This window comes from Vigna angularis, chromosome 2 (assembly GCF_016808095.1).
Source record: "Vigna angularis cultivar LongXiaoDou No.4 chromosome 2, ASM1680809v1, whole genome shotgun sequence".
Classification (NCBI taxonomy): domain Eukaryota; kingdom Viridiplantae; phylum Streptophyta; class Magnoliopsida; order Fabales; family Fabaceae; genus Vigna; species Vigna angularis.
In genome coordinates, this window is record NC_068971.1 from 21,439,664 (window position 1) to 21,511,752 (window position 72,089).

At 37.0% G+C, this 72,089-nt stretch overlaps 2 protein-coding genes across 4 annotated transcripts; both read right to left on the reverse strand.

Annotated features, from left to right (window-relative positions):
• Window positions 1-13,400: 13,400 nt before the first annotated feature.
• LOC108329000 (cyclin-C1-2) lies at window positions 13,401-39,514 on the reverse strand. Of its 3 annotated transcripts, XM_017562953.2 has the most exons (10): window positions 39,228-39,508; window positions 38,359-38,457; window positions 38,162-38,268; window positions 37,722-37,761; window positions 36,925-36,969; window positions 21,304-21,422; window positions 21,060-21,174; window positions 20,500-20,550; window positions 18,890-19,037; window positions 13,401-13,746 (listed from the first exon to the last, which is right to left on the reverse strand). In XM_017562953.2, the coding sequence occupies exons 2-10, from the start codon at window positions 38,388-38,390 to the stop codon at window positions 13,642-13,644; spliced, it is 762 nt and encodes a 253-aa protein (XP_017418442.1). In that variant the 5' UTR covers window positions 38,391-38,457; window positions 39,228-39,508; the 3' UTR covers window positions 13,401-13,641. The 3 variants fall into 3 exon arrangements, with proteins under 3 accessions (XP_017418442.1, XP_052729818.1, XP_052729819.1); XM_052873858.1 differs by lacking the exon at window positions 18,890-19,037 and having other exon boundaries at window positions 39,228-39,514; XM_052873859.1 differs by lacking the exons at window positions 36,925-36,969; window positions 37,722-37,761; window positions 38,162-38,268; window positions 38,359-38,457; window positions 39,228-39,508 and adding an exon at window positions 36,662-36,740.
• On the reverse strand, window positions 28,910-30,515 carry LOC128195626 (elongation factor 1-gamma-like). Its single transcript, XM_052873857.1, has one exon. It carries the CDS (start codon window positions 30,196-30,198, stop codon window positions 29,080-29,082), a length of 1,119 nt encoding a protein of 372 aa, XP_052729817.1. The 5' UTR covers window positions 30,199-30,515; the 3' UTR covers window positions 28,910-29,079.
• Window positions 39,515-72,089: the final 32,575 nt, after the last annotated feature.

Below are 72,089 nucleotides of genomic sequence, written 5' to 3' on the forward strand. Positions count from 1 at the left end.
ACTGCTAGTGATAATCGATTATTGTAAGTGATAATCGATTATCTGCGAGACTTTGGAACAATTAGGATATTAACTTCTTCCTACAGTCGGCTCTAGTTCTTCACCTCCTTCCACCGTTCTGCTCGAGCCCTCACCGCCTTCCATCGTTCGCCTTGAGCCCTTACTGCCTTTTGTCGTTCGGCTCGATTCCTTACCGCTTTTCACCGTTCAGCCTGATTCCTCACAGCTTTCCACTATTCAGCCTGATTCCTCATAGCTTTCCACCGTTCGGCCTAATTCCTCACAGCTTTCCACCGTTCGACCTGATTCCTCATTGCTTTCCACCGTTCGGCCTGACCTCTTCTTTTCTCTCTCCTTCCAACTCTTAACATCTTATTCTACAGGAATGGTTGGACTCAATTTTGTTTAGCTTGTGTTCAACGTCGTTCGGTCTTTAATTGTGTTCGGCCTTCATCTGTTAGTGATCGTTCAGTCTTTTACATGTGTTATGTTTATCTGTTTTATTCGGCTTTCAACTGTTATATGTCGTTCGGCCTTTTAGCTGTTATGTTCGGTTTTCTTTTTCTCTACTTTGCATCTAGGCTCTTGTTCCCTTTCCTCGTGGTCCAACATACAAGAATGCTTTTAAACTTAATACAACAAGGGTCTTCATATTCTTCACTTTGTAACATCATCAAAATCATTATCTTCAAGACACCAATGCTCCTCATGGGTAACAGTCAGTTCCCGTGACCTTACAAGAACATGGCCTAAGGATAGGAGCAACTCGACATGCCACTATCGAGTACAAGAGAAACTCGGTGTTCCAATACTGGAGTAAAATAGCAACTTGGCTTCCCAGTACCCGAGTACAATATCATCTCCACAACAAGAGAAGTTATGTGTTCTAATACCTCAATACAGGAGCAGCTTGGTAGTTAGTGCCGAGTACAAGAGAAACTCAGTGTCCTAATACCGGAGTACAAAACTAACTCGGTGTCCCAGTACCTAAGTACAATAGCATCTCGGGGACAAGAGAAACTAGGTGGTTTAGTACTAGAATACAGGAGAAGCTCAACATGCTAGCATTGAGTACAATAGAAACTCGACATCTTAGTGCCTGAGTGTGAGACCAATTCAATGTTCCAGTACCCGAGTACAAGAGCAACTTGGTGTTTCAATATAGGACAAACTTAGCATTCCAATACCTGAGTATAAAAAGAATTCAATAAGTACAAGATCAACTCGGCGTTATGGTGCCAGAGTACAACGAACTTAGCATTCTAATGTCCAAATACAGGAGTAAACTTGGCGATCAAGTGCCTGAGTACGAGATCAACTCGGTCTTCTAGTGTGGAGTATAACAGTATTCCGGTAAGTAAAGGAAGACTTTAGTGAGTACAAGAACAACTCGGCCTTTCAATTGCCAAGTACAATAAAAGCTCACCTTTTCGATGACCAAATACAGTAGCAACTCAACTTTCCATTATTCAAGTATAAGAATAACTTTGCGTTCTAATAATCGACTAAATAGCAAATTACAATCCAGCATTACAATACTCAAAACCAAGAAAGAACGTGCAAAAGGCAGACCTAGCCTAGAGAAAGTCTGGCTATAAAGTAGAAGGAAAGCTTGAACCTAACCAAGACCAATCATATTTCATTTTGGATCCCCTCCAAAACAGATCCTACAAGGTAGAAGAACTTAATGAAATGTTAATCATCGAGGTCACCTAAAGACAAACCTCATGAATAGATAAGCATGAGGACAAACTTCCACTGATATAATGACTAAGATGGCACAAAGACAAAGGTCTAAGAGATAAATAAGCAAACAATTTATTCTCAAAACCTTTATTTAGTATCTTTTATTTGTTTAGTTATTCATTTTTTCTCCTTTATGCTAACAATGATTGTTGACTAGCGATACCACAACTACGATTACACACTACAAAACTATGCAAAAGTAATAGAAGTAATCATAAAGAAAGGAAGGCAAAACAAAGAAAATTGAAAGAGAAAAAGACTTGCAAGAACAAGAAAGAAAATAAGCGTAATGAGGGTTTCCTTCCATAGTCTCCTTTTGCAAACGTATAAGGATAAACATCCACTACTAGGTACCTGAGTTACGAGATGGTAACATAAAGACCATAGAGACGGAAATGACAAAAGACCACGAACGTGACACTTGAGTTACTAGAGAGTAACATGAGAAAAGACCATGGAGGTGGCAATGAAAAAAGACCATAGAGGTGACAACGAGAAAAGACTACGGAGGTGGAAACAATAAAAGTGTATGGAGGTGGAAATGATAAAAGACCATGGAGGTGGAAACAATAAAAGTCCACGGAGGTTGGAACAAGAAAATTCCACGGAGTTAGAAACGATAAAAGATAACAGAGGTGGAAGATAAAAGTCCACGGAGGTGGTAATGAGAAAAGACCACGGAGGTGGCAACAATAAAAGACCATGGAGATGGCTATGAGAAAAGACTACAAAGGAGGAAATGAGAAAAGAAAACAGAGGTTGCACCCGAGTTACTTAGATTATAACAAAATCCCTTCAAGTGAGGCACAAAAATCCCTTCAAGCGAAGCAAGGTATTAAGTCACTCAAACAAAATAGAAAAGGACACTGATAACGGTTGAATTTACCGTTATTTGTGATGCAATTGTGATACTAAATTAACCCTTTTTGACTTTGAAGCTTGCTTAAACTCTTGTTTTTAGTTTATTTTTAGGAATAAGAGAGTTAAGGTTATACTTGATGATTTTATCACTAAATTACCTTGATTTTGTAGGTTATTAGAATGAAATGGAAGAGGAGTTGAAGTATCAAGGAGTTGGAACCCAGGAAGGACAGAAAAAGCACCAGAAGAGAAGGGTACAAAAGGTCGCACGACGCCTGGTTGCCCTTTTCTAGGGCCCTAGGCGTAGGAGCTCACGCAACCATGCCTTATTGCCCTTTTTTGGGGCTCTCAGTGCCAAGTAGCTTGAATCAGCGCCTGCTTGCCTTCTGAGGGGTGCTGAGCACCAGACTCCACATACCGCAGGACGCCTAGTTTCCCCTTTCAGGGCCCTGAGCGCCACTCCTCTCGTAACCTCGGCTGGTTGCCCAAAGTAGGGGCGTTGAGCGCCAGCGTGTTGGACTTATGGGCCAATTTTTGAAATATTTAAGGACTTACACGCCCTAAGGTTCACATCTTTGGACGACTAAAGCACAGAAACACAATGTTCTCTTCTAGGGATGCAGGAGCTTTCCTTCTCACTTTCTAGGGTTTCTATTCATTCATTCTTCCATTGTACACCAATGCTCTCCATGACAATGGAGAACTAAATTCATTTGTTGTTGGGGATGATGTAACCTCTAAAATTTCATGTATTTGAACATGTTTTAAACACTTTATGCTTCTTTCATTGAATGTTAGCGATTTTCTCCTATTCTTAATGCTTGTCTTGTTTTGGCCATTCATGACTTGATGTTTGATTTGTTTGAGTATTGGGAAATATCTTATGAATCATGATCTTGAGGATTTCACCCAAAGGGAATATTTCCTAGGGATAGGGATAAGACATTTGGTTGTCTTAAGCTTCTTTTCTTAATGCGGAATTGGTTGTTAGGGTTTCAAGGGATTGTTGTCTAATAATCAAGGCTAGGCTTTTTACGTCGAGGGATCGGGTTCTAAGTAATTTCGTAACTGACATTAACATTCCAATGAAAAAGATGACTTCTAATATGCATGAAAGTAAAGTAGGTGAAATTTATCCCCAACAACATCATCATCTCATATCATCTTAAATCATTCATTCTTGTTTTAGCCTCAATTGATCAATTTTATATTCAAGTTTTTATGTTTACTTTTAATGCAATTCAATTTCATTCAATGGAATTGTTCTTTAGTCTTAATTAGTTAAGGTATTACACGATTGTTTAGGAACACGAGTCTCTTGGGAAACGATACTTGGTCTTACCATTTTATATTACTTGATACGATTTGGTACACTTGCAATGAGTTAACAAGTTTTTAGCGTCGTTGCCAGCGACTCGTGGTCATACTATACTTTTGTGTGATTCTTAACTTGTTTAGACTTTTTTTTTGTTTTTAATTTTTGTTTATTTTTATTTTTGTTTGGGCTAATCTGGTGCTCTAGTGCAGTGTTCTTTAGTGTATGGAGGACAAGATTCGCACAAGGAGCACAAAATTATCTGAACCTCTCTTTATAAGTCTTGACTATTGTAGACGAAGAAGGCAGAAAAGGGTTTCCAGAGAACTTTTTCCTTCTTTTGAGACTCTTGAACAACCTTCACTTCAGTCTCTGATCAAGAAACAAAAGACATGGCTGACAATCAGAATATGGGTCCAATTAGATGTGCTCTGGAGGATTATGCAACAGTCACTAACCCTCTTCATTTTAATAGTATTGTCAGGCCAAGGGTCAATGCCACCAACATGGTGATGAAGCCTGCTCTCATTCAGTTGATGCAGAGTAAGCAATTCAATGGCTTAGCTCACGAAAATCCATATGAACATTTGACCACTTTCATAGAAATATGTAATACAATGAAGATTTAGGATGTGCCAGATGAAGCTATTAAACTTAGCTTGTTTCCTTTCTCTTTCAGAGTCAATGCTAAGATGTGGCTAAATTCATTCCCTGAGAATAGTTTCATTGAGTGGGAAGATGTGGTGGCCAAGTTTCTGAACAAGTACTTCCCTCAGTCCAAGATCAACAAAGGGAAGCATAAAATCTCTTCTTTCCAACAAGGCATGAATGAGACTTTAGGCCAAGCATGTGATAGATTCAAAGGCCTACTGAGGAAGACTCCTACTCACGAATTTGATGAACCTACAATGGTCATTTTGTTTCTTGGAGGACTTAAATCTCATACTACATTGATGTTGGATACCTCAGCTAGAGGTAACATTAGATGGAAGACTCCCGATGAAACCTATGAGTTGATAGAGAACATGGCTATATTAGCTCAGAATAAGATAATGACTCAACAACTTGAGGCTTTGATGAAGAAACTCTCTCAACTTCCTAAAGAACTTCAAAATGTCTCTCAAGATCAACATCAACTTTGTAAGCTATGTGGTGGACATCATATCAATGGACAGTGTGCTATGAAAGCCAATACCCAAGAAGAAGTTAATTTTATGGGTAATCAGGGCCGCCAAGGTAACTACAACCAAGGGTGGAAACCTCACCCAAGCATGGGTCAAGGGCAAGCTAGACAATTCAATAGACCACCACAGCATCAATGGCAATCACAACCCTCCTTATATGATAGGACTGCAAAGCTAGAGGACACACTTCAACAATTCATGCAAGTTTCCATCTCCAATCATAAAAGCACAGAAGTTGCCATCAAAAATTTGGAGATACAGGTTGGTCAACTAGCTAAGAAGTTAGAGGATAAGTCTGAGAAGACTTTTGGAGCTTATGCTGAAGTTAACCCTAAGGAGGAGTGTAATTCCGTTATGACTAGAAGTGGCAAGATGTTAGAGGAGAGAAAAATTAAAAGGAAATAGAAAGATGAGTTGAGTGAAAAAGAAGCCTCTTCCTTATCCTAAAGTCCATTCAAGGAAGGAAAAAGAGAAGCAATTTGGGCGGTTCATGGATATCTTCAAGAAATTGGAGATTACTATACCCTTGACAGAAGTACTGCAACAAATTCCTACTTATGTAAAACACTTGAAGCAATTCCTCAGTAAGAAGAAGAGGTATTTAGATGAGGAAACAATTGAAGTGCAGGGTAATTGCAATGCGATATTACAGAAGACGCTTCCTCCCAAATTCAAAGATCTAGGGAGTTTCACCATCCCTTGCACAATTGAGAATCATGATATAGGGAAGACTCTAGTTGACTTAGGGGCTAGCATCAATCTGATGCCCCTATCTATGCTGAAGAAGATTGGTGGTCTTGAGGTCAAACCTACAAGAATGATCTTGCAAATGGTAGACAGATCCATCAAGCATCCTTATGGTGTAGTGGAAGATGTTGTGATCCAGATTGACAAACTCAAATTCCCAGTTGATTTTGTAGTGATGGAAATGGGGGAAGATGTAGAGATCCCTATTATTCTTGGAAGACCATTCATGAAGACAACCAAGGTTATAATTCATGTAGATGATGGAGTATTAACATTGAAAGACCAAGATGATGAGGTGACTTTTAATGTCTTCGATGATGTGCAACCAATACAAGTAAATCAGACTAGTCCTAAAATACCAGATGAAGTTTTCTCAGTAACTAGTCTATCTGATCAAGCTGCAAAGTTAGTCAAGAGGAATCATAATTGTTTCTCTCTAAAACTGAAGAAAGAGGATGAAGATAAGGAAGAGAAACTAGTTCACCAAGACCCTATGCTGGAAAGTAATGAACCCAAACCTGGCCAACCAGTGAAATTCAAGAACAGGTTATGTGTTATCAAGGATATTAAAGCAAAGAGAGTTTTTGAGATTGAGGCTCCCTATTCTAGGAGAGTAAAGTTGGTAACTAGGAATCTATTGAGATTTTCTTGGCGTCATGAAAGAAAGAAGAACGCCAACATTAAAAATCCAAATTGAGTATAGTAGTGTCAAGCTAATGACGTTAAACAAGCTCTTACTGGGAGGCAACCCAGCTTTTCTGAACTTTTCTTTTTAGTTGATTTAGTTGTATGGTTTTGATTTTGTTTTGCTTTGAGTGTTTGTGTGTTTTTAGGTTATATGCTGCTTTTCTCGGACTTTAGTGCATTTCACTTGATGAGTTCATCACTCGCATGTCTTGGCCTGGGGACCAGGCCCATCCTAGTGGAGGAGGTGGCACGTCCGGAGCCGAAGCCATGGCAAAGGATGATTTGGTGGAAGATTCAGATGACTTTGAGGGGAGTGATGACGACATCTCCTCTTTTTGTTATTTTTATGCGTGTTTGAATTGTGTTTATTTTGTTTTTAATTTTAGTTTGAGCTATTTACTTGGTTAATGGATAGTTGTTGCAATGGTTTGGTGATAAACTGTTTGATTGTGAGAAGTAATATAGTCTTGTGTTGCTTTATTGTATTGTGAGTGATGTCGAGATAATGATTGATTTAGCTTTTAAGCACAGATTGTGGTTGCTCATAGTTATTTAAGACAGATGCATGGTTTCAATTGTGATTAATGTGCTTGGCATGATGTTTATCAAATTGTGGAACTTGAGTTAACCTGTGAGATGTTGTGCCCCAAAGTATTTTGTTGTTTAATGTTACTGCTTTGGAATCATAGTTGATTTTGCCTGAGTTTCTCTATTTGAACTATTTGCTTGCTTGTTACAAATGATCAAGGCCATCTGTTCTTATCCCGTGAAAGCCAATGCCAAAATTTCAACCCAAAAATTTTAAAAATTTGTTTTATACTTTGAACCTTGAGCTTAATGTGAAAATCCCTTGAAATCCTTGCCTTGAGTTGAGTAGAGTATGCATGTATGGTACAGGAGAATGGTTCAAGTTTGGGGTTGTTGGAAAAAGTTTAAAGAAAAAGAAAAAGAGCATTGATCAAAGCAAGAGAAAAGCAAAAGAAGAAAAGTAAGAGAAGAATATAAGGATGTGCTCAATGAATAGAAGTTGGGAATAAGTTGAGAAGTGGTTTCTCAAGAAAAGTAGAAAGAGAGATTAATGTTAAATTATGAAGTAAATTGAAGTAGAAAGAGAGATTAATGTTAAATTATGAAGTAAATTGTTCACTTTCTTAACTCAAGGAACTTTGTTGTCCAAAAAAATTAGTTTTCTTCTTAGCCCAGCCACAATACAAGCCTCAAAAAGTCCTTGTGATGATAACTTGCTTATGAATGTGTTTGATGTTGTTAAATGAAAGGCAAAGTTGATTTGTGTGACATTGTGATGGTAGCATGAAAGAGACACCTCACTATACACCTTTAAGCTTGAATGAACTACTTTCTTTGGTGAGGAATGGTTCCATGAACTATAGGATAGCACTTTGCTTTGCTGTTGATCACTCATAAGGCTTTTGCATCTGTTGTGTATTCTTTGTTAGGTGAGCACCATAGTTGAAGCTTGATTGGCTAAGACTTCATTATATCTTGACTGATCTTTCTATGATGAGCAGACGTGAGTGATTTACTTGTCTTAGAAGAGAATGTTTTTTTGGTGTGCTAGACCATTGTAGTATGGCTATTTTGTTTAAGCCAGGTTATAGTTTGCTTGAGGACAAGCAAAGTTTCAAGTTTGGCGTGTTGATAACGGTTGAATTTACCGTTATTTGTGATGCAACTGTGATACTAAATTAACCTTTTTTGACTTTGAAGCTTGCTTAAACTCTTCTTTTTAGTTTACTTTTGTGAATAAGAGAGTTGAGGTTATACTTGATGATTTTATCACTAAATTCCCTTGATTTTGTAGGTTATTTGAATGAATTGGAAGAGGAGTTGAAGTATCAAGGAATTGGAACCCAGGAAGGACAGAAAAAGCACCAGAAGAGAAGATTACAGAAGGTCGCAGGACGCCATGTTTCCCTTTTCTAGGGCCCTGGCACAGGAGCTCACGCAACCATGTCTGGTTGCCCTTTTCTGGGGCTCTCAGCGCCAGGTAGCTTGAACCAGCGCATGCTTTCCTTTTGAGGGGTGTTGAGCGCCAGACTCCACGTACCGTAGGACGCTTGGTTGCCCCCTTTCAAGGCCCTGAGCGCCACTCCTCTCGCAAGCTCGCCTGGTTGCCCTAAGTAGGGGCGTTGAGCGCTAGCGTGTTGAGCTTATGGGCCAATTTTGGACCTATTTAACGACTTGCACGCCCTAGGGTTCACATCTTTGGACGGCTGAAGCACAAAAACACAATTTTTCACGCTTTGGAGGCAGATTGGGATGCGGGAGCTTTCCTTCTCACTTTCTAGGGTTTCCGTTCATTCATTCTTCCATTATACACCAATGTTCTCCATGACAATGGAGAACTAAACTCATTTGTTTTTGGGGATGATATAACCTCTAAACTTTCATGTATTTGAATATGTTTTAAATATTTTATGCTTATTTCATTGAATGTTAGTGATTTTCTCCTATTCTTAATGCTTGTCTTGTTTTGGCCATTCATGAGTTGATGTTTGATTTGTTTGAGTATTGGGAACCCAAAAGGAATATTGCCTAGGGATAGCGATAGGACGTTTGGTTGTCTTAAGCTTCTTTTCTTAATGCAGAATTGGTTGTTAGGGTTTTCAAGGGATTGTTGTCTAATAATCAAGGCTAGGCTTTTTACGCCGAGGGATCGGGTTCTAAGTAATTTCGTAAGTGACATTAACATTCAAATGAAGAAGATGAGTTCTAATATGCATGAAAGTAAAGTACGTGAAATCTAACCCCAACAACATCATCATCTCATATAATCTTAAATCATTCATTCTTGTTTTAGCCTCAATTGATCAATTTTATATTCAAAGTTTTTATGTTTACTTTTAATGCAATTCAATTCCATTCAATGGAATTGTTCTTTAGTCTTAATTAGTTAAGGTATTACACGATTGTTTAGGAACACGAGTCTCTTGGGAAACAATACTTGGTCTTACCATTTTATATTACTTGATACGATTTGGTGCACTTGCCAATGAATTAATGGAGACATCGAGCCATTGAAGCTAAAACAAAGCACCAGATCGAGTATAAGGGAAGCTCGACATCCAAGTACAAAAGCAAAAGCAACTTGACATTCCAATATCCAAGTATAGAAGCGAGAGCAACTCGACATTCAAATATTTAAGTATAGAAGCAAGAGAAACTCAGCATTCCATTATCCGAGTATAGGAGCCTTCACCTTGACCGCCTTCACTTCCGTTGACAACAGCTGAATTTGAAAGAAAAGGCAACAAATGCAAGGACAAACACGGAGAGGACTCAAAGAGCAACGAGGATTACTTGAAGTGAAGTAACGATAAACATATACAATATATAAGCAAGTTAAAATCATCTTCAGCTTGATCAGACCTACCCCAACCAGTAGCACCCAACAAAACCAACCTAAAGTCGACCGCATAAAAAACGAATCCCGCCTAAAGTCGGTCGCACAAAAAACGAAGCTCGCCTAAAGTCAGCCGCATCAAAGTGAATTCTGCCTAAAGTCGACTACATCAAAGCAAAGCCTGCCTTTGATAGCATCAAAATGATGCTTGCCTAAAGTTAGCAGCATCTAAGAAAAGTCTTCCTAAAATCATAAATTTTTAATTTTATAATCTGAAAGATACTTTTAAATTTAGAAATCTATTTTAAATTGTATTGTTTAAAAAATTATAAATATAATACTTCTAAAGTTTATAATATTATTCTATATTGCATAATCTAAAAAAAAAATTATATTACATAATCTAAAAAAATAACTTCTAGACCATTATTCTATATTGTGTAACATCCCAAATTATTACACTTAACCAAAAACATAATAGGGTCTTTACACTAAAAAGAGAATATTGAAACCAGATTTCCTATTTTATGCCTTAGTTCCACCATTTCCTATCACTTGGTCACCCTTGACATTCTCCTAACCTCACACCATTTAGGTGATCATTGCAAAAGAGAAAACAAACACACAAAGAGACAAAAACAGCAAAGGTAAACTAATATTGTAAAAGAATCAAATCATGCAACTATAATTCAGCATACAACAGATTTCATTTTAAAATCAAACAAGAACCTAAGTATATATATACATATTCTAGACTTGACAAATCGGGATACAGGTATTGATGACGCACAATGGCGGATCATGTTGGCCTATACTACTTTGTAGAGTTATTGTCAATGGGTTTCACCCTACCACATACACAAGGTTAGTCTGCTACGCACCTTAAGCCATGATGGAGAGCACCTAGACTAGGACCTCCTGTTATTCCTCACCATATATAATCTCACTCTCTACTTGAGATGGAATTATTATTGGAGGTCAGGATAACCCCAAAAATTGAGCTTCTAAACTGCAGGGCACTACCATGAAATCTCTCCACGAGAGTCATGGAATTATGTCCATCTACTATGCACATGATCAACAACATACTCATCATCATCATATATCATACATAATCACAGACATAACCTTGTTTCCAATTCATATTATAAATAAATTCATACTTCATAGTAAGTATTAAAGCATGAAGACAACTTAAACTCGACAAGGATCAAAAGAAAAGAAAACCAAAACCAAAACAACAAACAGGGTGCTTAGTGTCAATGCCACTGGAAAAGTGTGGCTCAACGCTAGCGAAAGTAATTGTTCTCGGGTTTTGCACCGTTCAGCGGCTAAAGAGAGCGCTCAGCATCATGACGCATAGGGGCTCTCGAGTTTGACAGCATTGAACCACACAGGACCCCTCAACGTCATACCAGAAAACAACAACCTATTTTTCAAGTCTTAATGCACATTGGACCTATCCAATTGACCAATATGGGTTCTTTATCACTAGGATTGATACAAAGACATCTTTATATATGAAAATGGAGTACCATATTGCACATTAGATTAGAAACTAGATCTAGTAAACCAACTCAATAGCTTAAAGGTACCTAAACTCAATTCTACACCTTCTAATACAGAACTTTGCAAACTAAAGATCTGAACAAATCAAAATTGACCCAAAAACATACCACAAACCCTCATTTTCATCATAGACTCTATACTTTAGGTTTTCACTAGTTAAAACCTCTAAAAATGAACAAAAAACATCATAAAACTCAACATATCAACCCTTAACCAATTTCACCTCAGATTTTGCTTAACTCGAGACTTATACAAGTTTAAAATAACCACAAAACAGACCTCAAACCTTAGTTTTTCCCATTCAACTATTATTTCAAAATTTCACTTGTTAAAATCCCCTTTTAGACACAAAAACCAACCCTAAGCTCTACCTACTCACTAACCTCAAAACAATAGCATTTTTCTCACTGAATTATATGCCAAAATAATAACCTCACATGATCCAAATGAGTACAAACAAACACAAGCCTTTCCTACCAACATTATCAAGAACAACCATGGATCAACAAGCATATTATCATACAAATACAAAATTTTCATCAATAGATCATCCAATAACCAAAACTAGTACATATCATAAATGACTATCATATTAAACATAAATTTCATTACATATAAACCATGAACATGAACTCAGAGTTTCTAGAACAAATTTAAAGACAAAATTAGCTTCTCTTACCTTTTGGAAAGCTACAACGGCTCTATGAAGCACATTACTCCTGCTTTAGCTTAGAGAACTCTAAAAGTACCTACAGACCAAAGAATTATGATCAGGGTAGGTTCTTAAAACCACTGATCGACAAGAAACTAGCAAGAAATGGTGAATGACACATGTGTGAGATTCCCCTTTAGTATGCGTCTTAAACCAAAGAAAAAGAGCAAAAAAGTGACTTAACTCTATTAGAAAAATTACTCAGTCAAAAGTAAAGAGTTCACTGTCGTGATCACCTAAACTGATTGTTAAACAAATGTCTCAGAAATTGGAACTCTTAGAGAAAAATGAGAGAGAACTCAGAAAATGAATTTTAGAAAAATGATGAGTGTTTTAAATAACGAAATTTGTTTATGAAATTCTATGTATATTATTGAATTATTTTAACATTAAAATATTTGATTTCATTATTTTAAAACATTTTTTAACTTTAATACCTGATTTTCTGTTCTCACAATTGTGCAAGAGTTTTTCACAATTTAAAAATAAAGTAGAAAAGTTAATATTTATGAAATCCAAAAAGAAAAGTATAGGTTTAAATGTTAAATTAATTTATTTTTCATCATTTAATCTTTAAATCTCCTTCATCGGTTCTAACCAAAGAAAAAATAAATTCCAAACCAATTAATTTTACTAGTTTTAATTGGTTTACTTTTTTAATTTCTTTTAAACAATTGAAGGATTCAACTTCATGAGAAAATGAATTAGTTGAGTTTACAAATGTATAAAAAAGTATTTTGAGAATAGAGAAAAATATACTTTTCTTTCGTGAATGGAAAATAAACGATAAAGGTGACATTAGGTCAATTTAACTAAGAAAAATACTTCTGACCCTCAAGTAGAAGAATTTTAAAATATCTATTATTAATATATTTAACTTCCATTCTAGTTAGACAGTAATGAAAATTCATGATCTCCTAAATGGAAATGCATTGAATAATTAGTGAGGATGGTTAAGTATATATTATTTTATGATTATTTCTTTCAAATATATTACTTTATTTTAAAACTAATAAATATGTTTTTTTAATTGTCCTTCTAAATATATAATAACATTACTGATGGATGTGACGCAATTTAGTTAACATCTTTTTTATCATGTGCATGTAGTCACCATTACACTAAACCCCAAAAAAAAACTAGCACCATGATTCAAAACAAAAGAAAAATACAAGAACCATAATCTAAATAGAGCCAAAAATTAAAGTATTCCTATTTAATGGAACAAAATGTTATATAAGAAAAATAAAATAAAATTATAGGTTGCTTAGATCAATCAACTTATGACACAGTAAATAGATAAAACTAAAAAACCAAGAAATACTCCCTTTCCATCACTCCCTTTGAATTAACCCCCATATTATGTGCCCTTACTATTGGATATATTTTGAAAGCGTTCTACTACTGCAAAACATGTCAAAATCATTCCACGAATTCAGCATTGACTGATAAGCTTTTAGGGTCTCAAGGTCAACTTCTGGAGAGCAGCATTAATTCTTTCCTCAGTGAACATTCTATGGCTCTCATAAAAATCAAGTATCTCCATTGATATATTTTTGACCTGCCAAAGAACATAAACAATCACTTAAATAGCTATTTTTCTTTATCACTGAAATGAGTAGAATTCTAGTATAGTGCATGTTCAGAACATTAGCATGAAAGTGATTTTAAACTGATGGGGCACCACAAATGGCTAATGCACTTTGGAGCTCTATCAAACACCAGGCATCTTAAGTTGCACTGATTTGGAAACAGAAAATGGAATCTAGCAATAATATGCATATTTGTGAGATAAGCACTTCTAACGATTCTCAACACAGTGGAAGTACCTTGTCCTCAAGGTGATGGGCAGAACAAATATCATCCCAATTTCCCCAGGCGATGTCTTATGGGGCAAGATCCAAATTGAACAAAGACCAAAAAGCTTGGAAAGTATTGAATATAATGAAAATTATGTATGGAATTAATCTCTCTTGTATTAAATATGCATATAGAATACTCTATTTATAATAGAAAAAATATAGGCTAAGCTTAAAATATAAATAAAAAATAATAACATATTAACTAAAGATAAAATATAAAAATAAGATATATAATATTTTTAATAATCTAATATACCTAACAAAAAGCCTATGATGGGAGCCTGTGACTGAGAGTTAGCAATAGGGGCATAGTTTAACATTAAACCCAATCACTGACATTGTAACTACCGTCACAACATTTGCTGTCAGTAAAAAGTTTCATAGCAGCTTGTGCCTTTGAAAGACATGGTTGGAGCAAAGTATGAATAGAGTACTGTATAAACAGGAAGGAGACCACAGCCTCCAATTGAGAGAACTCAAAATGTAAATAGAAGGAAGCGGTTTGCCATTTGTAACCTCAATTGAGGAAAAACCAGTGCCAAAGTGGACGAAGGTACTATATAGGACCATTTAGCCAAAGCAATGAACTTGCTATCAGATTCAGGATGGAGGGTAGGCAGAAGCTCATTCGAAGCTTGGTATCATAGATTCAAAACAACTCAACAAAGAGGGCCATGGAAGTAGCCGACCATATAAAAAAATAAGGAGGCAGCCCTGAAGCCAGTGCGTACTAGGAAGGCCAGAAACTAGCTGTGGACGCCCATCAAAAAACGATCAACAGCCAGAACAGCAGTAAATCTAAGCGATGGAGGCAAAGAAGAAACAACCTCCGGAGAAAGATCTTCCCGCACAAATGTTAGAGATGGAAGACATTGTAAACGACTAGCTATGCACTTTGTTAGGTTCCTGAGTAGGAAACCTAATTAATCACGATCACAGTAGGCAAAAAAGATAATGAAAGAATGAATTTCTCTTATTAATGGTAATAGAATTCTGTAAACAAAGGATAGTTGGGAGCATAACTTCCCTTACAAAACATGGATAGATGGGAGCATAACCTCCCTCACAGGACTGGACTCTACTCTAGCCGCTTGTCAACAAAATCAATAATCAAAACATAACCCTCACAACAGCATCCGAATTTGGTGGTACCGTACCTTCAAATCCACCTTTGAAAAATATTTAGCTCCTCTTAATTCATCCAACAACACTTCTATCACAGGAATTGGGAATTTATCCGATATAGTGGTGCGGTTCAAGGCCCTATAATTCACACGAAAATGCCAGCTGCCATCCCTTTTCTTGACCAAGATGACTGGGCTTGAATATGGGTTGGTGCTAGGTCTGATAATCCCTACCTTCAACATTTCAGCCACTTGCCTCTCAATCTCCCCCTTCATCAGATGCAGGTATCTATAAGGACGCTCATGCACTTGATCAACCCCATCCTTAAGAGGTATCTAATGCACCATTCCTCTGTCTAGAGGTAGCCCCTTTTTCTCCTGAAAAACCCTTGAATATAACTTCAGAATCCGCCCTAATTCCTCCTCTTGTTTCCCTGTTAGCCCTTGGTACTGCTCTACATCTGCTTCCATTCCTATCTACCCCAAGTCCCACATCAACGTCCAAGCCTTTACTTCTGCCAGCTTTAGTAAAGCCTTGGGTTCCACCAGCCTCCTAGCCAATGTAGGATCCCCCTAATAATCACCTTCTTCCCTCCTTGATTGTACATCATCGTCATCTCGCCCTAATTAAGAACTACTTCTCCCAACTTGGCCAACCATTCCACCCCTAGGATTATGTCCACTCCTCCGCACTCGAACATATGAAACTTCTCCTCTACTTTGGTTTCCCCTAAGGTGATCAAGACCTCCTCACAGCATCCCTGGGTCTTTTTCCTCTGCCCATCACCCAGACTCACTTGGTAAGGTGGTGTATCTTTAATGGTTAATGCCAGCTCTTCTACTAATCTTCTGCTAATAAAATTGTGGCTTGCACCACTGTCGAATAGAAACACCTTTCGCTCCCCAATCTTCCCCTACAAGTTCATAGGCTTTGGTTGAGTAAGGTCTCCAGCTGACAAAGCAGATAATTCCATTTGCTTTTGGTCTACTTCTGTCAGTATTTCTTCCACTTCCTCCTTTGCTAGAATGACCACCCTCAAACTCCGCTCTAGGCAATGGTGGTCGGGACTGAACGGTCCGCCACACCTAAAACAGCGCCCCTCCTCTTTTCTTTTCAAAAATTCTGGATAGGGTAGATTTCTCTCGCTTCTTCCCCTATTATCACTTCCCGCAGCATTCCCCACTTTCGCCACACTGCTAATTGTGTTTCCCTCTCTTTTCACCGATTCCACACTCTCAGAGACCCCTGGTCGACTCTGATTATTGCGGCCGGGCTCACTTCACGTCACCGCACTCATCACACGCCTTCAAGAAGGTTGATTCTTGATTATATTCCAGCTCCCAGCCCTCGCGCCGTCGTGAACCTCCTCAACATCCCTTGCGATCCTCATCGCCACCATTAATTCTTGAGGATCGTGGGGTCTGACCTGATTTCGTATATTCTCTCAAGTCCAGCGAGAAAATAGCCTAACATCTGTTCTTCCGACAGTCCTTTGGTCTGACCCACCAGGATTTCAAAATCTTGGATGTATTCCTCCACAACTCCCTCCTGCTTAATGGTCGCCAACCTTTCGAAAATGGTTCCCTATTTCTTCCTCCAAATCTCACTATCATCGCCCCCTTCAAGCCTTCCCAAGAACGATTCTTGGCCTTTTCCTTCCAGAATTTGAACCAGTAGCCCACGCTACCCTCCATACTAATGTAAGCCAGACACACTTTCTCATCCTCGGCCACCCCTTGCAACTCGAAAAACTTTTGTGCCCTGTTAATCCAGTTCAACAGATCCAGACCCTCGAAGACGGGCAATTCGACCCTCTTTCTCCAGTTGGGTTGCCCTTCATGGCATTCGCCCTCTCTCCCTCCAACTTCTTCTTTGCGCCTTCTCTGGTTTTCATTGACGGATACTTGGCTTTCGTCCGACTGTCCCTCATTGTTGCGAGTTCGTCCCCACAACATCTTCATGATTTCTTGCAAGTCTTGGCGCATTGCGGCAGAGTCTTGACACAATGTTGTCGTCTCCGCCTTCATCCCATCAACAGTTATCTCCATTGCCTCCAATTGTCCCGCCACGACGTTCAATTGGTCGTCCATTCTCCCTTCCATACACTCTTCTCGTCCAATTTGGATCTGGCAGGTCGGACCAAATTGTTAGGTTTCTGGGTAAGAAACCAAACCAGAAAGAAACTCACACACTCACCAAACACAAAAAGAGAGCAAAGAATGGGTTTCTGTTATTCGAAATGGTATGGTTCAATGTACAAGCAATCAATGGGAGCCTAATCTCCCCATAGGACCAAAGGTTCTTGTCTATACAACTAACTGCCAAAAAGCCACTAAAACAATACACAGAGTCCTATTTATACAATTCCCTCTTCCCACCATTCCTAACTGCTAGTTAGGTTCCTCCTCCTCTCATACACTCTCCACTTCCTAACACAATCCTTGTTCTCAATGAGGTAAACTCCTTACAAGATAAATGCTTAAAACAACATCAGGAGCAAAAGGAGGAGGGACTGCCAATGGTGTAGGTGGAGAGGTTAATATATGGGTGCTCTTGCAAAAGGGACGACGATGATCATTAATCTTATCCTCCAAGTGTTTTGCCAAAGTCATCGCCTACAAAAAGGATATTGACTAGTGGGCTTGGACTTCACAGCAAACTTATAGTTGAGAATCAAAAATTGAAACATCAAAGATAACCAAACAATTACTTGCTAAATGCTCAAAGTCAGCGAGATAGTCATTATTAAAGTTGTGCTGCGTGAGTTTGAATAGGACTCCTTTTGGGTCATCATAAAAGGATGGGATTCAAGTTTTTGCAACAAGCCTGACCATAATGTAATAAAACCATTGTAGAACATCCGTTGAAACCAACTCAACCACCTGATCATCCATGTAGAATCATTGCCTGACACTGGTACAGCACTACTTTCCTAATATTATCGATACAACAGTAACTTGCTCTTTTATGTGGAAGAGATTTTAAGTATAAATGCCAGAATTACAATGTGTTTTGTATTGTTGAATAGGCAGCCAAATTATTGGATTCTTGAAAGGCCAGATTTCAGAAGTTAATCTCTTATTCACTGTTGTGTAAAACAAATAATATGAGACTATTTGGCTTTAAAGCAAGCCAAGGGTTTCACCGAGGGACAGTAAGCACAAAGGCTTTTCATGTAACTTTGCAAGACACCATCCAGGCATCAGATCTGGTTTAATGTTGGTCTTCGGAGAATGAGAGATGTATTACACTAGAGCTTCTAGCAGTGAGGTATGTGCCTTTGAGTAAAATATTTCAGAAATTATTGAGATACCACTATTAGGTACGAGGTATTTTGAGTGTATTTCACATTGTGGAATTAAGCAACTCCTTTCCTTTTTCCATTTTGGATATAAAATGGAATTAAACCACTTGTGTATTCTTGTTGAATTAGCGAACACATTTGCAATAAAGTCAAACCGTGAAAAATTTTTGCAACTATTTTTGTCATTTTAGGATTGTCCAATTGATCCTATAATGGGTACCCCAACTTCCACAGCAGTCATAGCAGGCTATCCACATTCAAAAGTTAAGTTGCACAATTTAAGATTATTGTCAAATTTAACAAGAGTCTTGTAAATAAAGTAAACAAAAAATAGAAAACGAAAAAGAGATGATTAAGACACTTCAGCATGAATGCAACAAATAAGTGCTTAGAAAAAACAGCAGAACACTCACCACGTTCATGTCAACACGAAGTTCTTCAAACCAAGCAGTGGTGTCTTTGTCCCTAAGTACACTAGCAATGTATATGCAAGCTAAAGCAATCAAATGCGGAGGATGTACAAGAATTAGGTCCATCTTGTATGTGTCATTTACAAGGCCCCTGCCAGTATGAACTTCATTATTTTTTTTCTTTGGAAATTTAATCCAACAAAAAAACTATTAATAAAATAATAGATAGAAACTGTAATTTCAACAGCGTTAGCAAGATAGCTGCTAGCTCAATAGAAAGCAGGCTTAATAGTGATATGAAAATAAACGATGTTTCTGGATAAACAGATTTAGCTATCAGCACTGAAGCAACTTTCTTGAAGGATCTACTTAACATTCAAAAGCAAATGGTAGAAAACTCTAACAAAGCTACAACAATAAAGAGAACAATTCTCATAAAACTTTTTGACTGATATTGAATTGTCTTCAAATGAAAAACAGTTGTCCTATATAATTAGACATGTGAGACACAATGACCCATCCTCTATTGTAGTTATAATAGTGACCATAAGCATTAAATGGAAAACAAGTAATTAATCTAAGTTTTGAAGCTCTTGACAAAAAAAAAGAATAAATCTAGTGCTAGAAGGCATCAAATACCGAAACATCTTGCATTTCAAGTAGCATAAATAGAAAGGTTGTTTTTAGCAAAATATTGTACAGTGGTTTCTGTTGTTTGCATATGATTTTGCATTTCAAACTAAAACTCATTCATACTATATAGAGTCAATGCACTTCATAGTGCAATGAAAAATAACTAACAAAAATAAAGAAAAACATATACATGCCACAGCAACTGTTTCATCTCTGGACATTGGTATCTCAAGGACAAATCATTCCCTAGAACATACAGAATTGAGATTTTGATATTATTTAATAATCCAAAGCCTCTCAATTCTTTCTCTAATATCTAAAAACATATATAAAAAAAATATATTTATCAGAGTCACTCCAGTTAAATTTAATTACTGTACAGAATTTGAGAAAATTTTGGCAAAAAGGGATGATACTAGCAAAAATATTTCCGCCTTATTTAAGAAAATGTCATCATTTATACGCAAAGAAATAACAGTTCATATAATATGATAGATAAATCAACATGAAGCACTTAGTTTAGTTATGTAACATGTCAGTGAATATGCTAATGCTTGGGTATAAAAGAGATGTGCATCTGGAATATTGAGAGGTTCTAAAACCTCAAATAAGGGCAATTAAGAGTGTCACCTCCCTCTGCTTACAAACTTACAAAGGCAACAAACACAATAACATATGCTGTGTTTTGTCCTCTTTTTCCTTTAAAGAAAACAATTTGTCCAGAGATGAAGGAAGTGAAGAGATGGTGTTGGTTCCTGGTCCTCCAACTAAGCCAATTTCATCATTATTTCCTTCCAATAAGGGAAATTCTAGTGCAAGAGCCCAATTGTTTTCATTTAAAGGAATGTTAGGCCAAACAGTAAAAGCAGAGCCGATAAAGGCGGCACAAGGGGATAAGATGGGAAATGTAAAATAAGAACAGAAGAAAGGAAAACCTATTTAGAAACTGATCTCATCTGTTCAACAGGAAGGACTCTTACCAAGTTAACTGAGTCATGTTCAGATCATTCAAACCTGCATCCTGAAGCAACCTGGAGAATTATCAATATAATGATAATGAGAAATCAGAAATGAATATAATCTAAATGACACGACTGTTGAACCAGTTCTTTTGTCACCAATTTTTAACTTGACAATACTCAATTTGCCAAAATGTTCATTCTTGGTATCTGTTTGACTTGCTGTCAGTTGAGAAATGTGAAGACTGAGAACAAAAGGAGTAATGAACGCATGTAGATCCTTTTTTTAGTGACATGCTCATGAAATTATTCCGTATATATTATTTCCACATTTAGTTTATATTAGGTTATTCTGTCATCTAGAAAGAAAAAACAATTTTGTTTCCTAACTAGGTGATTCAGTTTTTATTCTGTCTTTAATTTCTCTTTTCTGTGATTAGATAAGTGAAAGCTGTGTGGACAACATACTTAAAATTGCAAGCTTTCTGGCCAGAAAAGTATAAACAAATAAAATTGGTTTTTCATAATTTCCACACTCCGGTGTGCAAAATTTGAACAAACAATAATTATCAAACACTTACGGAGATAGTGAACGGTATGGGTGGTATACAACCAGGTAATAATTAAGAGCTTCTAAAACCTTCATTTCCATTTCAAGTATGTCCTTGATTTCATATCTATACTTCTCATCAGCATCTGCATACAAAATATGTCGTTTCAGCATAGAAAGGCAATCTAGTATCAAGAGAACTTCGAAAACAAATTACTCACTTTACTTTCAAAAGTCAACATGAAGAAAAATAAAATTATAGGTTAACATTTTACATAGTTTTTTAATGTAAAATACAAGAAGCCGAGCTTGCACTGTGCTTTCTTCTGCTTTTGATGCCAGGTACAAGCATGTTGGAGCTACCAAGCGTGGATCATATTCTGTCATACTCTTCCTTAAAATGAAAAAAAGTGAAGATTGTCGATAGTTGACACTTAGTGAGGGGTATTAAGCACATAGTACTACTTTCAGGATCAGAAGAAGATACATTATGAATAAGAAAACAGCCTTCACAATACAGGCACATAAATTTGAAATCTACTAAGAAAATAAAAAATATTAGAATCGGCAATGACAAGTTAACAAGTGCTAAAAACAATGATTTTTCAGTAAAAAGCATGCAATTCAAGTTAGCAGCAAACAACCAATAAACAAAACAAATTTGATCAAATTAAACAAAAAAAGGGGCACAAGATGGGATCACTTACCGTTAGGATATAGGGTATTTGGGATATAAGGGTATAATGGGAAATGGGATTAGGATAGAAGGTAGAGGAATTGTATAAATAGATTGTTTGGATAGTTAGAAGGCAGTTTTTTTGGGTAGTTGATTTGTTAACAGGTTTAGTCCTGTGAAAGGGGTTATGCCCTTGTTTCTGTAAGTGTCCAGAGTATTCTTTTGTGAATAATACACAGTTTTGTTCCCATTCTTGTTATCTTTCTGTTCTGAGAGGTGGTTTAGAGGGTTCTTGACTAGGTTTCTTAATCGGAAACCTATCAATTGGTCCGACCTGCCAGATCCCAATTGGAGGAGTGAAGTACGCGCGTGATGAAGAGCAGAGTGTTGGTGGTAGAAGGTCAGCTGGAGGCGGTAGAGATTATGCTGGCCGAAACGAAGGCGGATATGGTCTTCTTGCGGCAGAACCAGGAGGCAATGTGCCGAGACATCTAAGCGATTCTGAAATTGTTGGGAGATCGCAAACAAGACCCACACGGGCCGCGCCGTGAAGGTAGTGAATCCTCCGTAAATGATAATGACGGCGGACTGGAAGGGGAAAGAGGAAGACAGGGAGTAGAGCGACAAGACGGACAAATTAATTGGAGAAAACAGGTGGAGTTACCTGTGTTCGAAGGTGGCGAACCGTGGAACTGGATCAGTAGGGCGGAAAAGTTCTTCGAGGTGCAAAGAGTGGACGAAGACGAGAAATTACAACTGGCTTTGTTAGATGTTAAGATGTGTGTTTCTGTTATTTGGGCTTAGTCTATTCTGTATTAAGGGCATTGGCCCATATCTTACAATATAAATAAACTACCCTATGTGTAGGCTAAACACACAAGGGATATTTTCTCCCAATCTTCTCTATTTCTCATATGGTATCTAGAGCACAGGAATAGTTCCAGTCAACTCCACGGTCTCCGGCACCCATCAGTGCCGCTGTCGTTGCAGTCGCCACCGCTGCCGTCACCGCCGCCGCCGCCGCCGGAGTTCCAGAATCGACCGGCGACCACACCATCGGAATCGTCTCGGCCGGGCGACCACCGTGGTACGAAGATCGCGGCAAACGGACCACCCACGCGCCTCCACGCGCCGCCGCAAGAGTCGCTGCTGTCGCCGCGCGTGCCGGCGCGTCGCCGGAGCTTTCCGCCGCCGATCAGCACCGCCTTGATCGCCTCCTCGCCCTCTTTCTGGATCTGTGGTCGTTGCGTCAATCGGAGCACTTTGAATTTTTAGGGTTTCTCCCTCTCCATGGCTGCCCAACTTGATGATCAGAGTCGGTCTCGCCAATCAGGTAAAGAACGTCCAAAATGTGACCACTGTGGCAAGCTAGGCCACAAAATTGATAGATGTTATGCGCTTCATGGACATCCTCCTCGACCTATAGCAATGGCTAATTCTGATCCACCTCCCCGATCACCGTCTGCAGCCCATCCTACTTCATCAAATACCATAAATAACCCTTTACTCTTTCAGGAATTTCTCAGATGGTATGAGGACCGTCAGCACTCTAGTTCCACTACATCTGCTTCTGTTATACGCACAGGTACTCCTTTTGTTGGTCTGACTCACTCTCTCGGATCTTGGGTCCTTGACTCAGGCGCCACCGATCATATCACTGGTAACAAGTCCTTGTTTTCTTCCTTGTCATGTCCGGTTAATTTACCCTCGGTAACGATGGCTGATGGGTCTAGAGTCTCATCTAATGGTATTGGTACTGTTCATATTTTTCCGTCCATATCCATTGATAATGTACTTTATGTCCCTAGTTCTCCTTTTAACTTATTGTCCGTAAGTCGTCTAACTCGTTCCCTTAATTGTGTTATTTCATTTACCAAAGATTCTGTTTGGTTGCAGGACCGGAGTTCGAAACACATGATTGGCACAGGATGTGAGCCTCATGGCCTATATCATCTCAGCCCTTCTCCACATGCTGGCGTAATCATGGAGTCACCATCCCTTCTTCATGCTCAGTTAGGTCATTCCAGTCTTGCCAAACTGCAGCAACTTGTTCCGAGTCTGTCCAAATTATCAAGTTTGTCGTGTGAGTCTTGTCAGTTAGGTAAACATACTCGTAGTTCCTTTCCTCGTAGTGTTTCACAACGAGCGTCATCCCCTTTTTTATTGGTTCATTCTGATATTTGGGGACCTAGTCGTGTTAAGTCAACTTTAGGATTTCAGTATTTTGTTACCTTTATTGATGACTATTCCAGATGTACTTGGTTGTTTCTCATGAAGAATCGTTCTGAGTTGTTTTCTATTTTTCAAACTTTTTTCAATGAAATAAAAACTCAGTTTGGGGTTTCTATTCGCACTTTACGCAGTGATAATGGCCGTGAATATCTTTCTCAACAGTTTAAACATTTTATGGCTTCTCATGGCATTCTTCACCAAACCTCATGTGCTTATACCCCTCAACAAAATGGGGTGGCTGAGCGCAAGAATAGACACCTTATTGAAACAACTCGTACCCTTCTCATTCATGGTCAAGTACCCTCACATTTTTGGGGTGATGCTGTTCTCACGGCCTGTTATCTTATCAACCGCATGCCATCTTCCGTCCTAGAGAACAAAATCCCTCATTCTATCTTATTTCCTCAAGACCCTCTACATCCATTACCTCTTAGAGTTTTTGGGTCTACATGTTTTGTTCATGATTTTAGTCCTGGTCTTGATAAGTTATCTCCTAGGTCTCACAAATGTGTCTTCTTAGGATTTCCACGGTCACAAAAGGGCTATAAGTGTTTTTCCCCTTCCCTCAATCGTCATTTTATCTCTGCTGATGTCACTTTTGATGAGTCTTCTTTTTACTTTTCACATCTATCTTCTAGTTCTGTACCTCTCCCTGTTACTGTTGATATTCCTCTTATCTGTGATCCTCTTGGTGATCCTCCACCCATTTTGTCTTCTCCTTCTTTAGACTCTCATTCACCACAGGATCATCCTTCACCTCCACCCCTTCAGGTTTATAGTCGCCGTAATTGTCTCCCTCATGACTCACTTCCGGTGCCGCCTCATGTGTCTCCTCCGGCTCCAGCAACTGAGTCTGACTTGCCTATTGCCCTCCGTAAAGGTATATGCTCTACCCGTAACCCTTCCCCCCATTATACTGTTCTTAATTACCACAGATTATCTCCATCTTTTTATACTTGTCTCTCATCCATTTCTTCTGTGTCAATTCCCAAATCTGTGGGTGATGCCTTAACTCATCCTGGTTGGCGTCAAGCTATGATGGATGAATTAAGTGCTTTACAGGAAAGTGGAACTTGGGAGCTTGTCCAATTACCATCTGGAAAGTCTGTTGTTGGTTGCAGGTGGGTGTATGCTATCAAGGTTGGTCCTGATGGCACAATTGATCGTCTGAAAGCTCGACTGGTTGCCAAAGGCTACACACAGATTTTTGGTTTGGATTATGGTGATACTTTTTCTCCAGTGGCAAAAATGACCTCTGTTCGCCTATTCATTGCTATGGCTGCTCTTCGACAATGGCCTCTTTACCAACTTGATGTCAAAAATGCTTTCCTCAATGGTGATTTGCAGGAAGAAATTTATATGGAGCAACCGCCTGGCTTTGTTGCTTAGGGGGAGTCATCTGGATTGATATGTCGTCTTCGCAAATCCCTATATGGCCTAAAACAGTCTCCTCGGGCCTGGTTTGGTAAATTCAGTTGTGTTGTTCAACAATTTGGTATGTCTCGCAGTGAAGCGGATCATTCAGTGTTCTATCGCCACTCGAGTGCTGGATGTATCTACTTAATAGTGCATGTCGATGATATTGTTCTCACAGGAAGCGACTATCTTGGCATCTCTCAGATGAAACAACACCTTTGTCATCATTTTCAAACCAAAGGTCTTGGCAAACTCCGGTACTTTTTGGGTATTGAAGTAGCACAATCCAATGATGGTATTGTCATATCTCAGAGGAAGTATGCGTTAGACATCTTGGAGGAAACAGGGTTAATGAACTGTAAATCTGTTGAGACACCTATGGACCCTAACATCAAACTCCTACCAAATCAGGGGGAGCCTTTCTCAGACCCTGGACGGTACAGAAGACTAGTTGGTAAATTAAACTATCTTACTGTTACGCATCCTGACATTTCCTTCGCAGTTAATGTGGTGAGTCAATTTCTAAACTCCCTATGTGAAGACCATTGGGATGCAGTTGTTCGTATATTGAAGTATATTAAAAGATCACCTGGAAAAGGTTTGCTATATGGCCCTAACAACGATACAAAAATCGTTTGCTATTCAGATGCTGATTGGGCTGGTTCCCCTTCTGATAGGAGGTCTACTTCTGGATATTGTGTCTCTATTGGTAGCAACTTGATATCTTGGAAAAGTAAGAAGCAAAGTGTTGTGGCAAGGTCGAGTGCAGAAGCAGAATATAGAGCTATGGCATCAGCTACTTGCGAGCTTGTGTGGCTTAAACAATTGCTTAGTGAATTGAAATTTGGAGATGTCACTCACATGATACTTATATGTGATAATCAAGTTGCTCTCCATATTAGCTCTAACCCTGTCTTCCATGAGAGAACCAAACACATTGAAGTTGATTGTCATTTCATTCGAGAAAAAATCATATCCGGAGATATCAAGACTGAGTTTGTTAACTCAAGCAACCAATTGGCAGACATATTCACTAAGTCCTTACGAGGACCTAGAATTGATTATCTTTGTAACAAGCTTGGAACATATGATTTATATGCTCCAGCTTGAAGGGGAGTGTTAGATGTTAAGATGTGTGTTTCTGTTATTTGGGCTTAGTCTATTCTGTATTAAGGGCATTGGCCCATATCTTACAATATAAATAAACTATCCTATGTGTAGGCTAAACACACAAGGGATATTTTCTCCCAATCTTCTCTATTTCTCATAGGCTTTCATTAGTATGGAGGGGTATGCGGGGAGTTGGTTTCGATTTTGGAGAGAAAACCAAGAACTATTCTTGGGAAGGGTTGAAGAGAGCTTTGGGGATTAGGTTCGGGGGAGGAACGAGGGGAACCGTTTACGAGAAATTGTCGACCATCAAGCAGGTCGGAACGGTGGAGGATTATGTCAAGGAGTTCGAGACGCTGGTGGGACAGACATCCACGATTCCAGAGGAGCAAATTCTGGGTTACTTCATGGCAGGACTCCAGGAAGAGGTGGGAGACCATGTCAGGCCGCACGACCCACCAAACCTGATGACGGCGATGCGGGTGGCGCGGGATGTGGAGAGATTTACAGTCTCGAGAAAGGAAGGAGGATCGGCGCCCAAGAATAAAGGTGCGTGGGGACGATCGGCGGGGGCTGTTACGGGAGTAGAGTTCCAACGTGATACGCAGAGTCAAGGAGGGGCCGCGGAAAGTGTCGGTTCCGTGAAGAAAGAGGCGACCCCCGGAGGCAGCGCCGCAAGAACCACTGACGACTGGAGGGAAAGGAATACCCGCAACCTACCATATTCGGAGTACGTGAAAAGGAGAGAAGAGGGAAGATGCTTCCGATGCGGAAGGCCTTTCAGCCCAGGTCATCGATGTCCAGAGCGGGAATTGTGAATGCTGATTTGGGCCGAAGAAGAAGAGGAAAATGTGCTACCGCCCAAGCCCCCTTATTCGAATTGAAGGGCAAAGCCAGTGGGTAATTCGATGAGGAAGAAGAACCATGAGACCAATCCTCCCCATTCCAACCTTGAGGACAAGGTTGTTCTCAAGAGGGGTGTAATGTTAGGATATAGGGTATTTGGGATATAAGGGTATAATGGGAAATGGGATTAGGATAGAAGGTAGAGGAATTGTATAAATAGATTGTTTGGATAGTTAGAAGGCAGTTTTTTGGGTAGTTGATTTGTTAACAGGTTTAGTCCTGTGAAAGGGGTTATGCCCTTGTTTTTGTAAGTGTCCAGAGTATTCTTTTGTTAATAATACACAGTTTTGTTCCCATTCTTGTTATCTTTCTATTCTGAGAGGTGGTTTAGAGGGTTCTTGACTAGGTTTCTTAATCGGAAACCTATCACTTACTATTTTATTTTTCTCTTCTGTCCATTCCCCGTGTTTTATAAAAATGAATTGAAGATTAGAGATGAATTTTCTATTTCTATAATACGGGTCAACTTGTTACTTGTCCAATTTGAAAAATGACATGCACAGCAGCTGTCTGCTTATAGTTACATTTGGAAAAAAAAATTATGCGCATGGTTAAATCCAAAAGTTAGTTGCCTATCTAGGAAACTTCACCATAAATTTTACGGCAATTGATGTGGCAGTTGAAGACAACACATCCCAGAATAAGAGGGTTATGGGTTTCTCTACCATAATTGCATAACACTAACCTAAATAGTAGTACTGGTATGGGCATTACATCTTATTGAAATAATTAGTAAATCTATGTAATCATTACGTCTAAGGTAGGGGTTTGAGTGTTAGATAACCTCTATACCTAGTTCAAGCAGTCTAGGACAGTGCTTTTGATGTTTCATCTCCCTATTATATTAACCTTCATATATATAAATAGAGAACCATGAGAGGGGTTCTTCAAGCCCTCTAGAGTTTTAATCTCAAGTTCGTATCAGAGAAGTATTAGAAAGTGAGTTTATGCCTAACTCATCCCCAAAAAACCGGCTTGTAAGGTGAGGTTTGCACCTCACTTATATATTATCATTTGGCCTTATCTCTAGTCGATGTGGGACTTCCAACACACCCCCTTCACGCCGAGGTATAGACATCTCGTGCGTGATAGTAGAAATTGGGTGGTCCGATAGCGGCCCGATTGCGGGTGGAAGAGAAGAATGCCCACTTAGAACTCGCTAGGATAGGCTCTAACCATGGCTCTGATACCATATTAGAAAGTGAGTTTATGCCTAACTCAACCCCACAAAATCGGCTTGTAAGGTGAGGTTTGCACCTCACTTATATATTATCATTTGGCCTTATCTCTAGTCGATGTGGGACTTCCAACACACCCCCTTCACGCCGAGGTATAGACATCTCGTGCGTGATAGTAGAAATTGGGTGGTCCGATAGCGGCCCGATTGCGGGTGGAAGAGAAGAATAGAATGCCCACTTAGAACTCGCTAGGATAGGCTCTAACCTGGCTCTGATACCATATTAGAAAGTGAGTTTATGCCTAACTCATCCCCACAAAACCGGCTTGTAAGGTGAGGTTTCCACCTCACTTATATATTATCATTTGTTTTTTTTTTTTTTTTTTTTATACCAAAATCATCCTTGTATAAGTTTCAACGCTGGCAAAATCACCAAAATAGCTAAGAACTCACTATAACAGAAATAAGATAGAAGCCAACTCTTACCAAAAGACGCAACAAAATCATAAGCTCTTAAAGACTATGGAATAATTTTCACTTGAAGCACTTAGCATCCAGAAGAGGCTCTCCCTCAAATGGTTCATAATCCTCAATCATCTGATTTACCCGCTCTTTCTGAGTTTCGTCAGAGATGTCAACCTTGGTCCACTCGTACAGCTCCATATCATAACACTCGTCAATCACAAATTGTGGAATCTCTTGCCCGCGGAAAAGCCACAACCCCTTCACCTTAAATGGTGCCTGTGATCCAATTACAAGCATCTTTCCAAAAGCATACTTGCGAGCCAGATCCATCCGCTGAAGAAAACCACCAACCTTGTTTAATGTCACAAAGGAAACAGTGTTCTCGTCGTTGTATTTGTAATCACAGAACCAGAGAGAATAACCCTCTGGATCATACATGTCCCAAAATCCTTTGATTGCAACCTCGCGGAAGTTGGTCTTGGTGTTTGAGTAGAGTCTTTTCCACTCATCCAATATCATCTTGCTTGGAGGAAGAAGATCAAGGGGATTTTTGGGCTTGGGCTTGGGTGCCTCCTCTTCTGCCTCATCTTTGGGCTTCTCTGGCTCTGGCTTAGCCACTTTCTTCGGCTCATCCTTAGGTTTGGGTTTCGACTCCTTAGGCTGGGCAGGCTTCTTCGCAGATTGAACAGGTGGAACAACGTCGGTTTGCTTAACCTGACCTAATATCTTGCGGAAATTGGGCTGGTTGACCAAGGTCCAAAAGTATCTCTCAACATGAGGGAACTCCGAAGTGAAGCTCTTAACTAAGATCTCGGTGAAACCCAAATACAGGTTGCATGTCGTTATGATGTCAGCAAGGGTGACGGAATCACCAACCAGGTACGTATTGGATGCAAGGTGAGTGTTCAAGGCCCCGAATGCTCTCTTCAACGCAGAATTTGCAGCCTCCTCGGCCGGTGGAAGGTATGGAGCGTATCCAAACCTTGGTAGGTACAATTTGAGAATATTAGAATCAATCTCCAAAGTTGAAAAATCAATCCACTGGTCGATGCGGGCATTATCAATGGGAGTAGACAGGTACAATGCGTTGTCACCATTGAGCCGAGCAACGTAACGAGCAATAGCATTGCTTTCGAAGACTGGACCATCGGGTGTTTCCAACACAGGAAACTTTCCAAGAGGATTCATTTTGAGGAATTCAGGAGTTTTGTTGGAGACAGAAAACTCGAAATCAGGGGCAAATTCCAGTTGGACGCCACTGTACTCTGCTGCGATGAGAGTTTTGAAAACATTTTTGTTTCTTTTGATTGCATGCAGGATCAGAGCAATTTTTTAACTTAGAGCAAACAAGTAAATAGGCGCTTCCTGCTCCTGCTACTCCCACTGTGCGACGAAGAAGAGAGTCTTGAAAACATTTTTGTTTCTTTTGATTGCATGCAGGATCAGAGCCATTTTTTAACTTAGAGCAAACAAGTAAATAGGCGCTTCCTAATATGGTATCAGAGCCATGGTTAGAGCCTATCCTAGCGAGTTCTAAGTGGGCATTCTTCTCTTCCACCCGCAATCGGGCCGCTATCGGACCACCCAATTTCTACTATCACGCACGAGATGTCTATACCTCGGCGTGAAGGGGGTGTGTTGGAAGTCCCACATCGACTAGAGATAAGGCCAAATGATAATATATAAGTGAGGTGCAAACCTCACCTTACAAGCCGGTTTTGTGGGGATGAGTTAGGCATAAACTCACTTTCTAATATGGTATCAGAACCAGGTTAGAGCCTATCCTAGCGAGTTCTAAGTGGGCATTCTATTCTTCTCTTCCACCCGCAATCGGGCCGCTATCGGACCACCCAATTTCTACTATCACGCACGAGATGTCTATACCTCGGCGTGAAAGGGGTGTGTTGGAAGTCCCACATCGACTAGAGATAAGGCCAAATTATAATATATAAGTGAGGTGCAAACCTCACCTTACAAGCCGGTTTTGTGGGGATGAGTTAGGCATAAACTCACTTTCTAATAAGAAGGTCGATTCCATTCTAGTTTGATAAGATATAGGGTGATAGGATAGGAGGCAGGGAGCCGAACGGTGGGAGGCAGGGAGCCGAACGGTGGGAGGCAGGGAGCCGAATAGTGGGAGGCAGGGGAGTCGAACGGTGGAAGGCGAGGTGTTATAGTATAAGGTAGGGGTAATAATAAGGTTTGGAAAGTATATGAGAAGGAGAAGAAAGGTAGGACGGAAGTGAGGCCGAACGGTATTGACCAAAAAGGCCGAACGGTAGCCGAACGATGGAAGGCGTGGAGAGGTCTAGCCGAGCGGTGGAAGGTGGTGAAGAGCGGGAGCCAAACGGTAGGAGGCAGGGGGGAATCAAGCCGAACGGTGGAAGGCATGGGAAGGTGAGAGGGTGATTTCGTTACGTCTCCTACTCGGATACGTAACACGGGGAGAGGTCAAGCCGAAAGGGGGTAGGCGGTGAGGAGCCGAGCCGAAAGGGGGTTGGCGGTGAGGAGCTGGGCCGAAAGGGGGTAGGTGGTGAGGAGTCGAGCCAAACGGTTGAAGGCGGTGAGAGCTCGAGCCGAACGGTGGGAAGCAGTGAAGAAACTTGAGCCGTTCGGTTGAAGCAGTTAGGATAGGCGGGAAATATTTAGTATAGTTAGGGCGATATTCTAGAGAAATATATTCTAGGGAAATATTTATATTAAATAAAGATATATTCTAGGGAAATATTCAGTATAAGATAATTATAGTAAATAGAGCTATATTTTAGGAAAATATTCAATATAAGATAATTATAGTAAATAGAGCTATATTCTAGGGAAATATTTAATATAAATAAAGCTGATGCTATTGTTAGGGTTATGTTTTGATTATTGAGTTTGTTGACAAGCGGCTACAGTCCTGTGAGAGAGGTTATGCTCCCATCTATCCTTGTTTTGCAAGGGAGGTTATGCTCCCATCTATCCTTGTTTTGCAAGGGAGGTTATGCTCCCAACTAAATAGAGCTATATTCTAGGGAAATATTTAGTATAAGATAATTATAGTAAATAGAGCTATATTCTAGGAAAATATTTAATATAAATAAAGCTAGATGCTATTGTTAGGGTTATGTTTTGATTATTGAGTTTGGTTACCGGCGGCTACAGTCCTATGAGGGAGGTTATTCTCCCATCTATCCTTGTTTTGTAAGGGAGGTTATGCTCCCAACTATCCTTTGTTTACAGAATTCTATTACCATTAATAAGAGAAATTCATTCTTTCATTATCTTTTTTGCCTATTGTGATCGTGATTAATTAGGTTTCCAACTGAAGAACCTAACAATTGGTCCGACCTGTCGAATCCTGTTGAGAGGAGTGAAAGGCGTGATGGAGGGAAGAATGGATTGAAGATTGAACATCGTGGAGGGGAGGCTGGACATGATGGAAATTGTGGTTGATGAAACGAGGCTGAGACAGTGGCGTTGTTTCTGTCTCATCTTATCTGCTGACACTACTCTTTGTTTTTCGTAACTGTTCAACATCATTTGTTGTCTGCCATTGTCTGGCATCGTTTTGCTGTTGTCCACCTCTGTCTGCAGTTCTCCACTACAATTGGAAACTATTCAACACTATCAACCATTGTTCTTTGTCATGTCGTCAACGTCGTCTGCCACCTTCTACCATTGCAATTTCGTCTGACGACCACAGAATTTGGATAGCTTCTCCAAGAAATGACAAACCCCGTTAGGGCCGAAGGCCAGTTCTCCTCCACATGCATCATCTTTGTACACTGCAAACAGGCGCGTGTTTTCCACGCGCCGTCATCCACTCATTGGAATGACATTGTCACCTCCATAGTTGTTGTCATACCCACTCTCTATGTTCTGACCCTCAACTTTATTTCAGTGAAAAGCCACCCTGGGTTTCCTTTTTCCCTTGATCAAAGATGGCGACTAGAAGTGTTATTTCATTCTTTGGAAGTCCCTCAATTACTTCCGAAAAACTAAATGGAAAAATTATCTATCTTGGTCTACTACTGTCGAAATGTGGTTCCTTGGTCAAGGACATTATGACCACCTTGAGCAAGATGAAAACCATGAGCCTGCTAAAAAAGTTGAACAGTGGAAACAAGCAAATTTCCAATTGTGTGCCCTATTGTGACAATCTGTGGAGCCTAGACTTCTTATGTCCCTAAGCTTTCAAAACATGTCACTACTTTTGGAAGAAAGGTCAAAGCATTTATACCAACGATATTCAATGTCTCTATGATACAGCAAACAAGCTTGCATCCCTCAAAATGGCAGACCATGATATAGTATCCTTCATGACTGAAGCCCAATCAGTTGTGGAAGAACTGAGGATGTTTTTGGAAGTAGAATCTTTGGAGTAAATGAAGAAGAAAATTGACAAATATTATATAGTGTTGATCCTTCATGTTTTACATCTAGACTTTAATTATATCAAAGATCAATTTTTGATCAGTCATGAGGTCCCTTTCATAGAGACCTTGACCACACGCCTTCTTCATGTCCTGGTGCCTCAAACTTAGGAAGCTAATGAACTAATGAAACCATTTGTCATTCTTGCCACATGAGGAAGAGGAGGTTGTGGCACTATAAAAGGGGGACATGAAGGTCGGAGACATCCTTAGTGCACATACTATAAAAGGATAGGTCACACCCAAGAAAATTACTACTCCTTGCATGGTTTTCCTTCCAAAACAGCCAGTATCTCTAAAGACTGAAACTACTAATTCCAAGTTTACTAGGATGAATATCAAGAGTATCTACTAATTCCAGCTTGGCACAAACATCTGGATCTCCAAGTACATCAACAGCTTGCATTTCTCAATCCATGGAAGGTCAAAATTCATGGGTAATTGACTTAGGTGTTTCAGCTCCTAGTCCTAAAATGTTACATGATCGTCTTGGTCATCCTCATTTGTCAAAATTTTAAAAAAAAAGTGTATCCTAAACTTAGTGGTCACCAAACCTTAGAATGTGAGTCATGTCAACTAGGAAAACATGTTAATCTACCTTTCCTAAAAGGTCTCAATCAATGTAATTTTAATTTCTCTATTATTCATTCTGATATCTAGGGACCTAGTCACGTCTCCTCGTTTGGTTTTAGGTATTTTGTTACCTTTATTGATGAGTAATCAAGATGTACTAAGGTTTATCTTATGAAAGATCGCCCTGAATTGTTACCCATCGTTACATCCTTTTTGAATGAAATCAAGAATCAATTTGGTCAAGTAATCAAAATCTTAAGAAGTGACAATGCCAAAGAGTATTTCTCATCCGCTTTTTCTGCAATCTTGAGTTCACATGGTATATTATATCAATCCACTTGTCCTCATAAATCATAGCAAAATAGTATAGCAGAAAGAAAAAATAGACACTTGGTTGAAACCAAGGAGTAATACATGTCTACCAATGTTACACTCTTTGAACAAACTCCATACTTCTCTTCATTTGTTTAAGATGTTCATAACCTCCAACAAGTCCTTCCTATTCCAGTGGCTAAGTCTAATATTTCAAATGTCTCTATCAATCCAAGTCTTGATCAAAGTCCTCCTAAACTCTCATCTCCACATATTGATCTCTTTCGATGCAGGACCCCGATGGATAATCCACTTCTCCAAGAAAATGGGGAACCCCCTACTTCAAATTCTTCTCTCCTATCACTTCATACCACACCTCCTGATGAAGATGATTTAGGCTGGCCCATTGGTCTCAGAAAAGGTACTCATTCCACTCAAAACCCACATCTCATTTATAATTTTCTTAGTTATCATAGATTGTCGTCTTCCTATTATTCTCTTTTATCCTTAGCGTCTTATGTAGTTTTACCAAAAAATGTGAATGAAGCACTTGGTCATCCTGGATGGTGACAAGCCATGATTGCAGAAATGCATGCTCTTGACCACAGTAATACTTTGGAGCTTATGTCCCTTCCCCCGAGCAAAAAGGCAATTGATTATCAATGGGTGTATGCAATTAAAGTCTGCCCTGATGGTGAAATTGATCGGCTCAAAGTCTAGTTAGTGCAAAAGGGTACACTCATGTTTATGGCTTTGATTATTGTGACACTTTCTCTCCCATGACCAAGATGACTATTATTCATCTCTTCTTTGCAATGAAGCAATTCGTCACTGGCCACTTCACCAATTGGATTGTAAAAAAATTTGGATTAAAATGCAGTGATGCAAATCATTTGATCTTTTACTATCATACATCTCTCAGAAAATGTCTTTACTTAATAGTATATGTTGATGATATAATCATTACAGGAAATAATACTATTGGAATATTTCAACTGTAGGAATACTTGTGTAGACATTTTCAAACCAAGGATCTTGAAAGCCTCAAATACTTCTTAGGCATTGAAGTAACTCAGTCAAAAGATGGAGTTGTAATCCCCCAAAAGAAATATGCTCTTGATATATTACAAGATACAAGCATGATTGATTGTAGACTGGTAGACAGTCCTATGGACCCAAATCAGAAATTAACAACAAAAGAAGGTGAATTATTCTCCGATCTAGAGAGATATACGAAGCTGGTTGGAAAACTAATTTATCTCAAATTTCAAGGCCGAATCTATCTTTTGCAGTTGGAGTGGTTAGTCAGTTCATGCAGGCTCCATGTGTTTGCCAGTGGAATGCTATCCTTCACATTCTAAGGTACAACAAAAACGCTCTCGAGCAAGGGTTGTTATATGAAGATAAAGGAAACATTTAAGTCTCTGGGTACTGTGACGCACATTGGGCAAGTTCGCTTATGGACAGACGGTCTACTACCAGATATTGTGTTTTCCTTGGAGGAAAGATTGTTTCATGGAAAGTAAGAAACAGAATGTAGTGGCTTGACCAACATCGAAAGGTGAATACAGGGCAATGGCGTCACTAACATGTGAACTTATATGGGTGAAGCAGTTCCTTTAAGAGCTTAACTTTTGTTACATCTAGACTATGAAGATATTGTGATAATAAAGTTGCTCTCCACATTGCATCAAATCTAGTGTTTCACAAGAGAACTAATTATATAGAAATTGATTGTCATTCTTTCGTGAAAAGTTGTTGACAAAAGAAATATATACTGAGTTTTTTTTATCAAATGACCAACTCGCAGATGCATTGACCAAGTCATTAAAGGGACCTTGGATTTAGTTTATTTGTTCCAAAATTAGTACATTCAATCTGTATGCTCCAGCTTGATGGAGAGTGTTGAAATAATTAGTTAATCTATATAATCATTACGTTTAAGGTAGGGGTTGAATGTCATCTGTACCTAGTTCTCTATCCAAGCAGTCTAGGACAATGCTTTTGATGTTTCATCTCCCTATTGTTGTATCAACCTTCATATATATAAATAGAGAACCATGAGAGGGATTCTTCAAGCCCTCTAGAAATATATTTCTCTGCTTTAATCTCAAGTGATTTAATAAAATAAAAATCAGCATCTATAATAAATCCTGACTTCAAAATAAAAAAAATAAAAAAAGTTATGAACTATACTGCAGCAAACTTTGCATTACTGACATCAAGCCTCACAAATACTACATAAAGTACTAGCTATCCTCAATCTAAAAGAAAGACAGGAAGTTCCAACCATTTTGGGACAAACTTTTCCATACACTATCACTAGAAGTTTACAAGTTCGCAACACATACTTGGTGTAAACACGCCTCATATGGACATTAGATTTCATCAAACAAAAATCTGCATCTATGATAAATCCTGACTTCGAAATGAAGAAAAAAACAAATTATGAAATATACCGCAGCAAACTTTGCATTACTGACTTCGAGCATCACAAGTACTGCATAAAGTACAAGCTATCCCGAATCTAAAAGAAAGACAGGAAGTTCCAACAATTTCGGGACAAACTTTTCCGTACACTAACACTAGAAGTTTACAAGTTCAAAACACATACTTGGTGTAAACACGCCTCATGTATGTAACTGCTGTGGCCACAACCCTGAAAGATCGACCAAAATATTAGAAATGGTCATGGAGTTAACACAAAAATAAATGCAACAGATGTTAAGTTTTAAAAAAAAAATATTGAAAATTTTCTTATCAAGGACATAGTGAATTGACACGCAAGGACATAGTAAATTGACTATAGCTATGCAGCATAGCATTTGAGAGTGATTATAGATTTCTATTTCCTTAGCCATGGTTCTGAAGAATCTCTGGAAAGCTGGTGGATATAAAGTACATGAATAAACCTACATGACAAACAGGCCCTTCATATATAGATGTATCACCTTGATCAGAAAGAGAAGCAGGTTTAGTAATGACATAATGGCTGACTGATCCTAATTTTCAGTTTATTTTTAAAACTTACGTTAAAATTTTTGCATTCAAAACTATTTCACATCCCATCTCACACAATCTTGAATGTCTTGTCTTGATTATTGGAGAATCAAAATGAATGCAAACTAAACAAGGCTATATTGTACACCACATGTCATACAATCTTGAAGGTCGTGTCTTGCTTACTAGAGAATCAAAATACAGACAAACTAAACAAGGCTTTTGGCCTCAAGAAGTGTGGCAATTCCTTGTTCTCTCCCCTTCATGCATTGCAGACTAAGGCACAGACGTTTAAGCCAGAGAGACCAAACCAATATAGGAATCTCTCTCTTTCAATACAATATACTTTTCACTATAAATTATAAACATAAAAGAGATGACTTGCGCATATGCAAGAAATACAGTTCACACCTCTGTCTCACTTTCACTTGTTGTGCCAATTTCAAAATATCTGCTCAAGCAAGAAAGGAAAAAGAAGAAATTCAGCACAGATAAATAACAAAAATCAAAGACTTCTATAGCTAATATAGGATATCAATAACGATAGCCCTGATGATTTACTTTTTATAAAAATCTTTCAGAACATTGTATATACAAGAGCATGCAGAAAAAAAAAATACATAAAAGCATCCTAAGAAATTCCCTCTGAAACCAAACCCTAGCACTCAAAACTAAGGATGACGGCAGCAACTAGAAATTCAGAATCAGACACCATATCAACAAGTAAAAGAACGATAATCATAAGCAATAGCCAGAAGCAAAAGGTTAGAGAAAAAAAAGTGTTGTGGCATGAGGGGAATAAATACATGTATGATAGAGATTGAAGAAAGACTTAAAAAAAGAGATCATACAGCTGGCCATATGCATCTTAATGAGCTTAAAATCCTCCAGTGTGATACCCTTTTCCTTGTCAAGTGTATTCACCATATCCACATCTTCCTGGTCCAGAAGATGCTTGCTGCAAAGTTCATAACCCCAAGAATACCAAATTACAACACAGATGCACACACAGAGAAAGAAGGAATCTTGGGGAGGAGATGAAACATACTAATGAGATGATGTCCAGAAATTGGCAGCCATATTTCTTCAGAGATGAGTGAAACTCAGCCAAAGAGAAACCAGAAAACGGTGGACAATCACAGCGCAACTGCAGAGTGAAGCAAACCCGTTTAGAAGAGGAACCCCATTAAAGACTGATCCAACATTAAATGTTCTACCTTTCAACAAAGGATGAAAAAAGAACGAGAATTGCACAAAACAAGAAGGCTGGAACATAAATGTGCGAGCAGAAAAATACTCAATCCGCTCAATTTTAGCTCGAAGGATTAAGTATCAAACTTCAAAATCTTAAACATAAAAATTCATAATAAAGAGTATAATTAAGAAAAAAAGCTAAAAAAAAAAAGCAGTAAATTTGACGAGAGAAGAAAATGGGAAAAACAATCCTTTTTAACAAAGAAAAGGCTACGATATTTTTATACTTTTAGTAAACATAAAAAGACAACGCGGGGTTTATAACAAAAGCAGTGTGGGATTTCACTTCGATGTTTGGTTAGGGATGGCAATGCGGCGGGCCCGGCTGCCACTTTGGAAATGTGGGCTGTATATTCTTGTCGCTCTTGATGAAGAACTGATGTCTAAAATTGAATCTTGTAAAAGTCGGTGAGGGCCAAGTTGATTTGAGCAATTTTCTTTACTGTTTTCAAGAGGATTCAAAGAGGGGAAGCATCACTATTTTAGTTGGTTGAGAATTAGCCAAGTTTTTCCAACGCAGTCATCTTAGGATTACTTTGGTGGCAATCAGATGCTAACAACCCAAAAGGTTTGCAAGATCAGGTAAACCATTTCCCTCAAAAACCTAAATCCATACTCTTGGATCATAAAGAAACGTGCAAAATTCATAAAGAAAAAACAAACCCTTCAACTGGCTGGAAGACAGGGAGGGAGGAGGCGTCGCGCCACTGGCTGGGGAGGATCGCAGCTACTGCTAGGGTTGCGCCGCTGTTGGGAACCACCGCTTTAGGAGCGCCGCTGGTTGTGAACCGCCGCCGATGGGAGGGTCGCGCCACTGGTTGGGACCGCCGTTGAGAGGAGCGTCGCTGCTGACTTGGTGAAGATTCGCTTCGTGGTGCTGTAGAGAGAGAGTAGCACTTACGCTATGAACCAAAAACTAAGAACAAGTGTAACAAAAAGAAAAACATAAAAATAGTGTTAATGAAAAACCACGAGTTTTTTTCATAATCCTTGATTTTGTTTAAGGTGGGACTATTTTTTATTAGATATTCTTATTTAATTTTAGTAATTTATGTTTAATTTTATTATTTTTTTATCACGTTATTGAAATAGTTAATGACAAATTATATAAATGGTCGTGTTTGAATGAATGGTTCGATTTTTTCTTGTCATATCATTATTTTTAACCTTTCAATATATAAGAAACTCTAATTACTATAGTCGATCATCATGCACTTTCCTCAACATGCCATCTTTGTCCAAAATATAAACCACACTTACATTTCTCATAATGTGTAATGTTAATATCCACTACAAGTCTAAATTGAGAACCACTTCACGAATCATTCTCGAGTACCACTACGATCATCATCCTCATCAAACCATCTCGTGAATAACAAAAAAACACATGTACACACGTCAACTTTAACGTTACACCATTCATTGCAAATTTAAACCCAACAGAATCCATGAACTAAAACACCATAAAACTCCTCCAATACACAAATAGTCTTCAACCACATACTTATACTCCACGTACTTATGCTTCACTCTCATGTTTATCAATCACATACTAAGGTACATCCGAACACTCACTCATGCTCCAATGTCAACCACAAGTCAATCCTGACCCTAAATATATTTATTAATCTCATACTCTAAGTACCCTCACGTTCCACAACTCCTTAAACTTAAACAACGTTCCTTCTTCATCAAATTTGACATTTTTCATAAAAATACACTGTGATAATCTATTATCATCCCAGATAATCGATTATCATCCTAGATAATCGATTATTCCCGAAACCAAACTAAAAACAATTGCACAAATAATCCATTATTGTCGAATCGAACATATCCTAGACATAGTTCAAACATTCAAACATATATACATCAACCCTAGATCATGTGGAAACATACTTGACACATGATACATGCATTCAAACATCACATAACCATATAAACATACTTAAACAAATATAATACATCACTTGAATCATCCAAAACCAATCATTGACATGTTATATCCCCAATAAACCCAATTATAATGCAAATGATTATTATTACACCCTTACAACATCTATTTGCATGGAAAACCTCTAGGCATCATAACTTTGTTCTCCCTTAGCATCAAACCCTCCATTGGGATAACATATATTTCCTCACACAACAAATAAGCCCTTATCGCATAATATCATATATGTTGGATGCAACACTCCTCATATACATCTGAAAGCTAACAAGGTCTCACATGTTGATAACATTGTTATTGACGCGATCAAATTAATGCTACTAAACTATAACAATTTCAGTAATTCTAATATAGTAGCCAATAAAATAGAAAAAGTAAAGTCAACCATAAGTTGTCTTCTAATGAACACATAATTGATTCCTAACAAATTAATTCTTATAACAACTATATAAAAGGGTTATTCAAACAAAATAATGATAATATAAAAAAATAAAGATATATAAAATAAATAGAAGATTAAATAACAAAATAATAGCAATAAAAAGAAATAGAATTGAAAAGATAAAAATAAAAATAAGGAAAATATGTTGATTTTCAATGCTTTTTCAAAATAGGATTCATCATTGATTATTTAAAGATTATTGTTCAATTAATTATTGTCTTAGATTTTCAAATTAATTAATGTAAATTCTCAATTAATTTATTGACATTCTCACAATCAACAAAAGTACATTCTCAATTAAAGGCAAAAACTTTGTAAATTAATCATAGTAAATTTAACCAAATTACTTCTCAATCAAATATTATTATGTCTAATCATGTATGTTCCTTTACCTCTTCTATAAAGTAAAAAGTTAATTAACCAAAGTACATTCATTATTCATTAATTTTTGTTAAAGTTTTAACTTTTAAAAAAAGTACATTCTCAATTATTGACAAAAACTCATTTAATCACATAAAAGTTTCTAACTTTATTAAAAGTAAATTTTCAATTAAAATTAAAAGACCTGAGACTTATATGATTGATATGTTATGTAGATTTAACATCATACTAACTTGCTACAACGTAAAAATTATTACCTTTACTTTATTAAGAGACAAAGGATATAGAAAAATATAAATCACAACACAGACAAATTTATTCATCTAACCTCAAAATCCAAGTAAGTAATTACAATAGAATCAACTTCAAAGGCTTAACATTCCATGGAATGTAGAAATAACATAAAAATATAAGAAAATAAGATGATGGAGAGGACGAAATTAGGTTCCCCAAATGGTTCATACGCTTCATTAATGTGTTTTCCTAAGTCTCTTTATATATAAATTAGATTGGACTTTGTTTTGGGTTTTTTTTTTATTGTTGTCATCTTCTTTCTGATAATGTAATTGTAACACCCCATTTTGGGATGCCACGATTATGAGAAAACAATTTAAAACTTTAAAATCAAAATCCATTACAAAAGTCCAAAATCAACAAATGTTTATAATTAACCAAAAATAAATCATTGTGCTAATTTATTACAGAATAAAACTTCAAATAAAATAGTTTATTCAAAAATAAAATGTAAAGTTCCCTAACTCTCAGTCAACTCGTCACGCTATTTTGCATCCATATTATCTTTGCTCCCATATAACAACACGAGTTATACGATCATCGCACAAACACACAAGGGTGAGAATTTGTGACGATTGAATTTATTGGGTTTGAGAATTAAAGATGCTTAAAATGTGATTCTTAGTTGCATAAATTATTTTGGATGTTCTAATGTTTATTTGTGCAACTGAAGTTATAATTGTATTCATTTAAAGCTAGAAATTGAATGGTCAAAGTGAATCCAATCTGGTCAACTCAGGGCTCCTATGCAATTTTGAAAAGAAAGAAATAGCTAAAGTGCAATTAGAGGAAAATTTTGGACTTTTGTGTAATTTTAAATAAAATAAAAAGGGTTGAAATGTAATTTTGGGCAGGTTTATTTTAAAAGATAATTTGGAGAAAATATATCTTAAGATATTTTATTTGATATTGTTAAATAATTACCTTATTTAACTATATCAATAAATATCAAAAGATAATGTTTGCTAAATGTTTTTGAATCTATACAAGATATTATCAAATATTCTCAAAAACCAATTAAATTTGTTGAATATTTGGAAGATATTAGATATAAGATAAAAGATCTTATCAACAGAAGATTCAGAGTCCAAGCTCAACCAAGCCTATATAAAGAGACCTAGGGGAGGCAGAAATCACAACTCATTCATTCTCAGACTCCTCCATTGGAAGCAAGCATCCACCACTCCTCTCTCTTTTATTTCATCATGTGTTTCATTCCATTCATGGAAGGCTAAGCTTCTAGGGCTATTCCACTATAAAATCATTATGGATTATATGAGGTTAAGTTGAATTAATGCAATTGTTTCTTTTGATTATTGATTTAAGTTGTTTTCTTTATATGTCTTTCATCTCTCAATCATATTAAAAGCAATGATTTTTGCATCATAAGGTGTTTGAATCTACATGCATATTAATCATATGAGTTCAAGGGTTTCTAGGTTTGATTGAGAATCTACTTTGATTGAATTTAGGAACTTTCATATGATTAAACGCGTTTTTGCTATCAATTGAGAATGTACTTTGATTGGTGGTAATAATTTCAACTACAATTAATTGAGAATTTACTTTGATTAATTAACTTTTAATTTGGTTAGGAGATTTAAGAATAGACATGATTAAACACAATAGAATTTGACTGAGAATGTACTTTGGTTGAATTTATTGTGAATAATCTAGAAAGATATTGCATTTGATTGAAAATCTACTTTGGTTAACTACATGATCACCCTCAAACTAATTAAGAATTTACTTTAATTCATTTGAAACTTGAACAATAATCAATTGAACAATGATTTGTGGATAACCGATGATGAACCTATCTTGGAAAAACAATGGAATTAGCCTATTTCATCGTAATTGTTTCTAAGTTTCCTCTTTGTTCTTCAAATATTCTTCAAACATTAATTCCATTAGCATAGTTTTTCACTTTCATTCTTGATCATTGCATAACATTCATAAGATTCAAATGTTGAAAAACAATTCCGTATTCGTGGGGAGACGACTCAGGGTTACTTTAACCCTATCTACTTTCTTGACTATTGACTTGACAATACTGAAGTTGCCTTGAAAAATAGTATTAATTTGATAGCTTTAACGACAACATATCACACACTTCATTGCATCGCACAGTTGAGAACATATGACACTTGAACTATTATTTTCCCGCATCACATGGCTGAAAAAGTCATCAGCACTCGAACTCATCATCTTCCCGCATTGCACAGTTGAAGAGAACATCTTTCCCACAACGCACGGTAGAAAGAGTCAACGCATAATTTACTTGGTAGAACGAGACGACTCCATAAGAACCTGTCTTATCGTTACTTGCATACCGCCAATAGGCAAGACCCACATATTCTCAACTTTACTCTCGAAAACATATTATTTTGTAACCCATTCAAATTCATCCCTGTAACACATTCAAATCTGTCCCTCAAACAGTGGAATTCACAAGATAATAATTAACAAACATCATAACTAGATAAAGTCAACTAAAACACATAACATAGTCAACCATACACTAAATACACCTCTCTCTTTTAATTACAACCAACTAGTTTATTAAAATAATCCCTATATAAATAACTACCCATGTGGATCCCACATGGCTTTCATAATTTCCACATTCACATACTTAAGTGTTTCTCACGCTATACCACAAGTTCTCTCTCATATGAACCTTACGTCATGTAATTTCATTCTCACCATTCACAAAATCCCTCACATTAAACGCAACATGCATGCAAGATCAAATTTCAACACACACACATGGTCCCGCCCTTTATCTCACCATCATTAATACTTATGGCCCCATATTTTCCCCCTTCATTCACGTCTTTATATACCAAAACATTAAAAAGGTATACACAGTCAATGACCCATTTGTTCACTTCCTCTTAATCTGATGCATGAAAGTTAACTCATACTCACCCTTCCAGAAAACAATACACTACACTGATTTTGTTAAGCCTTAAGATTACCAATTAATCCATTAGTGAACACTTTGTTGCTACCTAAGTCACATCAAATACCCATATTCCCACGATTTTATGCACTACAATCACGTATACCTTAATGCACACCAATTAATATACATTTTTTCATCCATATAATACATCCTTATTACCGAATGAATCATGCAATTATCTATACTTTAAAGATAACATTACTGCATTATGAAATTTCAATTTCATGTACTGACAGACTAAAAGTTTAAAGAGGGACAAATACACCCAAACCACCTTATTAGGGACCCAAAACAACAATCAATATGTACTAGAAATTCATATATAATAGCACCACATTCTCAGTGAAAACGTTAACAGAAAAAAACATATACATAAACCAAACCAGCACCCATATTTTGAAGATAAACCCTTAATACCCCCTGCATTCTATTCGACTCTCGAGCACTCACAAGCCAATACATAAGTTATACAACACCACATCTTACAATCATAAATAATGTTAACAAACCACATGGTCCCAAGGGAGGATCACGATAGTCACACACGATGGTCACAATGAATGCAAAACAACACCCATACATGTCTCTCTAACCACCTATTACCAAATAATTAATCATGTTTATTACAATTTGTTATGTTTTTGTCTTTTTCCTCTATATGAACAGTTTTGCACACTTTTTCTTTCCTGAACAATTTCGTACAGTTTGTTACACCACCTGTCTAGTTTGTTACACATGGATGATTTTCTTCATCCTTACATATACAGGGCTTTGCCTTTCCTGTAATAAGAATGATGGAATCAATGACACATTCATTCTAAGATGGTATCAGAGCTCTTTCGGGAGTTCTGGTAGCCAAAAACCTATCATATATTTTTGTTCATTTCTTTTTATATCTCTGTTTCTTCTTTTCTCCATGGCTAACCAGAGCCCCACACACGGTGATTATCTCACCCATCCTTCAAATCCTTTATTCCTTCATGCCAACGAATCACCATCACAAGCATTAGTTTCACCACCCCTAAATGGACGAAATTATCATTCTTGGGCAAGAGCTATGAAGCTCGCTCTTCTTTCTAAGAACAAGCTCAAGCTTGTAGATGCCAATATTCCTTCTTCATCACCAACAAATTCGCACTATGGAGTGTGGAAGCGATGCAACAATATGGTTCTTGCTTGGATTCATAGATCCATTGATGATTCTATTCTATAATCCATTCTCTGGATTGATCAAGCATCAGAGGTTTGGCAAGATCTTCAGGATCGTTTTTCTCAAGCAGATATGTTTAGGGTTTCTGATCTCCAGGAAGAGATTTTCTGCCTCCAACAAGGCACCCTCACTGTTAGTCAATATTTCACAAAATAAAAAGGTCTATGGGATGAATTTGAAAATTATAGACCTGTTCTCCATTGCAAGTGTTCAGTACCCTGCACATGCGAAGCCATCCAATCTTATAAAAGATACAGAGATCAAGACTATGTTATTCGTTTCCTCAAAGGGTTAAACAAGAAATTTTCACATGTCAGATCCCAGATTATGCTTCTAGATCCCCTTCCTCCAATAAACAAGGTTTTCTCTTTGATTGTTCAACAAGAGAGGCAAATGGATACTACAAAAATGACTGAGTTATCATCTGATGTGAAAACCTTTGTTGTCAACACTGATCAATATACTGGTCTTTTGTTGTTAATCCAAACCAATATTTTGGATATGGTAGAGGTCGTGGGAATAGAGATAGGGGTTGTGCCACAATTGGAAGAGGCCAAAATTCTTTCAACAAACTCTGCACTTACTGTGGAAAAACCAATCACACAGTGGAAACTTGTTATTTTAAGCATGGTTTTCCTCCTGGCTACAAGTTTAGACAAAGCAATGCTAATATGGCCAACTCAAATTAGGATTGTGCCATGAAAAAAGGCCCCTCAACCAAGTTGGGAAATACTACCCCAGATGTTGGTTTTACTCAAGAGCAATATCAAGGTCTTCTTAATTTGCTTCAACAATCCAATTTAGGTAGCTCAAACTCTTCCCATGTTTCCAACCTAGCTCATACCACATTTTTGCATACTCATTCCTCTCCTTCAACAGGTATACCCTATGATCAATGGCTCATTAATACAGGGGCTTCTAATCACATGACTTTTAATCTTGCAAACTTTCTCACTTTTTCTGAAATTTCACCTATTCTTATTATTTTACCTGATGGATCCAAAACTCATGCAAAAATTTCTGGTATTGTGCAACTTTCTCCTTTTTTAACCTTAAGGAATGTCTTATACATACCTGACTTCAAGGTCAATTTAATATCTGCTGCAAAACTTATTACTGAATCCAATTGTTACCTTGTTTTTAACTCTGGCTTTTTCTATATTAAACAGACTTTCAACCGGAAGACGATTGGTACAACTAAGCAGTGATCATTTGTTTGGTTGGCGAGTGACTTTGTTTTCATGTTATATGCAATGGGAAAATAAATAAGTATGTTCAGTGCTATCAAATTAATAAGTATGAACATACCTGTGCAGAAACATCATCAACATTCAGTTGTTCAATCTTGTCAGCCATTTAGGGTATAATTGTGATTTTAGTTTTGAACAGAGTTGTTGATTGCATTTGTAAATGTAGATGTTTTCTTCCTTTTGTGGTCCAACTCGTCTTTCACCATCATGGACAACATGGCAGCCTGTGAGGACAATTGTCCTGTTCCCTTATCTAATTACAGCTTTGATCAGACTCCCTTTACCTACAGTTCAAAAAATTGGAATCTCTCTTTCTTTTATAATTGTTCTAGAGAACCATTGTTTTTTATTGTATACTTATTTGCTATTTGAAAATTTTGTCCTTTAAAAATTGGAATCTCTCTTTCTTTTATAATTGTTCCAGAGAACCATTGTTTTTTATTGTATATTTATTTGCTATTTGAAAATTTTGTGCTTTAAAAATTGGAATCTCTCTTTCTTTTATAATTGTTCTAGAGAACCATTGTTTTTTATTGTATATTTATTTGCTATTTGAAAATTTTGTGCTTTAAAAATTGGAATCTCTCTTTCTTTTATAATTGTTCCAGAGAACCATTGTTTTTTATTGTATATTTATTTGCTATTTGAAAATTTTGTGCTTTCACTTTGCTTATGATTCGCTAATATAAATTGTAATGCTTGAATTCTTGTGTTGTTGTACTGTGATATAATGTGGTATGTTGTTCATTTAATTGGAGCCATATAATTTTATATTCTTGTTAGGTGCTTTAAGTATGGTGATGATTGTATTGGTTATTGCCTGGGGGTATTGAAACTTGGTTACTGAAAAAATATAATGGAATAGTGAGGAAAACTTGGTGTTTTAGTGCATATAAAATTAGTTCTCTTATATGGTTTTAAAAAAAAAGATTATCGCTAGGCATGAATAAGTCTTGGAGCAGTGCCATATTTATGTTGGTCAAAATGATTGAATATATAAGTTGTTGAAACTAACGCATGATACAATAGTTGGTGCAATATTTATGGATTGTTTTTTAATATATAATTAGTTATTTAGTTTTTTAAGTCAAGGTATAATTCTGGAAAACTATGCATGATATAAAAGAAAAATTGACACTTAAATCTCTTTTTTTAAGTAATAAACTAACTTTTTATAACTTGAAAATCTGTATCTCTTTAATATTTTGATTATTTTGGGATATGAGTTTTTACCCTCTAAACCTATTACTCCAAAGCAACTAACTCCTCATACAGGTGGTTCTAAACCTTTCTCAAGAAAAAGGCATGAGATGGTAGGGATATTAGTAAACATGACAGTTTTTACTATTTTCTAAAGTTTACTATTTATTTTAACTTCTTTTTTTATTTAGTTTATGGAAATTGGACAACTGCCTAGTCGTGGAAAACTATATATAAACTCATAAAAGAAAGGATGAATTATTTATAAATGACGTGGAAAAAGATATAGCGGTTAGTTCTATTATAATATTATATTTTTAAATATGTTTTTTTTTCAATATTTAGACTTTTAATTATAAATTGTTATATGCCTATAGGAACAAATTGAAGTGGGTTTGACTCAAAGTACTACCAATGAATCAGAGGTTTCTCCTAATGATGTTGTTGGTAAAGTGTTAGGCCCAGAGCATTCTGGGAGAGTACGATGTATAGGTTTGGGAGCAGCTCCTACTAATGCATTTAGGAATATAAGACTTCGACTTTCAGATTTAAGTCTTGCTTCATCTACCACTATCCCATCATCATCATCTTCTAATAAGTGGCAACAAAAGTACAACAATTTAGAATCAGCATTTGAAGCATACATGATAATGAAGGAAGGAAAGATTCCTGATGAATTGATCTCATTCTTTGATCGTCAACCTCAAGTAAGTTACTAAATATAGTTGAAGCATTGTGCCTGATATACTTTAATTATAAGTATTCTTTACTATTAATATTTTTGTTTTATCATTTCAGGAAAGTGGTGACGCAAATGAGCCCAAGTCTCCTTTGGATACAATAGGATCATCTGGTGCTAGCAACATTTAGAGAGTTTATGATGTCCTTTAGGATGAAACTATATTTAGTCTATGGATTTTGAGTAATTATAAATTTAGTTGTAATTACGATTCAATTTAACTTACTTTTATATTCTATGGTGTTTTTGAGAATTAAATGTTTTAATGATATATAATTCAAGACTTTGGTAAAAGAAGTTTGTCATGCTTTTTTGTCTTCATTATATATAGTATTTGAATTTTGTTATAAATAAATATTGTTGGCAAAAATATAAGCATCTTAATGGTGATATTTTCATGTAAGAGAAGCAAAATAAAGTTGTAAACTCACAACCTAAATAATACAAATGAGGCGACTTAAAACATTTAAATTATAATTGTCAAATTGAATATGGTATTAATCCAAAATTTTTTGAAAAAAACGGGGTTAATCTTTACACTAAAATAGTTGAAAATGAAAGAGGTTTGAAACCTCTACAAAATAATAGTCACTAATAGAAGAGGTTAAAACCCTCAACAAAAAGACCTCTGCAATATAAATTGGATACCAGGGGTCATTGAAAACCCCCGCAAATTAATAGTGACGAGTCTAATTGCGGGGGTTTGAAAAACCCTTGAAAATTAATTTACGGAGGGTAAAAACCTCTGCAAAATGGAAAATAAACCTCCACTAAATAACAATTTTTTTTGTAGTGAAGCTTGGACTATTCGATGTTCATAGTCCTGCTTGAGGGAGCGTATTACGAAATAATTAATCATGTTTATTACAATTTGTTATGTTTTTGTCTTTTTCCTCCATGTGAACAATTTTGCACACTTTTTCTTTCCTGAATAATTTCGTACAGTTTGTTATACCACTTGTCTAGTTTGTTACACATGGATGATTTTCTTCATCCTTACGTATACAAGGCTTTGCCTTTCATGTAATAAGAATGATGGAATCAATGAAACATTCCTTCTCATACCACCCTCTCAGTTTTAGGGTTCTCTACCATGTTATGAATCGCATGGTAGTGGTTCTACCACATGAACAAGCTTCATACCTACCCATTCCCGAAAAGAAAAAGCCAAAACCAACCCAAAACCATTATTTGCTAATCCAAATGAACTACACCTCATTTTATCATCTCCCATGATCCCTATCATTCAAAGAATAACAACCAACAATATCATACATCAAAACAACACCCCAAGACCCTAAAGATATTGTAAGATCGGTAGAAAATAAAAATAAAATTATTTTTATTTATTATATTTTTTTACTAAAATAATTAATTATGGTGGTGTGCTTGTATGTTAAATAGTGTTGAACTAGTAGATAAAAATTAATTATAATTGTTTTAATTATAAAACACATTAAATATAATATATATATATATATATATATATTTTTTTTTTTTTTTCTTTTTTTTTTCTTTTTTTTACGTTATGATTTCAACATATGGAATCTGACGTAGTGGTAAAATGAGTGTGCATTTGTGGGGGCTGCTAAATGAATTCCTTGCTCCTTTTTATTATCTAATTGGTTGGTGTGAGTCTCACCTAGTGGGAAGAGAGAGAAAACGAGAAAGTAACATTTATGATGGAGAGAGACAAGTACAAAACTCACGTTTTACATGAATTTTTTTGGCGAGCGATTCTTCATTTTTTTTCTTTGTTTTTGGTGTTTCGGTTTTTGAAACGCATTTAGAGCTTTTGCATGCATGTGATCGTTGCATTGTAGAGGGAAAAAGGTTATCTTCTTTCCATAACTTTTCTCACTTCATACATAAATTCACTGCTAGAGAGTGAAAGAGCTTTTACTTCTTGCTTTCATGCATGTTCATGTGATTTTGGAGACTCTCTTGTTTTTGGGGAATCAAGTATATTTGGGGACCAGATTCTTAGTTTTTGTTTTTAAACCTTAGCCACATAATGGGTAGGTTATAAGAGGGTAAGAAAACCTAAGATGGGCATATGAAAACCTAGAAACCTTGTGAGTCAACGATATTAGCAAGAGAGATGAAAATTTGAAACAAGCGGTGCAACGACTATAAAGGGTCAAATGCAACTGTTTGTGGAGCTTCCTTGGTGACCTTGAAGGTGAAAGTGTGATAGAACCAGGTAAATGGAGTAACCATGTAGTCTTCTTGGGTATGGGTTGTGTTCAATGCTTGCATGGGTCTTTAATGGTTGGTTTTCGTTTCCATTTTTTAGAATGAATGTTGTACATTTTCTCATGCTTGAACCCTTTCTTGAATGGCTTTCACATGTTTGGGTTTTGGGTTATTGAAGGATGAGTTTCTTTGTAGTTCTCTTAGTGTGGGCTGTATAGATGTGAATGTTGTGGCATTTTCTGCCATTGTTTCAGACCAATGAGGAGTGAACATGGGTTTCGGGAAGGAGAAGGAGAATGAGTTGACTCTTTGTCCATTTGATCACCATGCTTGAGTTCTTTTAGCTTTTCGTGAGGGCTGCAAAGAGAAAGAGTTTTTGGGTTGTTTACTTTTATTTTAATTAGAGATGCTTGGGTCTTTTGGAGGCATTGTTACGTATGACATTAGGGTGTGCATGCATGGGAGAAGGAGAGGAAAAATGGAAGAGAATGGAGAAAGAGAGAAAGAAAGGGAGTACTAGTAGGCGTGAATAATGCAGAGGGAGAGAAGAAGATGGGTAGTTGCTTTTGAAAAAGAAAAAAAAACAGACGAAGGGGTTTCTAAGTGTATAAGGAGAGAGAAGGTAAGTGTGTTTTTTTGAAGTGGACCAGCGTGGAGCATTATCGGAGAAATAAGACATCAATTAAGGAAATTCAAAGTTGCAAGCCATAAAGAGTAAAAGGAAAGGTTTGAATTATGGGTTCTTTGTAATATCAACACTATAGGGATATAAAGTTTTATTTTTCTATAATTCTTTGTGAATTGTAGTTATTTTTCTATAATCCTATATATATATATATATATATATATCGTGATTAGATCATGAAAGAAATAAGCTTTGAAAGAATGAAAATAGAGAAAAAAGAAAGTTAAAACTTGGAGAAAGAAAAAAGAAGATATACATATACATTTGAGAGAACGAAATAAGAAGAAAAAAGATTTTATAATTATAGGATTATATGTTTTAGAAAAAAAGAAATAATATATGCATATTTTAGTTAATTATGAGATATTTATTCAAATTTGGAATTTATTTATCTTGTTGGATCTCATTGTCAAACAAAGTTTATAAGTTAATTTTTAAGTGATAGTTTAATGTATCAGCGACGAGCTAACTGTTAAGTTAGAAGTTAACTTATTAAATTAAAATCATTTAATAATATATAAAGACATAATTGTAAAAGTTTTGTTTCGGAGGTATGGGTCGAAGTCCCTTATTCATAGCACTCCCAGTTGTTTTGTAGACTGGACGGGCTCCCTAGTGGTCCTCTATTCTCCCAGTTACGTTTGTTCTCCCTTCTTCTTGTCGAAGTCGTGTAGGAAGGTACTTGTCAAAAGCACTCTGACGCTCAAGTCAGTAATATAATCGACCGATTATCACAACAAGTGATGCATATAATGTGCATGATCCTCTAAAGTCATACCTGAGACATTTATTTATACTACTTGTAATGAGCTTTTACCTTTCACTAGCCTAATGACGATCCAATTACATCTTAATCTCGACTAGTATTTTAATGAGTTATTATCGTTTATAATTTAACCATACGGTCGGCCTGGGTGGTAGGCCTAGGGTCGGTCAGCTTGGATGGTTGGTCGGCTTGAAAGGTTGGCATGGAAGGTCGGCCTGGTGGTGTCCAAGAGACTGTACACAAGCCCCCCAAGCCCGAGCATGATGTTAATCATGCGAAAGGGTTCTGCACATGCCACTCCTGATAAAAACGGGTTCTCCGATTGGTTTTTGTATTTGTGCCTTTGTCGGCCGAGTTGGATAGGCTACTGATTCTGCTTAAGTGACATCGTGGAGATCTACAGTTATTCAATTTCGGTGAGGCCAATCGGTACTCCTATGATGAAGTTCCACGTTCACCGACCTTCGATGAGGCCGACCGGGATTTCACTTGTGAAGGTCCACAGTCACTGACCTTCGGTGAGGCCAATCGGGATTCCTTTGGTGAAGATCCACGGTTACCGACATTCGGGAACCTCCGCCGAGATTCCTTTGGTGAAGATTCGCGGTCGTTGACCTTTGGTGAAGCCGGTCGTGATTCCTTTGGTGAAGATCCACGGTCACCGACGTTCGGGAAGGCTGGTTGGGATTCCTTTGGTGAAGATCCACTGTCGCCAACCTTCGGTGAAGCCGGCCGGAATTCCTTTGGTGAAGATCCACAATCACCGACCTTTGGGAAGGTCGGCCAGGATTCCTTTGGTGAAGATCCACGGTCGCCGACCTTCGGTGAGGCCGGTCGGGATTCCTTTGGTGAAGATCCACGGTCGCTGACCTTCGATGAAGCCGGCCGAGATTCCTTTGGTGAAGATCTGTAAGTATCATTGAGTTGCGCAGCGGAATAATAAATCGATTTAAGAGCGGAAAGCGTGTTACGATCAATAGCCAAGTAAAATGGTTCCTTTTAAAATCGTGATTTTCTTTTAAGACTTTTAACAAACAATTTGTACGCTAAAGAGTAAGGGTTCAAGAAAATCAACACAAAATTTTTATCTTGGTTTGAATCTAAAGATTCTACGTCCAGTCGTTAATCACTATGAATAGTGATTAACCTTTTCACTAAAATATGGTTTGTAGATTACAATCAAAATAAGTAAAGAACAAAAAACACTTTCCTTCGACAAACGAACGGAAGAACCTTCCTTCGACAAACGAACGGATGAAACTGTTCAACCAACTTGAAGATAATCGCTCTGACCTTAGACATACTAAGTGCGAGCTTCTCCTATTCACAAGACTTGACTTAAGCAACTCTATCACTTGAGAACTTCCTCATACGACTTCTATATTCTCAAATGGTATAGATAACCCATTAAGGGTTTGGAAACGAGTATATATAGCACAAAGGTCATAATCTAAAATGACAACTCCCAACTGCCAGTGATAATCGATTATCAAAAGTGATGATCGATTATTCGTGTCCGTCATGGGATTTTCAAAATGTGATAAACGATTATCCTGAGGAATAATCAATTATCTATGTGACTTGGGCAAAACTAACTCAGGCTATGATAATCGATTATTCTTACCAATAATCGATTATTTGCGCGGGCATTACTTTTCTTCTAAAGCTCGTGATAATCGATTATTACACCAAATAATCGATTATCTACGCAGACTCTTCCTAGATAGGAAATGCTTATAAGAGTTTACATTTAACAAGATTATTCCTATTACAATTTATTCTACAAGAATGCTTTTAAATTTATTACAAAAAGAGTTTTCAAGTTCTTCACATTGTAGCATTATCAAAATGATAATATCTTCAATACACCAATGCTCCTCATTGGTAACAATCTCCCCCTTTTTGATGATGATCAATTTTTTTTTGTTTAAAAGCATCACTGTTTTTCTACATATATAACATACTTACAAACAACAAACATGTTAGAAGTAACTGCACTACTTGAAACATTTCTCCCCCTTTTTGATCATAAGCAAAAAGCAATTAAAATCTCCCCCTCAAGTGTTGCTCCCCTCAAAAAGAGAATAAATGCATTTCAAGACTTAATGAAAATTAAAATTTTTCATAATATGAAATAACACAGTACATTGGGAAAATAAAGCAAACATAGAAACTCAAATCCTAATACAAATAGAACTCTAAAACGGAGGGGATGGAGGATAGTCTGGGGGTTGAAGATTTAAGTGCCCCTCAATGTTGCCTAATCTAGTATCAAAGTCTTGATACCTTTCACTAACATAATCATAGTGAGTTTGTTACATTTCAATAATCTCATCAAATCTTGCTTGATGAGTCAAACTCATGTCCTCCATTTGTTTTGAGAGATTGGCAAAATATTCGTCCATTGAGAAAGTTGAAGATGCAAGAATGGAAGAGGGACCGACAATAAATGAAGCAGCTTCGCGTATTAGTTCAACCATATGCACATCTTCATCGTCATCTTCATCACTTTGATTTTCTTCAACATTGTGAAGAAATACATTTCCGTGGGCAACAAAACCCATTTGGCGTAGAGTTGTTTCTCTAATTTCTATGCTAATGGAATTGATGGATTAAGTGTGTTCACCTTCTACATAGACTCCTTTGAATTCAAGATCTTAAGAAATGAGAAGAGCATAGGGAAGATGATAGGTTGAGTATTTCTTTGCCTTGAGCATAGTGTCGATAATGAGTGCAGACCAATCAATATGAACATGATTCAGGATTCTGTGTATAAGGAGAAGATCTTGCTCAGAGCATTGAGCATGATTTGTAGCATGAGGGCAAAGGATCTAGAAAATTAGGTAGTGAATAATCCTTTCTTCTACTTTGAATCCACCAACAAGTAATTGTTGGCGATTGGATTGTTGTTGGGGTTGTGCAGAAAGGATTGGAATGCCAGAAGGTGGCTGAAGTCTGGAACACCTAGATGAACCTTCACAGCATCATCCCAAATTGTAAGCTGTGCTATATTTGTCTAGATGTCTTCATCAAGAATAATTCGGACACCTTTTACTTTAGTTGTCACTATGCCATCACGATACTTGAGATTGTAGTAGAACACTCTGATCAAGTCGGGATAGATGCACCCCTTTTGCTCTACCAAGTTTTTTAGACCTTGGGTTTGAAATAAATTAGTGAATTGAAAGCCAAAGAATCTTTAATATTCCAACCTGACATACTTGACTTCCATTATGCGTCGCTCTTGCAAAAAATGAGCAAATTTTGCTTGCTTCTCCGGATCGGAGATCCAACCTTTAATAGTAGTAGGACGGGGAGCTCGAGGGCATGAAGAAGATGCACCTTCAGTGCGTCTTCTTGTAGGCATCTTTCTCCTTGCATCATACATGATTCCGATAGAGTGTAGAGAAGAGGTGTGGAAAAGGAGAGTAAAAAGCTTGGTCAATTTTGATTTTTGGAGAATATGAGTGCTAAGGGTGGTCATTAATCGATTATAAGAGAGTATTTATAGAAGAAAAGGAGAAACTAGTTGTTTATAGCTGTTTATGACCGTTTATGAACGTTGCAACAACTCTATTTTTGAATATGCGTCGAGTGATAATCAATTATCACTAATGATAATTGATTATTTGGTCAAAAATTATTTTCCAGATAAGCACAGATAATCAATTATCGATAATGATAATTGATTATTTGGTTCATGTAAACCCAAATTTGAAGAACAAGCAACAATAATTGATTATGGCTCGAAATAATCGATTATTTGCGAACCTAAGACTTTTTCTAAAGGCTAAAGATAATCGATTATAGCCCTATGATAATCGATTAAAAACGCTAGATTTACGACAAATGACATGTTCCACTAGTACTTTTCCTATCAATTTTACCGCCCCCATAGTCAGCATCAAAATATCCTATTAAACTAGGCGTTGCATCAGAAGGATACCATAGACCAAAGGAAGCAGTTCCTTTAAGATATTTTAAAACTCTCTTAACAATAGTTAAATGGGAGTTCTTAAGATTAGCTTGGTACCTAGCACAAACACATACACTCTGCATAATGTTTGGTCTACTAGTAGTAAGGTATAACAATGATCCTATCATACCTCTAAACATTGTTTGATTTACTTCTACCCTAGATTCATCTTTATCTAAATAGCAAGAGGTTGCCATAGGGGTGTTAGCTTCTTTACAAGTGTCCATTCCAAATTTCTTAAGCACTTCCCTACAATATTTGGTTGGACAACCAAAAGTTCCCCCTTCCATTTGTTTTATCTATAGTCCTAAGAAAAAGTTCAATTCCCCCATCATGGACATTTCAAACTCACCTTGCATTATATTTGCAAACCCCCTCACATAAGGAATTATCAGTAGATCCAAAAATAATGTGATCACATATACTTGAACAAGTAAAATATGACTTCCTACTTTCTTAATAAACAAGGCTGAATCAACCTTTCCTCTAGAAAAGTCATTTTCAATAAAAAAAGGTACTAAGTCTTTCATACCAAAACCTAGGTGCCTGTTTAAGGCCATACAGTGCCTTTTTCAGTTTATAAACATGATCAAGAGATTTAAAATCCTCAAATCCAGGAGGTTGACTAACATACACTTTCTCTTTTATAAAACCATTTAGAAATTCACTTTTCACATCCATTTGATACAGTTTAAATTTCATTAAGGATGCATAAGTAAGTGATGAGTCATTATTTTCTACTACTAACTTAGCTTTTTGCACCATATTGTGTTAGTGAATTGTGTTTAATTCTCCATTTTTATCCCATTTTCACTATTTGGGCTTAATTTCAAGAATAATTCTTATTTTAATTAATTTGAATTATTTGGACTTAATTATTTCAATCATTTTGTGCAGGCCATTCACTGTTGAAAGGTTGAGAAAGGATCTGTTGAAGATGGCCAAACGGTCTGTGAAATAGTGTACAAAACGGTAGAGAATTCACACAACCGTAAGGTCTGCTGAAGCCTTAACCGAATGGTCTTCTACAGCCTTGACCGAATGGTCCGTGAATGAGTACCCAACGGTCTGGTGAAGGCTGGGCCGAACGGTTTGAGCAGTGTTGCACCGAATGGTCAAAGAAACATTTAGAGCTTGTTGACCGAACGGTCTGATGTAGTGATGAACCGAACGACATACAACTTGTTTGAGCCCTTCGTGACTGAATGGTTTGATGAAGTCTGCACCAATCAGTTCCTGAGCCTGTAGAGCATCGTTGAACCGAATGGTTTGATCTCTTCATGACCGAACGGTCAGTTGAGGTGACCAGAGAAACTCAGCAGCAGTGTTGGAAGCACATTCTTGGACTTCAAGAGGGTGGCCACGTCAATGGTGTAGTTTAATTTTGTCTTAGGATGTCACTGGGTCAAACCTTAGGACTTTGGACCAAATTTTAGGTCATTTTGTAGGACAAGCCCATTAGGAGGGCATTTTGGTCTCTTGGGTTATATAAAACCCTAAACGCAGATTTCTCTAAGTTTCCCAGTCGTCACTCACTTGTTTCTACACGTTTACTTTCATTGCAACTGCGTTGATACCGATTGGTCACTACATTTAGACCGATCGGTTCTTAGCTTATTTACTTAATATCGTTCGGCTGCACTTAGTTTTTCATTTGCATTTCCATTCGCTTATTGCTTTAACATCGATCGGTCTCCTCTCCAGGACCGTTCGGTCTGTGACAAGAACCGATCGGTCTTCAACACCCTTGTTATTAGAGCCAATCGGCTTGGTTAATAGAACCGTTCGGCTCGTGAAGAACTGTTCGGTCTTCACGTTTTCCACATTTAATTCAATGTTTCCAATTCTATTTAGTTGTATTTAATTTCATGCTTTAAGTTCAAGTTCCATTGTATCCAAAAACACTTTCAAAACCACCCCATTGCATGTTTGACCTAAGTCTCGAACCACATTTGGTCCTTGAGAGACGACCTAGGAGTCACTTCCTAGTCTATACTGTATTCTTATTTGCACATCAAATTTGTATTGGCCGCGACAACCCATCAAATTTTGGCGCCATTGCCAGCGACCAACGGTTCGGTTTTAGGTCTTTTGTTGTGTTAGTGTGTGTTGTGTTTTGTCTTGTGTTGTGAGTGTGTTGTTCTGTTTTATGTGTGCTATCATGTGTGTTGCATTTAGATAGCTTTAGTTGCATATTTTTACCGCATTCTTCCTTTTCCCCTTCCTTCTACATGTCTACCTATTTTGGTTATGTAAATACTGCTTCTTCTTCCTGTGCCTATGATTATGATTCTCCTTCTGCATGTTACTTTGATTGTGATGTATATTCTGCTGATTTCTATGGGGAGAACAATATAGCTCATCCTCCAACTCTTGAGAGTGCTCTTTGGGAGCTAGTTTCACTTAACGAGGATGACTTTCATTGCGTTTTCACCTCTATACTGATACATTTGCTACCTAAGTTCATGGTTTGGGAGGAGAATGTCCACATAAACATTTGGAGAAGTTCCACATCATTTGCTCTTCAATGAAAACTCCACATGTCCCGAATGATCACATGTTCTTAAGGACATTTCCGCACTTATTACAAGGAGCAGCTTGGGATTGACTTTATTATCTTTCTCCAGGATCCAAAGCTAGTTGGGAAAATCTTGAGCATCTGTTTTTGGACAAATTCTTCCCTGTTTAGTATGGTTACAACAACGATCTTGGATGGAATGATCCTAACTTGGGATGGTATGGTTCCCCACAACAACATCAATATCAAGAACCACCATTCTAGAGCACTTGTATGCCTTCACTAGTCCAAGAACAACATCTGCAGCTTCATGAGCCTGCTCAATTAGCTCCTCGGCCTTCTACTTCTGAACTTACATTGAAGGAATTGTTGGAGTAGATGACCATGCAGAACATTCAGTTTCAGCAGGAAACAAGAGCTCAGAATATGCAATTTCAATAAGAGACCAGACCATACATTCAAAACTTGACTGATCAGATGGGGTAGATGGCCACTCAACTCATTGAGGAACAATATCAAGATTCAGAGTTACCATTTCAGACTGTTCAGATTCCCGATGATGTTAGTGCCATTGACCTAGGAGATGGGAACTAGAGTCTTGTTCTTATTGTGCCACCCACTTTCCCACCTTCAGATGTCTTGTGCTCATTGTCCTACCTACTCTTGTTCATTGATCCTGATAAAGATTTTGAGGACCAGGCAGGTATGAGTAACAATTTTGAGCTAGGTAGACCACATTCATCTTCCACAACTCAACCAATCTTTAGGGAAGTGGAGGTAAACATACCTAAGATTGATTATGTTGTTGATGATTGTGCTATTCATGATTATGTTGTTGATAGGTATGTTGATGATTATATTGTTGATGAGCATGCTTTTAATTCTCCCTCTCTGCATGATGACAGCCACTTTTTGCTATCACATCTGGATGTTTATTCTCCATGCACTGAACATGAATCTGAGCTTGTTGTTGATATTGTTTCTAAATTTGAAAGTGAGTCATGTTCTGAGAGTATATTTGAGGTTCAGTCTGATAAATTGGGATTGGGTGTTATACCTCTACATGTCATTTCTTTGGTGCCACATTGTACTAACCTTGTTGCAGGAGGTACACATGAATTTAACCAACATGCACCCACAATGGAGAACAAAGGTGCTCGCATACACAAAAACTTGAATATCAATAGGCACCGGCTGAACCCGCTCATCAACAATCACTTCTTCTTAGATCCACCTGTGGAAGACATTTCCTTGCTTGATCAGATTTGGAGGATGAAGCAGTTCCTCCTCAAAACTTCTTTGTTGGATCCTGTGGTAGAAAACATCTCCCTGCTAGTCCAAATTTGGCAACTTCCACCATGACCAGGGGAATTTTCTTTTCCCTTCTCCTCCTTTCCCTACTTTTATTGCACTTGTCCACAATCTGTTCATTGTTCTGATTTCTGATCTTATGCTTATGACACGTTGAGGTAGTTTAAGTGTGATCTATTGTGGGAGATTTTAATTTTTCTTTGTTAGGTTTTGTTTTCTTTGTTAAATTTTTTCTGTTTTAGGTTGTTTTTGTCGTGTCTTGTGTACAATTTTGCATGATTCTCTTCATTTCTGGATTTTGTTTAAGTTGTAGACTCGTCTTTCACTCCACTTGATTGATACTTACGGTTTGAAATTCTTGCTTTTCTTTGCTTGGAAAGATGATTATGATGTTTGAGAGGTTGATTTGATTGTGACAAATACCCTATGTGAGATTTGAGCCACTTTATGTTCTTTCTTGTGTTTGATATATATCTTGATTGCTTGTACATATGCCTTGGCTTGACTCTTGTTGATAATTCTTGATTGATATGCATGTTTGGAAGTGATAAAGGCAATTTTGTTCTACCTCTTTAGCCAAAGAAGCCTACCTTCTTTTAATCTTTTGATAACCCCTTTTGAGCCTATACGTTCACCATTTCTTTGCTTTGAAGCTCATACACTAGCCCTAAGTGAAAAACCATGATCACCTTAATCTTAGGGAATTTTGGAGCTTTGAAAGTGTTTTGGGAACAAGTGTGGTCTTCTTGGGGATTCTTATGAATTGGCTAGTGATTCCTCTTCTTGTTTTGTTTTTGTAAATATGTTGTGTATCTTGTCTCTTACAGTTGCGTCCTAAATAGAGAGAAAAGAAAGAGACAAGATGAAAAAAAAATATGAAGAAAAATGAGAAAAAAATAAAAACTTTTTGTGAATAATGGATTCAAGAAGATGATTGAATTAGAGGTTTTGGTGTGATTTAACTATGTTTACACTTGTTCCTCATTGCTCCTCTATTTCTTTTGGTTTGTAGCTTCTCATCCATATTATATCCTCCCTTATCCTTTGCCCCATTATAACCATGAAAAGACCTTTTGATTTGAACATGCATATGTTTTGAGTGTTGATACTATAAACTTGCCAAGTTTGTTTGTTGCTTGCTTTCTTGAGTGCATTGAGTTGACATTGTTTACCCTATACACTTGAGAGAAATAGTGATAGTGCATCTGTGAGGTTATCTTGCTTTTGATTCACCTCTTGAATTGATAATTATCTTGCCATGTTTTGAATTGCTTGGATGATCCCCATGAGTATCTGCTTTTTCTGATTATTTATGTGTTGGATGTTGTCTACTCCTTTTCTTTTTCCAGAACATTTAGGATTGTGTAAATTTGTTTTGTGTCTTGTGTGTCTTTTTGTTTCTGTGTCCAAATGTTGTGTCTCACTCTTGTATTTAGAATTGTTCCTTGTTCTGCGTCTTGATTTTTCCCAAGAGTGCAAAAGACTAAGTGTGGTCTATTTTGATGAGTCATTATTTTCTACTACTAACTTAGCTTTTTGCACCATATTGTGTTAGTGAATTGTGTTTAATTCTCCATTTTTATCACATTTTCACTATTTGGGCTTAATTTTGAAGAATAATTCCTATTTTAATTAATTTGAATTATTTGGGCTTAATTATTTCAATCATTTTGTGTAGGACAATCACTGTTGAAAGGTTGAGAAAAGATTTGTTGAAGATGGCTGAACGGTCTGTGAAGCAGTGTACAGAACAGTAGAGAATTCACACAATCGTAGGGTCTGTAGAAGCCTTGACCGAACGGTCTTTTGAAGGCTTGACCAAATGGTCCGTGAATGAGTACCGAACGGTCTGGTGAAGGTTGGGTCGAACGGTCTGAGTAGTTTTGCACCGAATGGTCAGAGAAACATGCAGAGCTTGCTGACCGAACGGTTTGATGTAGTGATGAATCGAACGACATAAAACTTGTTTGAGCCCTTCGTGACTGAATGGTTTGATGAAGTCTGCACCAATCAGTTCCTGAGCCTGCAGAGCATCGCTGAACCGAACGGTTTGATATCTTCATGACCGAACGGTCGGTTGAGGTGACCAGAGAAACTTAGTAGCAGTGTTGGAAGCACATGCTTGAACTTTAAGAGGGTGGCCACGTCAATGGTGTAGTTTAATTTCGTCTTAGAATGTCATTGGGTCAAACCTTAGGACTTTGGACCCAATTTTAGGTCATTTATTAGGATATGCCCATTAGGAGGGCATTTTGGTCTCTTGGGTTATATAAAACTTTGAAAGCAGATTTCTCTAAGTTTCCCAACCGCCACTCACTTTTTTCTTGGGAGCGTCTTCTTCTTCCTCCCCCTTGGGAGAGGTTTAGGGTTTGGCTTTCTTTTCTTTTTCATAAATTTAACTCATTCTCTTTAAAAATTCATGGTTGAATTTGTTATTGCGCTCAAGTTTCTTGTTCATTTATGTTCTCTGCATGTTATTGTTCATCTTCTTCATTTTTACTGTTCTGCGTTTTGGTTGCGTGTTTATTGTTCATTCCGTTTTTCAATCGCTGTTTCCATTCACGTTTTGTGTTTTTATTTTTGGATTTGCGTTCTACGCTTAAGTTCAATTGGTGCATTTTAATTCACTACAATTTCGTTTCTGCCTGCGTATTTACTGTAACAGTGTTTTGTTTTTGCAACTTCGTATCTACTGTGTTTTTGTTTCTACAAGTTTACTTTCACTGCAACTACGTTGATACCGATCAGTCACTACATTTAAACCGATTGGTTCTTAGCTTGTTTACTTAATACCGTTCGGCCGCACTTAGTTTTCCATTTGTATTTCCATTCGCTTACTGCTTTAACACCAGTCGGTCTCCTCTCCAGGACCGTTCAGTTTGTGACCAGAATTGATCGGTCTCCAACACCCTTGTTGTTAGAGCCGATCGGCCTGGTTAATAGAAATGTTCGGCCTTGTGAAGAATCGTTCAGTCTTCACGTTTTCCACATTTAATTCAATGCTTTAAATTCTGTTTAGTTGTATTTAATTTCATGCTTTAAGTTCAAGTTCAATTGCATTCAAAAACACTTTCAAACCCTCCCACTCTGTGTTTGACCTAAGTCTAGAACCACATTTGGTCCTTGAGAAACGAGCTAGGAGTCACTTCCTAGTCTATACTGCATTCTTATTTGGTTATCAAATTTGTATGGGCCGCAACAACCCATCTGCAAGCAAAAGTTAATTGCTTCTAACCTGGCTACCAGGGCATAAATCTCATCATAGTCTATACTTTCCTCTTGACAGTAACCCTTTATAACTAGCCTTGCTTTTTTCTTGGTGATGTTTCCATCTTCATCCAGTTTGTTTTTGAACACCCACTTTGTACCAATCACTTGATAATCCTCTTTTCTAGGAATGAGTTCCCAAACATCATTCCTTTCAAATTGGTTCAGCTCTTCTTGCATTGGAATGCACCATTTGTCATCTTGAAGAGATTCTTTTATGTTTTTGGGTTCTATCTGAGATACAAAAGCTACAGTTAGACCAAAGTTATTTAAGTTGTGTCTATTAGTTACCCCTTTTGATATATCTCCAATGATGTTGTCCAAGGAAAGACCACATGGGTTTTGGTATCTTTTAGGATCAAATTCTTGATGTCCAATTGGAGTTTCCATAGGATTATTTTCATTTAAGTACATCTCTTCAAGAGCTTCCCTTAAATAATCCTCATCACCTGCAATGGGCTTGTTTGACTCAAGAGGGTTCTCCTCAAGGTCCATAATTTCATCAAAAACAACATGCATGGCCTCTTCAATGATCAAAGTCCTTCTATTGAATACCCTATATGCTTTGCTAGTTAATGAGTACCCTAAAAAAATTGCTTCATCAGATTTAACATCAAATTTTCCTAAATTATCTTTACCATTATTCAAAACAAAGCATTTGCATCCAAATATTTTCAAATGTGATACATTTGGTTTTCTTCCTTTAAATAGTTCATAAGGAGTTAACTTTAAAATAGTCATAATGAGCATCCTGTTTAAAACATAACAAGCAGTACTAACTGCATTAGCCCAAAAATATTTTGACACATTAGACTCATTCAATAAAGTTCTAGCTAACTCTTCTAAGGATCTATTTTTCCTTTCAACTACTCCATTTTTTTGGGGAGTTCTAGGAGCAGAAAATATATCAGATATATCATGTTCATCACAAAACTTTTCAAAAGACTCATTTTGAAATTCACCACCAGGATCACTTTTCTAAGTTTTGATTTCAAATCCTTTTCATTTTGAATACATTTAGCAAATGTTTTGAATGCTTTAAAAGCTTCAATTTTCAGCGTCAAAAAGAGTGTCCATGTAAATCTAGTTTAATAATCTACAATCACAAGTGCATAATTGTTTCCACCCAAACATTTAATTATAGACAGACCAAACAAATCCATATGCAAAATTTATAAAGGCCTTGATGTTGAAATCATGCTTTTGAATAAGAAAGAAGATTTGTTTGTTTTCCTTTTTGACAAGCAGCACATGGTTTGTCTTTTTCAAACTTTAATTTTGGGAAACCAATCACAAGATCTTTATAAATAAGTTTATTCAAATATTGCATATGAATGTGTGCAGCTCTTTTATGCCATAACCAAGGATTTTCCTCTTTTGCTACTAAACATGTTATGCTATGACTAGATGCACTTTCAATGTCAATCAAATAAATATTATTATGTCTAACACCTTGTAAAGCAATATCAGAAGAATTCTTGAAGTAAATAATGCATTTATCATTTTCAAAAGTTACCTTGAGACCTTTGTCACATAATTGACTTATGCTTAGGAGGTTGTGCTTGAGTCCTTCAACATACAACACGTCTTTTATTGTCAAAGTGTTTCCTTCTCCAATGTCTCTGGTTCTAATAATTCTTCCTTTGCTATTATCCCCATATATGACAAATTCTTGCTTCTTCTTTTCAAAGGATATGAACCTCTTCTTGTCACCAGTCATGTGTCTTGAACAACCACTGTCAAGCTACCACAATGACTTCTTTGACTTAGAAAGTTCCTACAAAACAAGTTAAGCAAGAAATTTAGGTCCCCAATCTCATTATGGGTCCTTGGGGTTAGTACAAACAAGAAACCTTTATTTAACAATCTTAATACATGCACATTTTCCATTTGGCACTCCAAAATGTTTAATGTTGCATTTGTTTGATGTATGGCCATGCTTCATGCAATAAAAACAACAAACACTAGGAATTTTATTTTTCACAAATGTGCCTTTTTCAACCCAAACTGTACGAGTTCTTTTAGCTTTAGGTTTCTTATGTTGATGCATGTTCTTGTTTTTAAAGTTGCGTATCTTAAAATCATTTTGAACATGTGAGGTAGATTTGATTGCTTTAGCAAGTAGGTTTTCAAGTATATTAATGACAAACATATGACTCTTACAAGACAAACATTCAATAGGATTTACAGCTATATTAGACTCAGACTCTTTTGTTTCAAGGTTGCTAATCTTGTTTCTTAGAATAACTTCTTCATCTAAAGTGTTGAGATTGTTGATAAGGGAACACTGGTTTAGCTGAACCTACAATCTCAGAACTTCTGGTTTTTGATGATGACAACATAATTAATAACACATGTGATGTTTATGTGTTACATGTTCTATTGCTTACATGCTATATGTTTTAATCATTGTGTAAATTTGTTTAAAGCATTTAGAACATGATTGTGTTGATACATTGCATTTCACTATGCTATATAATTGATTTTATTGGTGAATGCATGTCTGATGTTTTATAGCAGGAATACCACAAGCACTTATGTTGAACTTTTAATTCTGTGGCAAAACAACAGTTTTAAGTCGACTTCATTATGGGTTGAGTCGATTAAAACTCATGGCTTTGCACAAACCATTTTCAAAGTGTGTTGTGAGGATTTTTAAAGTAAAAGTTTTTCAAAACTTTGTTTAACTGTGTTATATAGTCGATTACATGCAACCTGCATTCGACTAAATCTGTTACAGTTTTGAAATTCAATTAATGCTTGAATTAAAAAGACTATATTTTTAAATATGTTGAACAAGCATTAAATGAGATTCGACTGCATTAATTGTACATTCAATTAACGACATTGATTGATGCTAACTGCTATAACAGAATTGCTATATTCGACTGCATTAGTAGCTAAGTCGATTAAAATGCGTCTGAATTGTGAAAATCTATAAATTGACGCAAATTTGATTTCTGTAAGAACTTTTGTGAATCTAACAGTTTGTGATATCTTTTGCAGAAAGTGCATTCTTATAGAAGGGGAGAAAAAACTCCAAGAAACAAGAAGTGACCGTGGTGATCATCTACTTGTGGATTCTTGAAGAACAAGTTAACTACACGTACAAAGGCTGATCATTTCTGCACATTGGGGTTAACTGAGAGATCAGAGGCTACAATCTTGTGAAGATTGGATTGAGGTTCCCTATTGTGATTACAGGAAGAAGAGCGTGCTGCGTTCTTGACTTTGAGGGTGGCTCAAATTGTTTGGACTACAAGAGAAGGGATTCTTACTGCTAGTCTATTTGTATATGCCTATATTTTGATTAGAGGGTTAGAGAGATGTTTTATATTTTTGACGTGGAGGTCTCTATAAAAGCCTTGTTGTAAAAACTTTGATCATTATAGTGCATTTGCTTCCTATGGTGGAAGGACACTGGATGTAGGCTTGGCCGAACCAGTATAAAAACTCAGCATTTGAATTTTCTATCCCTGCACTCTTTTATTCAGTTGACTTCTTACTTTACTTAATCGATTTAATTTCCATTGCATAAACAAATCTTTTTCCTTGCGTTTCAAGAAAGCTGTTAACGACATCCCTTTTGCGAAAAAGATTTAAAGAAAACATTGTTTTTACATTTCACCAATTCACACCCCTCTTGGTGTGAGAAATTAAGCCATTCTATTTTCAACAATTGGCAGTAGAGCTGGTTTTCGTAAGATATTTGAAAAACAAGTCGATTATCTCTTTCTTTAAATCGACTGATCCTGCAAAATGGCTTTCAATTTTCAAACCTTTGGTGAAGGTGCATCCACGAATAGACCACCAATATTTGCTGGAAAAAACTATGCTTTCTGGAAAATTACGATGCAAATCTTTCTTGAATCCGTGGATAAAGGAGTTAGGGATGCAACTCTAAACAGTCCATTTGAGCCAACTGATGTTGTTAATGGGAAAACTATTTTGAAAAAATTTTCTGAGTGGACTCAAGATGAGAATCGAAGAGCTCAATATGATGTTAAGGCTAGAAATGTTATTACTTCTGCACTAACCATGGATGAATTTTTCAGGATATCACAATGCAAGACTGCCAAGGAAATGTGGGAGGTTCTTGAGGTTATTCATGAAGGCACACACGAAGTAAAAAGAGCCAGAAAGAATTCAGTGATACAAGAGTATGAATTATTCAGAATGAAGGATGGTGAGACTATCTACGAGGTGCAGAAAAGATTCACGCATATAGTCAACCACCTCATGGCTCTAGGAAAAATGTTTGACAAAGAAGAGATCAATATCAAGATATTGAAAAGTCTGAATGGAAGCTGGCAACCCAAGGTTACTGCAATTTTTAAATCAAAGAGACTTAACCAACATGAACATGGCTACATTGTTTGGAAAACTCAGAGAACATGAATTGGAGCTTGGAAGGCTAAAGGAGGAAGAAAATATTGAAGAGAAGAAATCGATTGCTCTAAAAGCCACAAGCAAGAAAGCTACAAAGATTCATGAACCTGAAACCGAATCAGATGCAAATATACCAGAAAAAGAAATGATGAATATGATGGTAAGAAAATTTGGCAGATTCATGAAAAATAAAAATTTTGCAACTAACAATGCATGTTTCTCAAGAGGAGGAAAGAAGAGTTCAAGAAGCAACGCTGTTCAATGTTATAAATGTGAAAAGGATGGTCATATCAAGCCTGACTGTCCAGACTTGAAGAACAAGCATAAATAATTCTCCAAGTATCCTCAGGACAAGAACAGAAAGGAGAGGAAAGCTTATATTGCTTGGAAAAGATCTTGAAGAAGCTCTGAAATCTACAAAGACAGTAAAGACCGAAGTAGAAGTTACTGAGAAAGAGTGTGATAATTGTCCTCTACATGTTGAGAAAATTGAGTACTTAACCAGCACATTGGCAAAATTCACTCAAGGTAAAGAAAATCTTGATGTTGTGTTGATGGATTGACAAGTGTACCAAATCGCACACGTAATATAAAATGGTAAAATCAAGTATCGTAACCCAAGAGACTCACGACACTAAACAATTATCTGATTACTCAATTAATTAAGACTCTAAAGAACATATTTTTTGGGTTTTTGAATGCAAATGCAATAAAATAAACATGAATGCAATTTGATCAATTTAGGTTAAACACAAGAATGAATGGATGAAGTTGATAATATGAGATGAAGATGTTGTTGGAGTTTAGATTTCACCTAATTTACTCTCATGTATATAAAAATTCTTCTTCTTTCATTAATGTCAACGTCACTCACTAAATTACTTAAACCCGATCCCTCGGTGAAATAAGTCTGTCCTTAATCACCAGTTCATGCAATTCCTAGCATTCCTAGTAGTTAAATGTCAAGATCAAGAGCTTTAAGACGACCAAGACTCAACCCTCATTCCTGAGAAATATTACTCTTGGAAGTAATTCAACAAGAACCTGAATTGTAAGGAACCTCCCCGCACTCATGCAATTCATAAATCATGCTAATGAATGAGTTAAACAAAGCAAGCGTTGTAACAGATGAATCACTCTAACAATTAATGAAAAAAAAACATATATTATTAAGAATCAATTCAAATACATGAGAGTTCACAACGTTACATCATCCCCCAACAACAAATAGAATTACAATGGAATGAAAGAATGAAAGAGATAAAAAACCCTAGAAAGAGAAGAGGAGAGTTGTCACCATCCCCAAATCTACCTCCAAGGGGTGAAAAATGTGTTTCTGTGCTCAAACCATCAACATATTACAATCCCTAGGACGTGCAAGTCCTTAAATAGAACATAAAAATAACAGAAAAAGGTCCAAGCCCACGAAACTGGCGTTAAAGCGCCGTAAATGGGGCGCCCATGCGGTGTGCGACACTGTTCGATGCTCAAGCGCCCCTAGAAGGGCGCCCAGGTGGTGTGCAGTGCATTTCTGGCACTCAAGTGCCCCTGAGGGGCGCCCAGGCACAATGCAGGACGAAAATTCTGTACTCTAGTTGACTTTTTGCACTCTGGTTGACTTTTTTGCACTCTGGTTGGTTTTTCTGCACTCCAGTTGACTTTTCTGGATTCTGTTTGACTTTTCTGCATTCCAACTATTTGGTACTTTAACTCTTATTTCAAATCATTCCAATAGCCTACAAAATCAAGGGAATTTAGTAATAAAACCATCAAGTATAACCTCAACTCTCTTATTCATAAAACTAAAGCAAAAGCATGATTCCAAACAAGTTTTTAAGCAGAAAATGGGTGCATTTAGTATCAAAATTACATCATAGATAATGGTATTTTCAACCGTTGTCATGCTGCTGAAATTTAAAATTTTGTTCGAATTGATTAGGCTAAATTTTTGGTGCGAAAATGAATACAAATTTTTCCCTCCAAAATTAAATTCTGATTAGATTAAAAACCTAATACATCAGAGTCTATTCACTAAGCCTTCTCAACAACATCTTAATCATCACTTTCTCTCACTTGGTGATCAACACTCTTATTCACTTTAGCAATGGCTTCTAGTTCTGCTCAACCCAAAAGGGTAAAGACAATTGGTCAGAAAAACATGAGGCGTTCAGAACTTGATGGATGGATTAGTGATGGTGAAGTGCAATCAAAGTTCCTCGACTACTGGAAAATGCGTAGTCTGATAACACATAAATTTTTAATATTGTTGGCCTAAAAATGGAAGGAGAAAGATGGCCTTTAGGCATAAATGGCTTCCATAAAATCTCAGTTTATTAAGACAGTCTAAGGAATCCTTACGACATTCAGGATTATTCTCATTATAAAACTAGGGGTATGAAGAAGAATGATAGACTAGCTGTGTTCGTCATTTCATGGATACTCTTGCCTAGAAGGGGTAATCACGCCCAAGCTACCACTGAAGACTTACTCTTGCTGAAAGCTTTGAAAGAGAACATTCAAGTTGACTGGCCTGTTGCCATCTCTGATAAGATGTTGAAAGTAACAAGACTTGAATTTGCAAAGTTGTCATACTGTGTGTTTATATCCAAGATTCTTGTCCACTTCAGAGTTAATTATATTGACGTATCAAGTGAATCTTATAGTCGTACTAGCCCAATAAATAAAGTTGCTTTACACATGATGGGTTTGCAACACACATCTCAGGGTTGGCAGCTCAAAAGTGAAGTTGCTGAAGACGAAGTTGATGCAGAGCAGCCTTCCATTCCGTATAGAGCTCGTTCTGAATTTGAAAGGACAATTCTGAGGGAAATTAAAGCTCTCAAAATTATGTGCCAACCTACAAGAGATGATGTCTTGGAAATAAAAGAGCATCTCAAGTTGAACAGTCCTGATGAGGGTTCTTGGAAGAGCATTCAGAAAAATAACTGCTTTATCTTCATCTTCCAATCGCACGTCAATATTCTCCAGATCGTCAACGGTCTTACTGAATTTTGCAAGATGCTCCTCTATGGTTCTTGAATCTGTCATCTTGAACGAATAGAGTTGTTACTTCAAACACAACCTATGAGCCAGCGATCTCGTCATGTATAGAGATTCCAACTTCGCCCAGATTCCAGTCGCACACTAGTGAAAAAACAGCGTATAACGTCACACGTTCAACGTCTAACCATTAAATAGCCATCGTTAAAAATGACCGGTGGTAACTTTGTAAATAAATGCAATTATTAAACGTCGTTTAGAATTATAATTCGACGTAAAAGGATATAAAACGTCGAATGCCTCAGCGTTAGACGTCAAAAGGCTAGTGAATTCAATAAAAAATTGAGCGGGAGATTGAAAATTCATTTACTTTATCTTAGCGCGCGAGATCCTCTTCTCTACTCAAACTTTTCTCGAACGAAGTTTGACAATCACCATAATCTTTCTTTCATTTGATACAAATGCATGTTAATTAACTACTTTAGGTATGATTTTCGTTTGTTTTCACCGATTATTTTCGTGCTCTTGTCTTTCATAGGCGTATTTTGCTTTCTCTCTTACTGGTGACAACACTTTATTCCGATGAACCCACCTTTTAAATGTTAGTTTTCGTTTTCGTTTTGAAGAACTTATTTGTTGAACTTGTTTTTTATTTTTTTTGTTGAACTTGTTTGTTGTTGTTTGGTTGAACTTGTTTGTTGTTGTTTGATTGAACTTGTTTGTTGTTTGTTATTGTTATTTGTTGTTGATCCTATATTACCGTTCATAGTTCTGCTTTTCAGGTTTCGTAGAGTTGTAAAAAAGGATTACAATTAATTAAAAAAAATAAAAAAAAATTGATTAACATCGTATGTGACAAAATTCGACGTTAAATTAACGTCAAATTTTTTAAATTCGACGTCAATTTAACGTCTCCCGATATGACGTTGTTCTCGAATTCGAAGTGAAAAGCCCAAAATATTCGATGTTGTACGCTGTTTTT

Coding starts and splice junctions, on each gene's coding strand:
- LOC108329000 (XM_017562953.2), bottom strand. CDS start 38,390: ATGGCTGCCAATTTCTGGACATCATCTCATTA. Junction 36,970..37,721: donor CAAGTGAAAGTGAGACAGAG/GTGTGAACTGTA, acceptor TCGATCTTTCAG/GGTTGTGGCCACAGCAGTTA. Junction 19,038..20,499: donor AACATGACTCAGTTAACTTG/GTAAGAGTCCTT, acceptor TCATACTGGCAG/GGGCCTTGTAAATGACACAT.
- LOC128195626 (XM_052873857.1), bottom strand. CDS start 30,198: ATGAATCCTCTTGGAAAGTTTCCTGTGTTGGAAACACCCGATGGTCCA.